This window comes from Lynx rufus, unplaced genomic scaffold, assembly GCF_022079265.1.
Source record: "Lynx rufus isolate CCGP_SWC_20201006 ecotype Redwood Valley unplaced genomic scaffold, mLynRuf1.p SCAF_10, whole genome shotgun sequence".
In the NCBI taxonomy this organism is placed as follows: Eukaryota; Metazoa; Chordata; class Mammalia; order Carnivora; family Felidae; genus Lynx; species Lynx rufus.
The window spans coordinates 3,704,290-3,775,582 of record NW_025814824.1 but is presented as its reverse complement, the minus strand read 5'-3'; the positions used below and the strand labels follow the sequence as shown (position 1 = coordinate 3,775,582).

General features: G+C 48.4%; 1 protein-coding gene and 1 long non-coding RNA gene across 6 annotated transcripts; both read left to right on the top strand.

Moving 5' to 3' along the window:
* Positions 1-26,924: 26,924 nt before the first annotated feature.
* Positions 26,925-52,297, top strand: DIRAS2 (DIRAS family GTPase 2). 5 transcript variants are annotated; one of them, XM_047100931.1, is made up of 3 exons: positions 27,233-27,290; positions 50,626-50,763; positions 51,245-52,297. In XM_047100931.1, the coding sequence occupies exon 3, from the start codon at positions 51,281-51,283 to the stop codon at positions 51,878-51,880; it is 600 nt and encodes a 199-aa protein (XP_046956887.1). In that variant the 5' UTR covers positions 27,233-27,290; positions 50,626-50,763; positions 51,245-51,280; the 3' UTR covers positions 51,881-52,297. The 5 variants fall into 5 exon arrangements, with proteins under 5 accessions (XP_046956912.1, XP_046956896.1, XP_046956887.1 ...); XM_047100922.1 differs by lacking the exon at positions 27,233-27,290 and adding an exon at positions 50,126-50,330; XM_047100956.1 differs by lacking the exons at positions 27,233-27,290; positions 50,626-50,763 and adding an exon at positions 26,925-26,984.
* Positions 52,298-52,308: 11 nt separating this feature from the next.
* LOC124527762 (uncharacterized) lies at positions 52,309-55,086 on the top strand. The gene is made up of 2 exons (XR_006965973.1): positions 52,309-53,768; positions 54,110-55,086. It is a non-coding gene; the product is annotated as an uncharacterized LOC124527762 (long non-coding RNA).
* The last annotated feature ends 16,207 nt before the right edge of the window (positions 55,087-71,293 follow it).

Sequence of the window (71,293 nt, the reverse complement as noted above, 5' to 3'; positions counted from 1 at the left end):
TCCACTAGGTGGCACTGTTAACAGACAGATGGGAGTTTTTGACCCGCCACCCAAGGGTCTGAAAGGCCAAGTTACCCCCTTGGTAGTAATGGTCTGGGAGGTACAGGTGATGACATCGATTTTCCAGGCCAACGTCAGAGCAAAAGAAAGGAAGAGAAGAGGAAAGCGTTTCACGCTCGATCCAGTGTCTTGGGAGAGAGCCATCTACCTCGATGTCAGCTACATCTCTTCCTCGTCAATTTGACTTGAAGACCTCCAGCCTCCTTCAGCTGTCAGGTTCAAGGCTGGCTGCTGTCTGGTGAGTGAGGAGGACTGGTATAGTGCCTTCCAGGGACACTCCAGGAAGTCTTTGCTCTTACCAGCTCAGTTGTGTGGTCTGACAGGTATCAGACATCTGTATTCTAGACTACATGCCAGATTCCTTCCCTGGATTTCTCTCAAGATGAAACACATTTGCAGGAAGCTTCTCTGAAAGCATCGGAGTAAAACAACAGCCATCCAGAAATGACAAAAGACTTTAAAAAATGGACATGGATAGAGATCTGATGAGAGTTCGTTATAATGCCACGGACAAGGAAATTTGGTTTTTTTGGAAGACACGCATTTTAAGACCGTACCTAGAATTACAAGTGTTGACATTCTATCAGGACGTATCAGATTCCCAGAAAGCTTTCATGATTTCTGGAACACTTATACACACACAGTACAAAGAAGGCTTAGAATTACCTCTTATTTGATCATCCTTTCCATGTAATTTAACATATCGAATACGCCTAACTAGTTTAATATCTTCCTTTTTATGAGGAGCCAAAACAAATCTTTGAAATGCTGTAGGAATTCCCTGGAAAAACTCAAAGTTGAGGGTCAAAAAGACTTTATTTAGAATTCAGGTTTTTGAAAGTTTGTCAAAACTACGTTTTTTAAGCACTTGGTTAAATAGGATCATAGGTCACCGTGACACGATACTTCATTACCCATCTAACCAAAGTGACAATTAATGACTTTTCAGGCAAATATAGGAAGTTAAATAGCATAAAAAGAATCTTTGTCTTTCCATGCAGATTAAATTAAAGGTAAAGCAAAATTTTGGTTTACTATTAAGAGTTGACCAATAAATCCAAAAAACTTTGTCCTTTTAGCAGAGACAAAAGCCAAATTCTAATTTTGTATGAATGTTCTTTGGACACTAAAACTCATTTTTAAATAAACTCATTTTAATTTTAGCTAACTTTACCATCCATTAAAATTTCTTTTCAAAGATTTCTTTTGCACAAACCTTCTACAACATTTTTTTTCTTTCTGCATTCGGATTCCCCACCCCCCCCACCCCCATGTTCTCTCTTTAAGTAACCAGCCTCTCTCTAGGACAACATTATTTCCTTTTTCTGTTAATAAAACCTCTCCATACCTCGTAGCTTTTATGACCCAAAACATATCCTATTTTCCTTCAGTCCTTCCAGTCCACTGCTGTTTCGCTTATTATTTCTATTAAGTTTAACCACATATAGAAATTAGAATTTTTAACCCTCAGCAGCTAATCCCAGTGAAAATGAAATGGTAAGCAGTTGTGAACTGTCTTTTACACCAGCATTCCTTAGGCTGGGAAATCTGTAAATACGTTTTCTAATTTCTAGAAACATATGCTTCTTCATAGCACAATCTTTCAATAAAGCACAAAACAATGTTTACTAACAGACCCAAATTTATCTTTAGTTTGTCTGTAGCAAGGAAGCCCAAAGTAGAAAAATCTGTGTTCAGTAATTACCATTTCTTCATTTAATCCTACTTGGAAATCATCTAGACACAGAACAAATTTCCATCATTTAACTTAGCAAAGCTCTAAAGTTTCGGATTACCAAAAAGATCCTGGAGACTATCTTTAAAGACGCATACCACAAAACATAATCGCTGCTAAAAAGTTCACCTAAAAACTCTTACCCCACATGCGTCGATGAAGACCATTTGCTTCATCGATTATATTTGTATAATTATACAAATATATATATTATATATATATATATATATTATATTTGAATGACTCGCGAAAACTATAGAAGACATCAGACAAAATCACCCATCATTCTAAGTTATTTTTTGGCTGACAAATTTTGCAATACAGAGAACATGAACTCATTTGGCTAATAAACCAGGTAGAACAAAAAGGTGTGTGTATGCATAATACTCAAAGTTGATGAGTCTAAGATATACATGCCTATTTCAATCAAACCAGTGACCTTAAATTAGCTTTAATACCAACTATGTCCCAGATCATGTGAACCTGGGATTCATTTGGATTAAATTCCTATTTTATTCTTGAGAATTTTTATTCTCAAGTGCCAAATTTGTAGAAACACTTGATTTTCTTTAAGCCCATGGAACGGAGCTCTTCTACACGTTAATTTTGGCAATAACCATCTGGGGGTAGAAAGTGCCACAGGTTACAATAAACGTACAAAAACGTGTAATCAGACTTACAGTTACTGTTTCAAACATTTCAGCGTTGAGATGGATGTGATAATGCAAAACTCACCAGTTCACAAAAAAACAGTTGAATCCAACCTATTTTTCTCGCAGATGGAGTAAGTTAAGGTTACCTGTGGAGGTGGCTAAATTTTTTCCAGTAATATTTGTGGAGAAGATATCAGATTTTTCGTTTGTCCCCATTTCAAATAAACCTTCCCCCTTCTGTTCAACTTCTGATAAGAATTACCTCCCTGAGATTGGTGCTTTTAATATTTTTATCTCCAAGGCACCAGGAAGGAATGTGAATTCCTCTGAGAAGGACTTTGGTTTCTTAAGGCCAATCATTGACAAGCTTTTTGAGACAAATAGGAGAGGTTTGGGGATGGGTAAAACGGATACGTCAACTTTGAATGGCCTCTCCAGCGGCATTTCTAGTTTGGTAAAGATTTGTAAGATAAACTGCTTCTATTTCCTCTAAGAATTCGACTCTAGTGCAAACGTTACAGGACTGATATACATCCCCATCTCTGTTGGATTTGTTTTTGTGTCTTAATTTTAGTTTTCCCTTGGCTGCTAAAGGGAATAAATAGTAGTTTACTACTTGGGGCGCCTGGGTGGCTCAGTCGGTTGAGCGTCGGACTTCGGCTCAGGTCACGATCTCGCAGTCCGTGAGTTCGAGCCCCGCGTCGGGCTCTGTGCTGATGGCTCAGAGCCTGGAGCCTGCTTCCGATTCTGTCTCCCTCTCTCTCTGCCCCTCCCCCATTTATGCTCTGTCTCTCTCTGTCTCAAAAATAAATAAACGTTAAAAAAAAATAGTTTACTAGAGAATTCCTCAGAATCCTGTCAACTCCCGGAGGGGCTCACAGGGGCTTCCTTTAAAGGTAGATGTGGGCGTGTCTGCAAGGGCATTAACTTGGTGGACGATTGCTGGTGGTCCTGTAAAGGTAATTTAGACACAGGGTAAGTACAGCAGGTGTTCAAAGGGAGACGACAGAGGAAGCAGTAAGAGTGACACCTGTCTTACAGTCTCTTCTATCAGGTATCTGTTGTGTCTTTAAATTGTCTTTATTCTTTTCTTTTCTTTTTTAAGTTTTTAGGTTTATTTACTTATTTTGAGAGAGAGAGAGAGAGAGAGAGAGTGTGTGTGTGGCCAGGGGAGGGGCAGAAAGCACGAGAAAGAATCCCAAGCAGGCTCTGCACTGTCTGTGCAGAGCCCAACACAGGGCTCGAACTCACAAACTGTGAGATCATGACCTGAAATCTAAGCCTGGGGTCTCGGACAACACGACCCCACAGCAGTGAGCAAGGGTTGCGGGTCTGTGCAGGGACGGCCATTTGCAGTGACAGAAGCTGAGGGACGGTGGGTGGGGTGCGTTGAGTTCTCCCTCCAAACTTGGCATTGGACATGGGTCTCTCTCCCCTTTGAACTGAGTATGTCCAAAACCAACCCAACCTTGGGATTTTGAACTCAAGGGGAAACCACAGGAGGGAGCCCGAAAGGGAGCTACTGAATATCTTGCTACCAGCTACCTACGATGTTACACACGCAATTGTATGAATAAACCAAGAAATCTGTTATCCCGCCAAAGGTAGCTTTAGTCCAGCTCCCAGGGATCAGATTCATTCAGCCACTTACTGGTAACACACTTCGGTTGTTGTTGAGCATTTTCTATGAAAAGCAATTCGTGTCTGGTTTCCTTGACTCTTGCCTACCGTGACCTTTCTCCTAACACCGTTATTGCAATGCTAAATGCGGGGGGGGGGGGGGTGATTCAGAATCCAGACCTCAGGCTATGCTCGATCTCCTCAGAGGGCTCATCTCCCCCATCACCCCATGCATGACTTCAACTGGCACATGCACGATTTTGACTTCCAGATGTGGCCTCAGCCCTGACCTGTCTCCTGAGCATCTCTTCTGTATCACCAGATCCACTCTTGAGAGTTCCATCCGGACATCCCATGACCTTTAGAACACAAGAAGTCTGCAAGACCCAACTCCACAAAGACAAGCTGAACCAGTCGTTGGCAGATCGAGGTTGTGGTCAGAGGTCTAAGGCGAAGCTCCCTGGGGACTTCGAGAAAGGGGTTTATACCTGGGGAAAGAGAAGACCTCGGTGGATTCATGGCCCTCGACTGCTGTAGGAGCACAGGTATTCAGTGAGAGCACTGGCCCTGTGGGTGGAGGACACATTGTGCGAAGGACTGAGTTCCAGGCTGCTACACCTACTTCCACCAGAGCAACTGTGGGCTCATCGGCCTTCCTTCCTTCCTTCCTTCCTTCCTTCCTTCCTTCCTTCCTCGAAAATCCCAAGCAGGCTCTGCAAGACCAGTGCAGAACCAACACCGGTGCAGAACCTGACATGGGGCTCGAGCCCGCGAACCACGAGATCTTGACCTGAGCTGAAGTCCAATGCTTAACCAACAGAGCCACGCAGGTGCCCCCATCAGTCTTTCTTATTGGACTGTGCCCTAAGATTTACGTAAGCGATGCTCATGTTGTTGACATATACACACACATATAGAGCTCACAACTTTGAAATGCAGATTTTCTTCAAATGTTCTGCCTTTGAAATACACACATGTCCCTCAAGAGCACATATCTTTGAAATCAAGACGTGTATTTGAAATACACCATTAAGAACCGTGAGGATTGAAATAGGTTTTGGTTTTTTTCTTTAGATTATACAACAGACATTTGTTTTCCCACAATTCTGGAGGCTGGAAGTTCAAGGTTATGGTGTCGACAAGATTCATTTCTCCTAAGGTGTCAGCTCCTCTGGGCTTGCGGGTGGCCGTCTTCTCTCTGCGTCTTCGTGTGGTCTTCCCTCTGTCTGTGTCCTGACATCAGCCATGTTAGATTAGGATTCACACACACAAGCTTCTTTTAACTTAATCACCTCTTTAAAAAAGGCCCCATCTCCAGTCACATTCTGAGATACCAGGGGGTTGGGACTTCTGTACAATTCAGCCCATAATATCTCCCCAACTACTTGGCTTGTGGAGTAGACAGGTATTTGAATCGAATTACATTTAGCAAAGAGTTAGTTAACACATATTCTGTTCCCAAGGAATCCGAGCTGATCTTTTTTTAATTGAAGTACCGTTGGCCTACAATGTTGTGTTATTTTCAGGTGTATAATACAGTGATTTGACATTTGTATACATACTAAATGATTATCACAATAATCCTACTTATCATCTGTCACCATGCAAAGTTATTACAGTGTGAATGACTGTTTTCCCTATGCTGTATTTTTCATCCCCAGAGCTTACAGACTTTATAATTGGGAATTCATCCTTTTTTTTTAAACAACGTTATTGGGAGTTGGTACTTCTTAATCCCCTTTACTTTTTTCACTCATCATTTCACCCCCTCCCTTCTGGCAACTGCCAGTTTGTTCTCTGTTTTTATGAGGCTGCATCTGTTTTGTTTTGTTTGTTCATTTGTTTTATTTTTTAGATTCACATATTGGTGAAATCATATGTTTGTCTTCCTCCATCTGACTTATTTCACTTAGCATCATACCCTCTAGATCCGCCCATGTGATTGCCGATGGCAAGATCTCATTCTTTTTTGTGGTTGAGTAATATTCCATTGCATGTGTTTATATATGTGCCACATTTTCTTTACCCGTTCATCCAATGATGAACCCTTAGGTTGTTCCCATATCTTGGCGATTGCAAATAATGCTGCAGCAAACATGGTGAGCATATCTTTTGAGTTAGTATGTTTGTTTTCTTTGGGCAAATACCCCGAAGGAAAATTCCTGGGTTATACAGTAGCTCTATTTTTATGCTTTTGAGGAAACTCCGTACTACTTTCCACAGTGGCTGCACCAGTTACCTTCCCACCAACAGGACTGGACGGTCCCCTTTTCTCCACGTCCGCCCCGACCCTCGTTATTTCTTGTCTTTCTGACCGTAGCCATTCTAACAGATGTGAGGTAATATCTCATTATAGTTTTGATTTGTGTTTCCCTGGTGGTTTGTGATGTTGAGTATCTTTTCATGTACCTGTTGGCCATCTCTATGTGTTTTCTGGGAAACAAAAAGTCTATTCAGATCTTCTACCCATATTTTAATTGGATTTTTTTTTTTTTTTTTGGCTATTGAGTTGTATGACTTCTTTATGTATTTTGGATACAAACTCCTTATTCGCTATATGATTGGCAATTATTTTCTCTTCTCATTTTGTCGATGATGGCCTTTGCTGTGAAGGAGGTTTTCAGCGTGATGTAGTTCCCTTATTTATTTTTGCTTTGTTGCCTCTGCTCTTCACATCAAATCAAAACTTCATCACCACGACCGATGTCAAAGAATTCATCAGCAGGGCTGATGTCAAAGAGCTTACCCCCTGCTTTCTTCCAGGAGTTTTCTGGTTTCAGGTCTTACATTCAAGTCTTTAATCCATTTTGTGTATGGTGGAAGACAAAGGTATAGTTTCATTCCTTTGCATATAGCTGCCCATTTTCTCAGCACCACTGATTAAAGAGAATTTCTTTTCCCCATTGCATGTTCTTGGCTTCTTTGCCATACATGAACTGATCATATATGTGTGGGTTCATCTGTGGGCAGCTCTCCATTCTGTTCCATTGACCCGTGTGTCTGTTTTTATACCAACACCACATTGGTTTGATTATTATAGCTTTGTAATATAATTTGCAATTAGGGAGCTTCATGCCTTCAGCTTTGTTTTTCTTTTAAGGTATTGTGTTTTAAATCTCTAATTCCAGTCGTTCACTGCTGATATATAAGAAAGCAGTCGACTTTTTATATGAACCTTGTATTCTGTAACCTTGCTGTCATTGCTTATTCGTTCCAGTTTTTAAAAGATCTTCTACAGAGATGATCACGTCACCAGTGAACAAAGACAGTTTTATTTCTACATTTCCAATCAGTATTCCTTTTATTTCCTTTTCTTATCTTATTGCATTAGCTGGAACTATTAGCATAGTTTTGAAAAGGAGTGATGAGAGAGCGTATCCTCGCCTTAGTGGGAAAGCTTCAAGTTTCTCACTGTCACGTATGACATTAGCTGTAAGATTTTGTAGATGTTTTTTATCAAGTTGAGGAAATTCCCTTAACTTTTTAACATTAAGGACTTTTGAAAAACCTCATGAAGCAGACAAGTAAGGATAGAAACAAGTAAGCAGAATCAGAAACGTAGAGGAGGCTGGAAGTGAGGGCTATAATTCTGGCAGCTGGGGAGGGAAGGTGCTAGAGGGCCTTCCCTGATAGCACCTGTCCTCCAAGTAATTCCCAGGACTGCATGGCACTGGTCTAATGGCAAAACTGAACGTAAGGAGGTACTTACTTAAGGCTACTTGAGATCAAGATCAGTTTTCCCTACGAAGTGGTCTGAATATATTCTTTCTGAACAACATTCTAGAGACAGTGAAGAGGAATCTTAGCTGTTGTGACAACGCTCAAGCATACCCTGGATTAAACTTAGCATCAACTTTAAAAAGAGTTCTAGAAACCAGGTGCTGTCTTCATGACTGTGCTTAGAAAAATGCCAGCATCGGCCATCCACCTTGTGTGACTCCAATGCCTGTATCGGTTGCTGAAATCAAGGTTCAGGGGTTTGCTAAGTGTCTGGAGATGCAGGTTGTATCCATCATGTGACCGACGGGCTGCCAATGTTTATTCCTAAGTCGGTGATGCCCCAGTCCAACTTGTCAATTTGTGCCTGAGCGATGGCCCTCGCAGTTTAACGTATTTTACATAACGTGCTAGGGTTACAATCACAATGCTTATCCGGCTATTTCTAAGTGATAATACACCCAGAATTCTAGGATAGATTCCACAGAAAGGGTGCTTTGATAACCATACGTGACTGAATAATTTGAGTTGGTGCTATTGTTAGAATCAGCTTCCCCAGCTTTGGGAAGAAGAAGCCCTGGGAGAAAAACGGAGGATCTCTGTTCCATTCGGTCCTCTGTTACCCTGGGTCTGAGAACCCACTGGGCTGTGCCCGTGCGCACACGGGAGGTGGACGGGGAGGGTCCGTCTCTGCAGGATCAGTCCTTTCTCCGCCAGAGAACTTCTCCTTCCAGATTCAGTTTCTCAGCCCATTGGCAGCTTCTCTGCACTGGACGGGGGTGAGAAAGCAGGACGGGACCTGGGCGGCACTGGGGCTGGGGCGACAGGGGGGAAGGGGAGGGGGAGCCGGGGCACAGTGGTGGATGCGATCTGAAGAGCTCGGGGTCCCCCTGTGGGTTACCGTACTCACTTTCTGTTGGTTTTCTTTCTCTTTCCACTGAAAGCACGTGCAGCAGTATAGACAGAAGAGGGCAAGTCTGGAAGACAGGCAAAGGAACGCCACCACGAGTGTAATCTTGTCCTAGAACAACTGAACAGAAAGCAACAACTATTAAAGATGCCACGAGAACCATCTTCTCCAAAACCAAGAGTCTGAAACAGCACAGTGTGTCCTGGGAAGGGCAGACACAGAATGGCTAGCCCACACCGTGAACTTTAACATTGACAGCCTTTTCAATACACGGAAAGAGTGTGATGACCGATTAGCACCTGGCTCTCCTCCCTTCTGAGGGATGGCATCACCTGGAGTGAAGCTCGGTCGGCTGCGAACTTTCTCCACAGTGACATCCGATAAGGAGATGGAAGCATTCTTGGCACGTTTTAGGAAAAGAAAAATTTGACCGAGAATATTACCTGTATCATTACCCTGGTCGTTAACACACACACACACACACACACATAACCCAAACCAACTTTTTACACAGATGAAAATTCAAATACTAACAAGCAGGGGTGCCTGGGTGACTCAGCCGGTTAAATGTCCCACTCTTGGTTTCAGCTCTGGTCATGATCTCATGATCTCACGGTTTGTGAGTTTGAGCCCAACATCGGGCTTTGCACTGGCAGTGCAGAGCCTGCTTGAGATTCTCTCTCTCCCTCTCTCTCTGCCCCTCCCCTGCTCACTCTCTCTGTCCCTCTCTCAAAAATAAATAAATAAACTTAAAAAAAAATTTCAGGGGTGCCTGGGTGGTTCAGCCGGCTAAGCGTCCAACTTCAGCTCAAGTCACGAACTCACAGTTCATGAGTTCGAGCCCCGCATCGGGCTCTGTGCTGACACCCCAAAGCCTGGAGTCTGCTTCAGATTCTGTGCCCTCCTCTCTCTCTGCCTCATCCCACCTGGCGGTCTGTCTCTGTATCTCTCTCTCTTTCAAAAAAAAATAAAGATTAAATAATTTGTTTTTTTTTAATTTCAAATACTAGCAAGCGTGAAATGTTGAGGTGGGGGTGGGGGGGGAAGATAAGGGGAGCTCCAGGAAACCAAGGGATAAACAGGAAAGAGGAAAGACTGGCAAAAAGCCTGGGACAATAGACTGAGGCTACATTGTGTGGAAACTATGGTTACGGAATGAAAAGTAAATGTTATAAAAGAGCATCGTGCATAAACCGTCACAGAGTTAATGAAAATGCAGAAGTGAGGGGGAGAGAAAATGGCAGTGTTCTTAGAAACTGTCATCTTTTATAGTCAGCAGACATATCTCGAGCGACCCCTCAAGAAACTGAGACATGGGTTTTGTGACCGTAGCCAGGGAACCAAGAGAAAGCCGGCCGGCCGACCGATGACTCCAGTTCTCGGAAAGTCAGACCCAGGTAAACATCTTTGAAAAAAAAAATACAGATCAAACAGCAAAAACATAGAAGTGGAAGCTTGAAGACAAAAATCGTAGCACGAAACGGTGGGACTGACGTTAAGCATACTTGTCGCGTGAATAAATAAAAATAGATGCAATGAAATATAAAGATATAAAATATAAAGGGAACCTATTCCCTTTCAAAAATTGTTCAAACCGAGTAAGAAAGACAAAGCAACCGTGTGCCGTCTACGCCCCAGAGGCCAAGAGCACGAGGGTGAGCAGACACGCACAAGCCGGCCATGCTCAAGGTCGCAGGTGGCCAGCAAGGTGGCCGTCGAGGCAGGACGGCAAAGAAGGCAAAGCGGGAGGGCTCATCGCTCAGCGGATATTTGCGCGCAGAATACGGAGCATGGGATGAAAGCCGGACACGCGAAGGGTAAGCTAATGGCTGCTGCGGGGACTTGAAGTCCCCTCCCTGGGCCGGAGCTGCTGGCTCACGATGGAAGGAATCAAGTTGGTGGCTTGATGGAAGGAGTTGGGTTTGGTGGGAAGGGTTCCGGGGAAACTCCCGTATCTCCTTCTCAGGGGTAGTGGTCTTTTATCAGGTAAAGCAAGACTTTACTGATGGATGTCTCTCCAGGCACTAAGCAGGCATGGTCCCCGGGCCACAACCTGTTCCAGAGCAGAGGCGTCGTCCAGGGACTGGCCGGGTCAGAAGGCCACGCCTACACCCTTTCCAGGGGAGAAAACTGAGGCCAGCTGCAGGGTGCCCGGCTCTGCCTTAAAACCGCCACCTGTGAGTTTGAGTCATCGGGCGCCCTGTTATCCAGGATCTAGCCTCAGTCACTTTTGCTCGTTACTTCCCCTCCTCGTTGAAACCTCAGTGACGGGATCCTTTGCTAAATTACATGAACACCCATGTCAGTTTGGGTGGGAAGTTTTGGCTGAGAGGAAACGCACTGCGAAGCTACGATTTTGATACAGAAACTGTTTCGGGGAGCCTGGGTGGCTTAGTCAGTAAGCATCCGACTTCGGCTCAGGTCATGATCTCATGTCCGTGGGTTCGAGCCCCGCGTCGGGCTCTGTGCTGACAGCTCGGAGCCTGGAGCCTGCTTCGGATTCTGTGTCTCCCCAGCTCTCTGTGCCCCTCCCCTGCTCACGCTCTGTCTCTCACTCTCAAAAATGAATAATAAAACCATTAAAAACCCAGAAACCCTTTGGAGTGCAGACAGGCTTAGGATGGGGTGGCTCTCCCCAGTGGCTATGGGGCGTGGGTCTCAGCTTTCGTGCAATGTGTGGGCCTGAAGGAGGTTTTGCAAAGATGGGCTCCGGGGCTCCAGGGGCCTTAGAATCCACCCAATTCTTACTCTGCAAAGAGAAAACTGAGGCCAGGGAGGGGAAGAGACGCAGCTTGCCTGAAGGTGCCGCCCTGTAGGCTGGAGCAGGCATCGCCAGCCGGGTGTGCAGAGATCTGTGTAAGAGGCACACGCAGAGTGGACACGCACGCACGCACGCACACACAAGCCCCTGTGTTGCAAGCGTGCACATTAGATTGCTTTTCCCTCATTTAGTCCTAATGGCCCACGACACCCATCCCCGTTTCCTTCCCGAGTTTCTGCACGGAGAACACGCGTAGCAGTCACGGAATAAACGGAGGTGAGGCCTCGTTTGTCGCCGGAGAGCCCACCCTGGTGGGTGAGCAGCAGTGACGGTGATCTGTGCTACTGCTTTAAAGACCAAAGGTCTGAAACGAAAGAATGTCCACTGGCGGAAGCGGGGGGGACGCTGTCTTGGCCGGGGGCGGCCGACTCTGGGGTGCGACACGTTTGCCGGCTCTGAGTATTGGCGTTCTGGAGCCAGGTTCCCGTTCGCCTGCACACGTCCCAGCCACAGCCTGCTTGGGCTCACAAAGGTCAACACCGCTGCCCTTGACCCCTCGGCCGTGAGCCCCACCCTTGGCGTTCAGAGTTTCTCGGTTAACATTTTGTCGGCGGTTTTGCACAAGTAAGGAGCGCCTCATGACCGTCCTATTAATAGCCCAGATTTCACACTTTTTTTTCAACTCTGCTTTGAAAAACAAGAATTTTTTTTTTTAACCTCATTAGCATGGAAACTCCGCATTCATGGAAACGCCTTGAATTACAGAAGCCAGCCGCCCTCTGACGAGTGGCAGGCAGTCGCCTTGGCAGAAAGCACGCACCAGCCAGCGGTCCCAGGTCCTGGAAAGGTGGGTTTCGTCCCAACGTTGGGTTTCGTCCACGTTTTCCTGTTCACGGGGGTCACTCGTGCGGCATCTGGCCTTTCCCTGTGGTGACCATTTTGTGTTCTGAGGCTTTTCAGGTCCCAAGTCGTCTCTGAATAGGTGGCCTTGCGAGCCTTCTCGGGCCTAAGGGAGCACGCAGTCAGGCCGTGGTGATGCCCTTCAGCAGTGCTCGGGGACGGAAGAGAGACGGCCGCCCCCCACGGCCTCCCCCTCCTTCCCTGCACCCCAGAGGCATCCGGCCTCACTAGCGACCCTCTTAAGTACGCCGCGCCCCGGTCAGTAGACGAGAAGCCTGGAGAAAGGGCCCCGGGCTAACTGTCGCTGCTTCAGAAAATCCTTCCCGGGCGGCAGCGGGTGGGAGGCTGGTGGGAAGAGAAAAGCCATCTTGCCCACCCCTCCTCTGCAGGCACCTCGAGGTAAGCATTTGTGTCGCCGCATTTCGGGTTCTCCAGGGCCCTGGGAGGACCCTGTCACCCCGCTCCCGGTTGATTGACAAGGAAACCCGGTGCAGAGAAGTTGGGTAATTTGCCCAGAGCCACCAGGCTCTCCAGGGACAGAGCCTACCGCCGTGCGGAGATGTCCCCGAAGCACGTTTGATCTTCCTCCGGCACAAGTGGCCTTCAGAAACATCGGTTTCCCTAAGCTCCTCCGGCACCTGTGAGCTGCAGGGCAGGGGAAGAGACGAGGAAACTGTGGGCAGTTCGAAGGGTCCGGGAGCAGAAGCGAGCCTCTCAGGGAGGCCCGGTTAACAAGGGGGTCAAGACGTGCGCAGAAGACGCCAGAGATACAGGGATTCATCTCGCAGTTGTTATGACTCTCCTATTAAGTCTATTTCCCCCGGGCAGGGGTGCAGAGGGAAGGGACACGTAGCATCACAGAGCAGTCACCTGTGGAAAGTGTGAGCTAGTTTTGTTTATTAAGTGGCCTCACTCTTGCCCATCGGGAGGAGTCTCCCAGATATACCGTAAACAAACCGAAAATGTCCCTCGCATTGAAGAGATCGGGCCACGGTTGTCTATTTCTATATCCCCCGCTCTGTAGAGCAAATCGGTCAGCGAGAAGATAGGTCGATTTTTATTGCTGAGAATGAGAATGTTACTTGAGAGTTAATGCCACCATGCGCCCTAACCTAAGCCCTGATGCGGACAGCATGTTCTTGTCCGGGCCGCAGCCGCATCTCTGGGCCATCGGCCGGCACTCAGGACACTGGGGCAGACACTCTCCCTCTCTGTCTCTGCCCCTCCTCTGCTCGTGCACACGCTCTTTCTCTCAAGACAAATAAAAATAAAAGGTTTATCTTTCACGTCACCCCAAATAAAAACCTAAGTTAAAAAAAAATAAAAGAAGGTTTATCTTTCACATCACCCCAATTCCTACGTTTGGAACTAAAGAGGACGTGGAAATCATCAGGTATCTCCCTTTGCAGAAGGCACATGGCCCACTGGCACCATGGTGGTGGCTGGATGGGCAGAGTGAACGGCCGAGGACGGAACCCCCCGTTCAGCATAGGGAAGCGTCCCGCCCGCGTCCCACCCGAGGATCCCTTGCTTTTGCATATTCTCCTGAGGAAGACATTGCTGGAAGGGAGGAGTCTTGGAATTGAACTTGGCAGTCATTCATCTTTGTCCCTAGGTTTGCTGGGAGCTGAGGGGAGGAAGTCACGTGCATGCGGGGAAGCCCCTCAGGACGGTGAGGACCGTGCCAGACTCCGGGAGAGGACGGGGCCAAGTGGGCCCCCGCGTCCGGGGCTGCGCAGCGGGGTTCTGACTTCAGGAGGTGCTTCGGGGTGCAGCCTGCAGCCTGTTTCTTGTGCAAGCGGCCAAGCGGGAGTGTGGGCTGGGGACGTGAAGAGAGGGAGAAATCCTTGCCCTTGAATAATTAATCGCTTCATCTTCTCTCTCAAAAATTGCTTTATTACCTCAAATGGAACTCCTTTATTTTTCATTACCTGCTGCATAAGTGACATTTAAATAAATGTCTGGTGGCATTCTGCCCCACGGCTTTGTTCCTTAGAGACCTCTCCTGCATGCCAGATTCAGGAGTTTGTGGAAACCATCCTTTTCGCAGCGCACAGCCGGGTGGCAACTCATTAATCACCCCCTCGTCATCTTATTCCTGTGTTCGCGGCAGCCCGAACTTTGTTATCACGGCAGGAGCGACGTGGCCTGAAAAGTTCTTGCCCAATATTTTGCTATATCCAGACAAGTTAGAATATTTTCACGGTAGGTGAGAGAGTGAACAGAGAGAGAGAGCACTGATCCGTGCCTCTCCTGATATGTTCTTGAAACAAGTATTTAAAAAAAAAAATTTATTTATTTGGCCAGGGAAGGGCCAGAGAGAGAGAGAGGGGGAGAGAATCCCAAGCAGGATCTGTGCTGTCGGCACAGAGCCCAACTTGGGGCTCGAACTCATGAACCACGAGATCATGACCTGAGCGAAACCGAGAGTCAGACGCTCCACAGACTGGAGCCCCAAAGCTCAGTATCGTTAATACAGCTATTTTTTGTAAGTCATGTATCACACAGCATTAATTCTCACATGATGTGGCCATCAGTCTATTTTTTCAAGTTACATAGAATGGAACAGTTGGGAGTATTTCTTCCTTAACTGCTAGGTGATGGGGTTAAAAAAACCCTGAGTTATCTTTAAAGAGTAAAAGGAATGCTTCTGAGGAAGGAGACAATGCAGGGAGTATACAAACGGGTCTCTTTTGGGAAAAATAGAGAAGGAACTAACTTTATATTTAATGGAGTCTTTACTTGAGTCAAAGAGGTAGCAGTCGCCAAGGTGTGCAAATATAAACGTACAGCGAAACTCCTATCGCACGTGTTTTCTGGAAGTTCTTTGACAGGCAGTCCCTGTGGACTGGCTTTTAGAGTGTTCTCTTCTGATATGATTTGCATAAGCTTGCAAGAGTGAGATTCAAAACTGTCTGAGTTTAGGGGCGCCTGGGTGTCTCAGTTGAGCATCTGACTCTTGGTTTCAGCTCAGATTGTGATCCCAGGGTCGTGGGTTCTGAGCGAAGTGTGGAGCGTGCTTGAGATCCTCTCCGTCTCTCCCTCCCTCTGTCCCTCCCTAGCTCATGCACGTACTCTCTCTAGAAAGAAAGAAAGAAAGAAAGAAAGAAAGTTAAAAAAAAAGAAAACAACAATTCAAGGGAAATGGGTGAGTGTCTCTAAAATGCAGGGACCAAAACACATCAGCCCAAAACACATCCTTGCAGATGCTGCTGGTTCCTAAGTGTGTGTGTGACTCTCCCTCCTGGGTCCCTGCTGATGTGCAGGGATTTCCAAACGGGGATCCACAGTCCCGCAAGGAACCGAGGCTCCACAAAGACCAGAAAGCAATAAAAGGGGAAATTTTACATCAAAGTGTGTGAAAACTATACTCCAGGGAAAATGCATAATCTTACACACCTCCATTACTAAAAACAAAAGGTTAAACATAAAGGAAATCGGTACTTATCCAAAGAATATAAAAATCTGGACATAAAAAATTAGAGGAAAAATATGACTCAGGGGAGAGATTTCATAACAACAGAAGCTGAAATTAATAAATTTGAAACAAAAAAATGGTACCAGGAGAACTGAAAGTTGGGTGTTTGCCCTTTCCCCTCGTACAACACGCGGGCGATATTCCTTCAAAAAAATTTTTGGTTGTTTTTAATGAAAGATAGTTTCTTTAAAAAAAGAACAACAAATTCATGAAATTCTCATAAGCCTGATAAGTAAAAAGAAGGGGAACAAATATTACACGAGATTGGGAAAGGAGGGAGACGCAAACGCAAGGTGGTCAGTCGAATCAGGAGAGAACGCTGCTCACGATTCCACAGCGATGCACAGACAACTTCCTATCAAAATGCAAATCAGAAGAAGAAAATATAAGAATTTTCATAGAAGGATCAGAATATGATTGACATTCATCACAGTTTTGAAAAGACAATGTTCAGATGGCTACCTGGTCTTTTTACAATTTTAATTTAATTTAATTTAATTTAATTTAATTTAATTTAATTTAATTTATTTTTGAGAAAGAGAGGGTTGGGGAAGGGAGAGTGGGAGAGAGAATGAGAATCCCACACAGCCTCCACACCCAGCATGGAGCCCAACTTGGGGCTCGATCCCATGACCCCGGGATCATGACCTGAGCCAAAATCGAGTTGGATGCTCAACAGACTGAGACCTCAGGTACCCCTCTACCTGATCTTTAAATAATTGGTTATTGGTGTGGTATTTAAAGTATTCTAGGGCACAGGATTAAAAAAAAACTTGTAAAGTCACTCAGTTTATCAGAGAATCTAGCGTTCTCGGTTATTTACATTAATACAATTTCAAAAAGAATCACGTTAATCCCGATCATGAACACAATGCTGCAAAACCGAGTCCAGAAATATCTTTAAAAGCGATTCAAGATAACTTCAGGAACAATCTATTATAGAAGGGTGGTTCAAAAATAGTAAACTTTTGGGGTACCTGAGTGGCTCAGTCAGTTAAGCATCAAACTCTTGACTTCGGCTCAGGTCATGATCTCATGGTTCCTGAGTTCGAGCTCCATGTTGGGCTCTGTGCTGACAGTGTGGAACCTGCTTGGGATTCTCTCTCTCTTTCTCTCTCTCTCTCTGCCTCTCCCCCTCACGCACGTTCTCTCTCTCATTCTCTCTCTCAATAAATAAATAAATAAACTTAAAAAATAGTAAACTTTTGGCATTCAATTAAGACAGAAAAATCATGTGATTATGTCGATGCTAAACGGTAAAATTTAGCAATCGTTCCTCACAAAAGTTACAGGCAACATGGGGATAATGATCCAGGGCTCACGTTAGATTGATCCGGTCTACTCCTGAAAAATAAAAGTAAGACAAAGCCAAACAGAAGAATATTTTACAGAACACCAACAAGTGCTCCTCAGAACCATCAGGTCCTTCAAAAGCAGCACAAGCTGAGAACCGTCATAGTGCGCGGAGGCTAACCAGCCGCGAGGACGGGATGTCATATGAGCCATGGACAGGATGTGTTAATTAAGAGCAAAGTGGGAGTGGGGTTTATGCGGAACCTCTGAACTGTCACGGCACGTTTTTTTATGCATGTGCAACTGTTCAAAAGCAAAGCTCATTAAAAATTTTAAAAATTACGCGTGTGTTATGTGTATGCGTAGATCTGTATATCCTTGCTTGCAAATAACTATATGAGCAGAGGAAATCATGAAAAAATACCTAGGAGGTTATTAATTTAATGTCAGTTCAGGGAAAGGGTGAGAGGGAGGGGTAGATTGTGATGAGCAAGTAAATCTATGTGTTTCCAAACATTAGAAGTGACATGCTATTTGGGAGCCTTTTTTTTTCATTTATTATTATACCAACACAACTGATATTGTGTGAAGATATATATATATATATATATATAGAGAGAGAGAGAGAGAGAGAATATAAAAATAGAGTTTACTATAATACTACATAGTATACTATGTATATATATAGTATAAAAACAGTATAAATATATAGCATAAATATATAGTATATATACTATAAATATACAGTATATATATACTATTTATAAATATATAGAGCAAATATATATAGCATATATAGTGTAAATATATAAAATATATACACCATGTATAAATATATAGTATAGAGTATAAATACAGAGCGTAAATATATAAATATACATAGAATATATGATGTAATGGTATATATATATATATGCACACATATACACATATAAACACACACACAAACATCTCTATACATATATGATATAAATTATGTGTCCAGCAATGGTCCTGGGGCGGAGAAATTACAGAAGAGTATAACTTTCTTCCTTATACTTGCCTTGCTCACAATTGTGAGCTGGTTAGTGGTTTCTGATCATATTGTGAAAGAAAGAAAGAAAGAAAGAAAGAAAGAAAGAAAGAAAGAAAGAAAGAAAAAAGAAAGAAAGAAAGAAAGAAAGAAAGAAAGAAAGAAAGAAAAGAAAGAGAGAGGGAGGGAGGGAGGGAGGAAGGAAAGGAAAGAAGGAAGGAAGGACCTGCTTAGGTCGGAAGCAGGAGCCCGCTCACCTGGAAGATTCCATCACAGCAGCGCCTCTGAAGATGTCTTGTTTATGAACCTCCCTCGCGGTCACTGACACGTGTGCACAATCTATCCATGCCCCCGGGAGTGGGCTGGGCCAACATTCCGTTATTCCTTCCACGTCATTCCTGTCGTACACCCCGTTCTGGGCCCCCCATTCGTATGTTGTCTCAGTGAATAAGCAGTATTCACGCGGTAAGAACATGATCGTGAATATTTTACAGCCCCGTTGCACAGGTGGCTCCTTACGGGTGACCCCTGACTCCTGTGACTGCACGTGGCAGGGCGTGATGGTTAGTTTTCTGTCAGTGGGACTGAGCTAAGGGGTGCCCGGCCAGCTTCTACGACATCACCGGGCGTGTCCTTGAGGGTGTTTCAGGAGAGACGACGTTTGGACCAGCTGACTGAGTAAAGGGGGTCACGGCACCAAGGTGAGCGATCATCCATCGTGACCAGAACAAGAGGGCAGACGAAAGGCGAATTTGCTCCCCGCTTGGATAGGAGCCGCCACCTTCTCCTGCCCTTGGCACCCGCAGGGGTCACGGATTTGGGGACCGGGCAAACCGTCCTGAGGCCAGATTTCCGGGAGGGGGAATCAAGAGCTCCGAGGTCTCTGGCCTGAGCGGCGGGGTGAGCGGTGGTTTCCTGCAAAGGGCAGGCCTGGGGGGGACGGGGTCCAAGGCGGGGGAGCCTGATACTTCTGACTTGTTCTCACAGCCAGGCTACGTGTGAGACGCATGACAGATGGAACTGGAGATCACACGCGGACGGGGAGTATGTGAGCCCGAGGCCCAGGAAGCGGTCAGCTCTGGGGCACTAATGCCATCAGAGGACAGGGGGCCTCGCACGCGGTGAGGGCAGGTGAGCTCACCCAGGGCTGATACGGGGGAGCCTGGGGCCTGGTGGGAGAGAAACACCCAGAGACTGGGAAGCGGCGGCCTGTGAGGCAGGTGTAGACCAGTGCCGGCAAGTGCACGCTCCCCGAGGAGGGGGTGGGTGTCAGCCTTCCACAGACGCTGGAAAGCAGGAAAGATGCAGGCTGGGAATTCAGCCCTGGCCTTGAGCACACCTGCCTGTCCTTCAGGCCACAAGCAGGCCCAGGAAGGTAGGACACTTAAGAAAACGTCGTGGGGGAACGGCAGGGTGGGACGTGAGCACTGACAGACTCCCCGGGTCCTTCCGTGGCCCTGAGTTTGCGCTCCGCGCTCCCCCCACCCTCGCTCCTCGTGGCGAAACCTCTTCCTGTGATGTCTCCCCTGCCTGCGTTCGGGCCCCGAGACTCCTCTGCCAAGGCTCCCGGGACATCACTCAGTTTCTCTAACTTCTCTCTCTATCTGTAAAATAGTGATCGCAGTAACGCGATACCTGACATTCACATCTAACCCAATAAGCAAATGAAATTTTGTAATTATAATGCGCTGTGACCGTGTAAGACTTCATATAACTACTCACAGGCCTTGTATTTTTCCCTTTCTATTTCCTTCTTACCAGAATCTGAGAAACGCTTCTGACAGTAAATCAATATTAATTTGAGAACAGCTAGGGAAGATGTTCTAAGTTAGGAGAAATTTGAATTATTGAAGAATTTTATATAAATAGTGTGGGAATACCAAAAAAAAAATGGATGTTAGAAAGATATAAGTTTTGGCTTTAGTTAAAAAAAAAAAAATCCTTTTAACGTTTAGCTATATCCAAAAATAGAATGAACTGCCCCGTGCCCCCATGTTAGGTCAGGAGATCCCGAATTCAAGACAGACTGTCCTAACATTTGCGCCCCGTGGGCAAGACCACAAGCGGGGGCCCACAAGGCATATTTTTGTACTTAAATATTTAAAAGAAATAAATCGAGCTGACGAACTATTAAATAAAACATGTTCTGCGCCCCCACCTTGAAAAATAAACCATTATAAACTTCTAGATTCATATTTAGAGTATGAAATTCTTTTGGGGTTCCACTGAGCCATTTTTTGGCTGAAGGAAGGCCGCCACCCCTTACCCTCACCCGTGTCCCCTTCCTTGTCTCCCAGGGAAAATGGCTGAAGGAAGGCCACCACCCCTTACCCTCACCTGTGTCCCCTTCCTCGTCCCCCAGGGAAGGAGGAGGAGGAAGGAGGAGGGCTCTCACAGCCACCAGTCAGTCACAAGGAGGCTTCAGCCCGCTCATCCAAACTCTGCTCAGACGCCCTCAAAGAGCCACCCTTTGGCCACCGAAGGATCAGAGCCACTTGTGAAATGTCTCATAGACGAGCTGGGCTCAAAAGAAGGGGCTCAACTAATTGACCTTTTGAGGCTTCTTTAGAACTCTGTTACTTGCAAGCATTGCACAAAAGGTGAGCCAAAGTATATGTGGGAACATGAAGACAAAATGAATTATGTTTTCCATTTATAGTTCAGAGTAATCTACGTTATCCAGTAATGTATCAGAAACACAAGATAGGAATTATAACATCTCCTGTCTGAATAGCCACACCTCCTGAATTCATAGGGTCTGAATCCTATTATATGTTAAGCGCTGTTGCAAAACCTCTAAAATACATAGCAATGTTGATCTTCAAGTAGGAAATAGAAACAAAAAATCATCATAAGTAGATCCAAGTTTACCCAGGACATTTCTGGGTTTTGCCTCCTGTCCAGGAATAGTCACCAACACTGCTCCTTTTCAGCCTCAAAAATGTCCCAGTTTGAGGGTAAATTACGTGACCGCTCGCTCACGGACATCGAGTGATGTCTTCTCGATATCTCTTCACTGCAGTGAAGGCACGTGTAAGCCAGAAATAAAGATTCACATATAATCAAAGGATTTATTTGTTTATTTTTAAGTATTTATTTATTTATTTTGAGAGAGAGAGAGAAAGAGCGTGAGTGTGAGCTGGGGAGGGGCAGAGAGAGAGAGGGAGAGAGAGAGAGAGAGAGAGAGAGAGAGAATCCTAAGCAGACTCCATGCTGTCAGCATAGAGCCCGAAGTGGGGTTCCAACCCACCAACTGTGAGATCATGACCTGAGCTGAAACCGAGAGTCAGACGCTGAACCGACGGAGCCCCCCAGGTGCTCCTCGAAGGACTGTTCTTTTTTTTTTTTTTTTTTTAAAGTTTTTTTTCAACGTTTTTTATTTATTTTTGGGACAGAGAGAGACAGAGCATGAACGGGGGAGGGGCAGAGAGAGAGGGAGACACAGAATCGGAAAGAGGCTCCAGGCTCTGAGCCATCAGCCCAGAGCCCGACGCGGGGCTCGAACTCCCGGACCGCGAGATCGTGACCTGGCTGAAGTCGGACGCTTAACCGACTGAGCCACCCAGGCGCCCCTCGAAGGACTGTTCTAAGTGAGAACGTTTTCAGAGATCATCCCGTTGGAGCCCGTGGTCGACCAGGATGTGAGCACAGATTTCCAGTGAGCCTCCCAGGACCCCATAATTCTGAGGGTTGGATTCTCTTTTTCCCACTGGAGAAACCGTAGGCCAGGGGTCCCTCTCAGTCTGTCACTGTGCCCGCCTGCGTCGGGGGGGAGGGATGCGGTCTGAGTGTGGCCGCTCCTTAGCCTCACGTTCTGGAATTTTCACAATAATTGCCTGGTTGCCAGGTGGTCTTCTTGGGAGGGCACTGTGATTGGGAATGTCCTATGTCACCATCTTGACGATGTCACTCTTTAGTCTCTGAATTTTACTCACTTCGCTCAGGGCAGAACGTGGCCTCCCGAGGGGGTGGTGTAGCCGTGAGTGGCGGACAGAAGCATGCTTGAACCCCACCTCCTGTTGTCCTGTGTGTCACGCTTGTGCCCCACCACTGCATGCGGTAGAGGAAAACGGCCCTGGGGATGAGGACTCCATGGGCTAAGAGAGCAGAGAGTGGGTGATCAAGCGGGCACTCAATCCACACGGACAGGAAGACCCCTAGACCCAAAGAGTGGCAAGGCGAAGGCCAGAGGCTGGAACCGTCCAAGAGGAGGCAAGATCCTGTAACCAGAGGGGAAGAGAGGGCTCAGGAGACACCGCACTGGGATGAAGGGGACAACGGGGCACGGAAGGAAAACCGGTCTCGGCATGAGATGCCACCGGAGAGGCGGGGGCTGCTGAACTGTCAGCTTTCCATTTGACCAAAAGGCTGGCGGACTTGTACAGAGCGGTCTAGAATTTAGAGAAGCTTGACGGACAAGGCGTGCGGGTCCGAAAGGATACGGTGGAGGTTGTGGGGAGGAGAGGAAGAGAGGGTTTGTGTTGGCTGGACCCGGGGACAGGCAGTGCGTCGAGCCTGCACGGGTTTTCCAGCTACAATCATCCGTGTGTGTTCCCCAATATTCCAGTCGGCCGAGAGAACTAGGTCAACCTTAGATAAGGCGGGGATGAGAAACTCTCGAGATTACAGAGCACAGATGTCAGCTTTAGCATCTGTGTGGCCCGGGGAAGCCGGAAAGCTTAAGAACAGCGAGCAAGCGTGAGGTGAGGCGTGGGCCTTGCATCTGCGTCGAGGGTCGGGGGTCGGGGGGGTGGGGGTGGGAAGGGCAGACGTGGAGCCTCCTTAGGCCTGAAAGCACCGGGTACAGCCGGGTGGAGGCTGAAGGGGTGGTTAAAAATAGAGAATCAAGATGAAAACCGACGGACTAACACAGAATCTGCCTCCTCTGCGACAAGGCCTGCCTCCGAGAGGCATCATTCCTGGCCAGTTTACGCCCGTGTCTGGACCTTGTCTCTGGAAGCAGGGTGTGGCTGTGGCGCATCCCCGAACCCACGGCTCAGGACGGAGGCCTCGGGGTCCCCGTGCCTGGAGTCTTGCTGCTGAAGTCTTGAAGGCTCTCGGCTGACTCCCTCCCCGGGAATTGCCTCGGAGAGGGCGTGGGGAGGGGACAGCCCACGGTGACCAATCCCACGGTTGATCTGATGTGGGACGTCTCTGAAGAGCCAACCCAACTGCAGAGCTCTTACTGGGGGGCCACCGAACTCCTGGACAAAAATCAAAGGCCAACTTCATTTTCTTCTTCCCTTTTGTGGGAAGCCTTTATTTTCTTGGGCCTGGGCTTCCCTTTTGCCAAGTAGATGTGCAAGGCTTTGTACGTTTTGGGGCCGAGGGCTCAGCTCGGCGGGTCCTGCCCGTCCGAGGATTAGGCTCCACGGGTGGAGGATGGAAACAAGGGTTTGAACTGAAGGGTCAGCCCGGCAGGTGGACCTCTGGGGCCCGGGCATTGTTGCTGGGAGACAGGGTGCCCTCCGGGCGCTGGGGACCTACACTCCACCCTTATGGGGTAAGCCCCCAGAAAGGACAGCGGGTTGGACAGGCCCTAAGGGCCACAGCGCTGGGGGAATCTGGAGGACCAGAAACATCTAGGGATGGAGGGCACTGTCCCCTTAACACATCCCAACGAGATGGTAGCCTCTCAACCATTTTCAGGAGATACGTTGACATGGCGTTTGGTAAAAATATGATGAAAAAGCACACTTTAGTGCAACGGGTTTCAAATTCTACCCCGTGTCATCAGGATCGCCGGGACTGATCACTAAATGCAAGTTGCTCCGTGGAGCCTTCAGAGTTTCTGAGTCCGGAAGTCTGGGCGGGGCCGAAAAGGGCCTAATAACTTCTCAGGTGCTGCTGGTACAGCTGGTCCCGGGACCGTTGTCTCAGAGGAAACGGGATGGACGTGAGACCATGAGACGCTTAAGGGACACAGGCCAAAGATGCGTCTTTTCACTGTACGTGAGCTCGTTCAGCGGCCAGCCAGGGTGTCCCCGGGCTTATCCCGTTGGCTCCTGCCCCGATGTCACTTTGGCCCCGCCTCTCCCTCGATGGCATCTGGCACTCTGCGGGCCTGTGAACTCAGGTCCTAAATGGAGCTGCTGGAGCTCAGGTGAACGAGGGATGCTGGCCTGGGCGGGGGGGGGGGGGGGGCGCGGTGCGCAGGTCGGAGGAGTTCAGTTGGGCACTTCATGTAATGTACAAAGGTGCCCAGCAGAGGGCGAGGGTGAGGTTGGGGTTTGGCCGGTGCCCCGGAAGGTGGAGTGGGTAGCACCTGCCCCAGGAAGGTTCTTGGCACAAAGGGTCTCGTGCGTCTCAAGTCGTGCATTGCCTTGGGGCAGGGGGAGAGTGTGTCCACCCAGACAGGGGTCCTTTTGCTGGGTTGCATACAGGCTAAATGTCCGTTGGTCAAGTTGTAGGGGGAGAGAGCAAGGCGGGAGCAGAGCTGAAGAAGCTCTTTTTACAGCCCCCCCGAAGGCCCCGGGGCTCCTGTGTGGTTCTGTGGAGAAGACAGGCTTCCTCTAACTGAGGGATGCTGGACTGGCTAAGCTCGCTTCAATTTGCTTCAGAAAACCGAAGCCTGCGCGTTTCTCCTACCTGACCACACTGCCGTTTGTCTCAGTCTCTGCATTACCCGGGGGGGCTGGCTCCGCGGGTCCCTGCTCCAAGCAGCCTCAGCACGACAGGGAACCTGATAGAACTGCACATTCTGGGAGCCCGCCCCAGCCCTGCTGAGCCCGAAAACCTGGGGCGTGACCCGGCTGGCTCCGTTGAACATGCTAAGAGTTTGGGAGGCACTGGCCTGGAGCTTCTCGCCTCCAACAAGCTTAGAAATCTCATGGGGATCTTATTAGAGTCAGATCTGGGGAGCAATCAGCTCCTTCTGGCCAGCGAAAAGTCAGGGCTCGCCGGGTGACGGGGAGACCAGCGACATCACTCAAAGCGCAGCACTGCTGTTTACGCGGGGCCTCTGAGGTCCCCGCATCAGGGTCACATACATAACGATTGTATGTGGCAAAATGCGGATTCCTCTGCACCGTGGAATCTGCAGAATCCACTGGTTCCGTTGGCCAGCCCCCGGTCCTCCCCTCCCCGAGCGCGGTGCCAGGAAGGTCGGCCTCCAGTATTTTCCGCCCGTCCCATCCCTTCACCATGCCTTGGCATCCTCAACTTCCACTTTACCATTTAACCTGATAACCCGCATTTGAGGTTGTCATGGAAAACAACATCCCGATTTGTTAGACTGTGCGGTCCTCTCAGATTCCAGAAACGGAGGCAGGCAGTGCCCAGAACCCACCGTCGGTGCACCTGCTCCCTCCCTGGGATGGCTTTCCTCCTCCTGGCCGTGGCTTCACTTGTAATGCAGAGCGGACCCAGATGGGGAGCAGCCACTGTGCTTTCTTGTCTCGCCCCAGGGTCGTGGCGCTTGGGGGCTCAGTCGGTTGAGCGTCTGACTTCGGATCAGGTCATGAACTCACCGTTGGTGAGTTCGAGCCCCGCGTCGGGCTCTGTGCTGACAGCTCGGAGCCTGGAGCCTGCCTCGGATTCTGTGTCTCCCTCTCTCTCTGCCCCTCCCCTGCTCATGCTCTGTTTCTCTCTCTCAGGAATAAATAATAAACATTAGGGGCACCTGGGTGGCTCAGTCGGTTGAATGTTTGACTTCTGCTCAGGTCATGATCTCACAGTTCATGGGATCAAGCCCCACATCAATGCTTGGGATTCTCTCTCTCCTTCTCTCTGCCCCCTCCCTGTTCACACTTGGTCGCTATCTCTCTCTCTCTCAATATAAATAACAAACACTAAATAAATAAATAAATAAAATACGGGTAGAGTTGCCCAGGGTAGCCTTCATGGAGTTCGACAGAATGGTGTATTTTTCATATTCCAATGGCCCTGGCTTCTAGGTCAGCATTCAGATGCACCAGTGGGAATCCTAAATTTTCTCGATTATAATTATCATTCTAAGGTAAGATTTTTAAAAACAGGTATTTCCTGTGAATAATAGAGCACAAATTTACTTTGGAAATGACATCAAAGGAGAAGGCAATTTGAAACTATACAGAAATTCAAGACAGTTTCGGAACAGGGAAACGGGATTCTAGAAGCTACACCAAACGTGAAAAACAACAAAACACTGCCCAGTTCTCTGGGAAAAATTGTCATTAAAAAAGACTGGGTTTCAGTAGGGCGAGGCAATATTCCTCAAGCCCGTAGTTTCAATGTAATATTCCATCAGGGTTACCGGCAAGCGTTTAAAAACCGTTGGCACAGAGCTGTTAGCCACAAATCTTGCCTCTTGCCGATTCACCTGTTTCTGGGCAAATGCTTCCTGGACAAAATGGTCTATCAATGTCGGAAAACAAAGCTGGTTGCTTGCTCCAGACGCTAATGCGAAACTATTCGGTGGAAAGTCAGTTCCAGCCCCAGACCGCCCGGGGTGGTTTTGTCCCGGGGGTTTCTTAAATCAGAACGCGTTAATCTGCAGCGTGTGGTTGGCTACCGGCATGGCCCTATTTCACCCGACTTCGAAACGAGGTGGTTTTTCATTCAGCGTCTGGACGCGGAAAGAAAAGCCTGGGTGGTTAGCAGTGGTTGCAGCTGACGGTGTGAACGATCCCAAACAAAAGAATCCGGCGCACTTGCCACGGAAGGGTGTTAATTCACTGAATTCTCAGAAAATTCCAGTCCCGGCCATCGATTCCTGGAGCTTGCAGTAGGTGGCACCTAAAAGCTCTTTGGAGGCGAGCGGACGCCATTTGAGCAGAAGCAGCCGCCGCTGTAGCAGCTGGTCCGGCTCGGAAGTGGTGACTGGAGAGCGAGAGCGAGAGGAGGAAGGCCGGGCTGCGCGGCGCAGGTGCGGGGTGCGCGGGGCGCGGGGCGCAGGTGCGCTGGGGGCGCGGGGCGCAGGTGCGGGGGGCGCGGGGCGCAGGTGCGCGGGGGGCGCGGGGCGCAGGTGCGCGGACTCTGGGGCGCGGGGGCGCGGGGCGCAGGTGCCGGGGCGCGGGGGGCGCACGGCGGGCGAGCAGCTGACGGCATCGTCACGGCGGCGGCGCCCCGCCCGCCTGGGGAGGAGCCCGCAGCAGCGGCACAGCCGGCCCTACCCCGTCCGGTGCCAGGCGAGCTCGGGACAAGCCCGGAGCACAGTTGCGCTGCCCCTCAGGTAAGGATCCCCCTCCTCGGCCGTGGCTGCGCCGCGCCCGCCCTGGGGCCCCGCCGGCCCCGGGCCTCCGCGCCTGGAGCCCCCCGAGGAGGGATTGCCGTCACCGGGAGGGCGAGTCGGCAGCACGGCCCCTGGAGCTGGCGAGCGGGAAGCCGCATTTCTGTATCGTTGGCCGGGAGGGTGTGCGTCTCGGTGCCCTGGTCTGAAACGCGTTCTTGAAAAGAGAGAGAGAGAGAGATCCGTACCTTGCACATTCTTTGGGATCCCTTCCCAAACAGGAGTTGGTGCTTCAGAAGGTGCTGTGGTGCAGGTGTTTGCAGCGTGGAAGTTGCTTGAGTGGATTTTCGGAAGTGCCAGAGACGTGGCTCCAAGTGGGAAGGATGGACAGCGCGTTATGAAGGCTGTTGGCTTAGCACGGCTTCCCTCAGCGGCCCTTCACGGGCTGGGCTGGGACGTGGCGAAATATTTCAATTCTCCCCTTACATGTGCCTCCCGAGTCTGCGTGCGCCCCTCGCTGTTGCCCTGGCGCAGGGGCCGGGGAGGGGAGGGGCCGCAGCCCCCCAAATGACAATGACTCCTGTGGCCTCCCGCTCCCTGCAAGGCACCGCCGGCGTCCTCTCGCCCTGCGGGAGCCTCTGCCCCAGTCCGCGCTGCGGCCGAGGATGCTGTTTTTCTCCTTTGAAGCTCCAATACCCATCCTTGGGGGTTTGGGAGACTTGGAAAGTGGCAACCCTGTGCGTCCCCGGTCACATCCACTGGACGCTGAGATACAGCTGGTGGGGGCGTCCAGTCCCAACCGAGCAGTGACACAGCGTGCCTTCCTTAGGGATCTATTTGCATATTTGCCCTTACTGTCTTCTGAACGACCCCCCTTCCACGTGAGCAGCCCGTCTTAGCACGGGAGACCTTGCCTGCTTTGAACTAAAAACCTATAAAATCTTCTTTTTAAAGAAGATTTTCTAGGTAACCAAAAAAGCCCGGAGCATTTTACATCCAGATCAGTCCGAATGCACTTCTTTTCCGGTGGCATTTGGATTTGAAGAGGTGGAGTGGGAGGGAGAGAAAAGGGGAGGGTAAAATTAGAATAAATTTAACAATTTGGGGGAGGGGAATAATACTTTTTGTTGTTGTTGTTGTTGTTGTTGGCCACTGCCTGAAATTGCAAATTGCCAACAGTTCTGTCTCTGGAAATGCAGGAGCCCGGCATGCCTATGGGCCGAGGCACCAGGAGACCCGTAGTTGATCTTACAGAAAGAGAAGAGACCAGGCAGGGACACATTTTCATGCTCTTTAACACATGGCCCTTCGTTTGGTGGTCAGGCAATGGTCCTGGTGAACACAGGCAGGGGAGCGGGGAGAGGGGACTGCCTTCCATCGCCTGGGGTCGCTGCTTCCTCCTCCTGGGTTACCTCTGCAGACGGCAATTCTGTGTGCACGGTTATTGCAGAAACCTCCAGAATCTTTTCTTGTTACGGCTTTAATAGTTGTTCCTGAGGAGAGACTCAGAAGACAGCCAAATCCAATTCCGAGTTGTGGGAGTGCCTTTGCGCTCCTGTCTGTCAATCTGGCATTCTCAGCCATCAGGGAACACGGTCTCCGCTCGGGTGCCTGCACAGCTTTCTGGAACATTAAAACCTTTGAAAAATGCCGAGCGTTCTTTGTCAAACAGAGAATGCGTCCGTGACTGTGAAAACATGTCCGTGCTTACTTTGTTGCCTTAGGTGGTGTGTTGGTGTGTTGCAAGTTACCTACTGATCTGGACGGAAGCATCATTCCTCCCCCTAGATGAACGCAGTGAACTTTTGCACTAAAAAAATGTCTTTGTTATAAAGAGGAGCGTCTGGCTTTCTGCGGGGGGAGGAGGTTGCCTGCAAACTGTTGGAAGTTAAAGAGGGCTCAGTGCTGAGCTGTAACTTTCAATTCAGGTAACCCCTGTGTCCCATTCTCACTTTTAAGGTGGGTTGGATATCTATCTATCTGTCTGTCTATCTATCTATCTGTCTGTCTGTCTATCTATCTATCTATCTATATCTTTATCTATATTTTTTCTGTCCATTTTTCTTTCTATAGATTTGTCTGTCTGTCTGTCTACCTGCCTATCTGGTTGGGGTATTCACAACGGACAGCGGTCTCTTTAAAGACAGCTGATTTCTAGGCCATTGTTTTTGGTTACGATTTTTCTAGGGAAATATCTGCTCTTAATCCGAAAGGCAGGTGGTGGTTGTCATGCCGTCACGATTGTTGATGTTCTTTTACAAGTTGAGTTGGCACACGCATGTGCAGTTAAGGATGAACCTGAAGTTATTTCACGGATTGCAAATGATGCTTCGGTGTTTCCTAGAGGATGTTTCTCGCAAGCCTTTCTCCCTCCACCAGCTGAGTATTCATTACAGTACCCGGAGTGGATGTGCCCTGGTCCTCACATCTTTTGCTCCCGCCACTGGCTTAATCAGGAAAAGAAAGGTCCCCGGTGGGTCTGTCCTTAGTGCAGTGTTGTCCTCAAAATCGGTACTGTCCCGTATAGATAAACTTTGTGAGGCTCATGCATGCATTAAAATGTCCTACTAGTCACATTAGAAAAGTAAAAATAAACAGGTGTAATCCATTGTAATAATGTATTTTCTTTAATCCAATCTATCAAAAATGACTGTTTAAAGATGTAATTGATACAAAATACGTATAAGATATTTTCGAAGTTTTTTTTTTTTTTCCATGCCAAGTCTTACATTTATGGAACATCTCAATTTGGATCAGCCACATTTTAAGAGGTCAATAGCCCATGTAGCTGCTGGCTGTTGTATTGGCTAGCATGGCTACGGAATATTAACTTTTTGACAAAGTAACTTAAAAGCTGAAACATTAGGAGCCGTTAAATTGAGCCACTGAAACACTATTGAAAATAAATAAACAGCTGATCTCAAATTGCTGTAAGAGCTGTGCCCTACCCTTCCCTACCAGTAGCTGGTCGTGCGATCTTAAAACCTATTTTTGCTTCTTTATTAGTAAAATAGGAGGGTTGGATCAAATATCTGGTTGGGTTAAATACTTGCATCAAAAATACCTGGTTCTCTGAAAAATAACCAGTGGCTAGACTTGTGGATTCCACCTGCATTCAGCCTAGAGGACCTGCTGTAGCAGAAACAGAGGAGCAGACCTGCTGGGTGCCGCCATTTTGCACAACCACTGTGTGCTTCTGTCCAATCCTTGATGGCGGACGTCAGCAACTGAGTCCCCGTGTCCCATCGGAGATCATTCAATTTTCATATTTAAATTTCTTTAGTGGGCAGGTAACAGCAAATCCATTGTAAAATCAATAACCAACTAGTGAGCTAGTATCTACTGCGTGACTGAATATTCTTCACAGATCTTTCCATATTAACCTTTAGGGTATGTGTATGTATTTTCAATGTTGCCATCCATTTCAACACCATTCAATAGCGTCGTGAAATGTAACGCGTTATAATTGACCCGTGAATACTGACTTCTTGAAGCCCAGAAATGAGGGACCTTAATGAAAGGATGTTGGTTTCTTCACCCAGCCCCTGGATGGCCTCGGTGGTCAATGAGTGATGGAGAGGCGGGTGTCATTTCCATCACACGGCTGCCTGTCTCAGAAGCCAGGATAGCAGGTTTAAAGAGAGCAGCGTCTTGTATGAGAGGAGTTTGTGCAGTGTTTTTCTAAAGCTAATTGATGTCTGGAAAGTGATTGGGTTTCTGAGGAAGTAAGAGAACACGGGAGCTGTCTATGAGGACTTTCTCCTCTCTCCTGCCTCCACTGCTGAAGCTGGAGTCCAGAAGGGTCCATGTGCTTACGACAGTGGAGCTCAGACAGAGGGGCCCTTGGAAGGGGACACTTTCCTTCCTGTGTCATCTTCCCACTCCGATGGTCGTATTGGTGCATACCTGTGACTTTGGAATGTTGAGTGTACCTTTGGGGGAAAATGGTCAGTATCTGGGTCTCTGAGTCCAGCACAAAGCCAGGAGCTCACTCAGTTCTCCACATCAAAAATCCAGCTCACTGGTATTTTCCTTATTTTATGGACTCGGACACACCTCCTATCCTTACGACCCCCACCTCCCATTACCCATGGGTGCATAAGATCAGCGGGCTGTCTCATTGCTCCCCTGCTTGGGAAAGACCCCCTAGGATTTAAAGAAAACTGTGGAATAGTCCCGTGACTATTGGGGGTACGATACTCCCATTTATCTTTCTTTCTCAGCCATGAGCTATCAATGGGTACCTATTCCTCTTTGACTACATACCTACTGTTGTAGTCACACCCAGTTATAATGCTGGTTCTGTACCATTGATCGATCAACATGCGCGCTAAACGTTTCAGGACCTACCCTCCTTTATGCAGCAGATCTATGCTCTTGGCAGGGGACTGTTCCTGGCGACTGGGTCAGAAAACATACACGCTTGTCTGTTCCTAGCTGCCTAATGTGGCTATTGTCTTTTTAAAGCAAAGGCAAGACCATTCTGAAAGTCGCTTGGCAATATTAGATGTTACTGTAAAAACAAAACAAAACACTTCCTTCCTGAACATTTTAGCATCCTGAGCTCGTGGTTCGGTTGTTGCTGATTTGGATCGGCTCCGTTGCCTTCCTGGGTTTGCCGATTCTCGGCTGAAGAGGTTCCCCTGCTCCCTAGCTGGGCATCGACCGCTGCTGCTTCAACCGTGGGGTCTCGGGTCCCTCATCTGTTCATCAGGGCTGCTGACACCCACATCAGGGGTGTTTTGAAGACACAGCTTGTCGGGGACCTCTCCACCCTTGTGGGAGGTTCCTGGGATGTTCCAGCGGGTGGATGTGATCGGACCGGCATCTTCCTGGTCCCCTCTCTCTCTCTCTCGCTGTATCAGATTGTTCTTCCCGCACACAGCCTGGCATGGAGCCCGCTGTCTCACATTGCACCTTGCTTCTGGATGGCCTTCTGGCCTTCAGCATGGGCCCTTTCTAGCTCCCCTGGTGTAGACGCTCTCCAGTTAATCTTAAACTACTGATTTCTTTCTTTATGTCTTGCTCTTTGAGCTGGGTCTGCAGGGACGCGCCGGTTTCTGTCTGGTTAAATCCATGTTCCTGCTTTGGCCAACTCTTTCCATCTGTTCCTTGCCTGAGCTCCTCTCCGCACGGGCAGTCCCGCCTCTGTAACTGCATTCATGCTGTTTTCCCTCCGTCGGCATATCCCCTCCTTGGTATTTTTGTGGCGCTAGTCCGTTCATCCCTGGAAGGATTCTGGGGATCCTAGCTTTGACCACAAGCCTGCTGAGGACAGCTGGTGCTAAGGACCGTCCGACGTCACCTGCCGTTGGATTCTAGACGCGTCGGTAGCCACAGCCTTTTACGGCACGTTTTGCTGACCTGCCTGGTAACTGCAGAGCGGACGCAAATAAATATTGATTAGTGGCTCACGGCTACTGACTCCGCGCCCTTGCTTTGCTCATCCCATCGGTTCCTGTCCTCTGATGCTCTTTGCTCACCGAGAGCATCGGCTCACCAGGTCCAGGGGCCGTCCTCACGGTCTGGCCGCATGCCATCCAGGTGACCTCAGTCTTTCTGTCCTCTCTTCTGAAGCTCCGCGTGACAGTGACAGTCACAGGGGATCTAGTCAGTCCTGGGAGCTCTCCCCCATCCGGAGGGATGTGGGGCACCCCTCCTGCAGCCACGGCGTCCTGTGCTTATGACACGCCTTCTCAGTGCGCTTGCTCAGCTGCTCTCCCGGGACGTGCATTTCATCCCGCTGGCCTCTTCCGTTGTTACCTTCCCATTGATGTTTGCACACGTTCATGTCTGTGTAGCCTTCGATTAATTAAAAAAAGAAAAAAGAAAAAAGCCCCAACTGGGTTCCATTGAGCCACTGATTTGCAACCATCCCCCCGTTCCACAGCCAGAGCCCCAGGAAACACTCGTAAGCTGCACCTCACGCTCGCTCCGTCAGAACCACTCTCGCCGGGTGCCCCAGGGACCCTCCGTGCTTCCCGGCCAGGGGCCTCTCTCCAGTTCCTACCCCCGTTCTCTCCATCGTTCTTTGAGGACCGTGCTTCCCTGGGGTGCTTCCCCGACACGGCCCTCAGCACGGCAGATCCACCCTCCGGGGGCTCCCTGTGATGTTTGCAGACCCGCTGCCCCCACAGCACTCATTCCGGGGTCTGTCCGAGCCCTGTGTTGCTGCCTTGTGGTTCTCCCACACCGCCTCGTCCACACCGGGCTTCAATCCCTCCCTGAACAGCGCGCCCTGATCGATCCCAGTGCTATGGCCGGCCCAGCACGCGTTACCCGCCTGCCCCCTCGACGTGAGCCTCGATGGGCCCAAACGCTCTTGCCGCGTGCCACGCGGGAACCCAAGCTCACCATCTCCCCTTAACGCCCGACCTGGGCCCAGCGCGCTCTCAGGAGAGGCTCTCATCCTGTCTCTCCAGTTCTGCCACTTAGAAACCTTAGGAGTTTTTCTCTTGACGCTTTATCTCCCGTCGCTTGTGTCTTAACTCCTTCCCCAGCCGGCCGCCACCCATCCCTGCTGATGTCACTCTGCCTGTGTTCCGTCCTCCTGCTGCCTTTCTAGGCTCAGCTGCCTGGGTTTTGGCCGGTTGGTTACAGCGGACTTCTGGTCCGCTTTCTCCGTGGGAGCCGGCCCCCTTCGGTGGCCGTGCACCGCCCTCGGAAGCCCGTGCGGTCATGGCCACGGCGCCCCGACCGGCCTCCGCTCACATCGCGACCCTCCTGCAGCCTCTGGCAGTCACGTCCCCCTTCTTCTGGTATTTGGGGGCCTCAGCTGTGGCGCTCGGGGCGCGGAGGGCTCTCCCCACACGGGGCCCGCACGGGGCCGTGGTCCGCCCTGCGGATGCGCTCCCCCAGCACAGGGCCGTGGATGACACATCACGAGCACAGCGCCGCGCTGTCATTGAAGCGGGGTGGCCTCGTTCACGCCGTGTTGCCGCGGCCTGGAAGCCACGTCCGAGATGCCGCTCAACGCGCGTGGCAGCCGCAGGTGCCTGGCCGCCTCGAGCCGACCCCCAAGATCGCCGCCCGCGTGGCTCTTGCCCGAGGCACCTTGCGTGGTCTGCCCTCGTCCATCTGTTCGTCAGAAGCGAAACGCAGATTCGCTGACGCTCTGCGCAGATCTTTACTGAACGCCTCCTACGGGCCGGGCGGTGCGCAAGCCCTGGGGAGACAGCAGTGGACGAAACCGATAAAAAGCCTGCACGGAGCCTATGGTTTAAGAAAGTCAATTACGAGTATGTCAGAAAGGAAAACGTGCTGTGGAGAAAAATAAGGCAGGAAGAGGTTATAGACTTCCAGGGCTGAGGCTGGGATCGTGCAGTGAGATAGGGTCGTCGGCAAAGTCTGGGCCGGAAGGTGATATTCGAACATAGGTCTGCAGAAGGTGGGGGAGGGGAAGAGCGGTCCATGCAGCGGTAACTGCCTGTGCAAAGGCCCCGGGGCAGGAGCATGCCAGCTGCTGTCCAAGAAGCAGCGAGGAGACAGATGTGGCTGGGGTGAGCTGGGGGGAAAATAGCAGGAGGTGACTGTGGGGGTTGAGCCCTTTAGCACTCGTTCTGGGGGAGACAGCGTGGCCAATGGAGGGTCTGGAGTGCAGGGGTGATCTGGGGCTGTTGGGAGTGGATTGGAGTGGCTGGAGGCCGCTGGTGCACTGGATGTGAGGCGCGGGACACGAAGAGGGGCTCGGGGGGGGGGGGGCTCTGGAGGTTTCGGCCCGGACAGCCGGAAGGGAACATCGCCATCGGCCAAGACGAGGAAAGTTGCAAGGGGAGGCGTGGAGGGGGGTGTAGGCGGTTTGGTTGTGCCCACGTTATTTTGGGGTGTGTCCAAGGCATCCCAGCGGAGAGGTCCGGCGGGGAGAGGGCACATGGCCTGCACCTCCGGGCAGAGGCCGGCCGCAGACATGCCGTTGGACATTGCTCGCATATGGCTGGCATCTGCGGTCTTGGAACCAGAGGGTGATCTTGGCGGGGATGACACTGACCCCCTGCCCTGCGGCCACCGTGGTCCAAGGCAGGACGTCCTGTCTCCCGCTTCCACGCTGCCCTCCTGGGTCCTCAAGGACGTCCCACACAGCACGGGTCACATCACCGTCCCTTCTCTGCTGAAAACCCTCCGTGGCTGCCGTCCTTCTCGTGACAAGAGCTGCCTCCTCCTGCCCCCACCCATTACGTGTTGACTTCACCTGCTTTTCCGATCCCTCCCTCCCTCCCTGCATTCTGGAATGTTCCGTGGCCCAAAGCACACCACACTGGCATCAGGTGCTTCCACGGGATGCTATCTCTGCCAGGGAGCTCTTCCCCAGGGGCCCAGACCTCACTCCACTGCCTCTCTCAAATCTTAGCTCGAGTGGCACCTTTCCAGGGAGCTGTCCTCTGGCCCCTCTGATGTCCCCTGTGCACCTCGGTGTGGAACTGAGGGGCGCTGCATCTGTGCGTTTTATCGATGCTCCCACACTCATGGAGACCCTTCATTTGGAAACACCTTTAAAATGATAGAGAAAAAAAAAAAGAGTTTGAGTTTCAGGTTTTAAACTGTGCAGTTAGGAGAGCTGTACAGAAACACGTCTGCATTGCTTCCGACACGGTCACGTAACAGAAGCCACTTTTCCCCGTCACGCTTGACGAATGATTGCCATACATCCCTGTGTAAGTTTAAGGCATCTGGCATGGTTTGATTTATCTCTCTTGGGTATTGATTACCCTAATAGGTTCATTTAGCATCCGTTTTCTCATATAGATAAAATAACAAGAAAGGAAAAAATATTTAAGGAAGGAATTTTCTCCTTGGGATGAAAACAATTAGGATTCACACCCTTTCAGCTTTCCCGCATGTCCTGCCCACCATTGGCTGTCGTCGTCATGATGTACATCACAGCCCGAGTACTCTTGTCTTATAACTTAGAAGTTTGTAAGGCTTGGGGCGCCTGGGTGGCTCAGTCGGTTGAGCGTCCGACTTTGGCTCAGGTCACGATCTCACGGTCTGTGAGTTCGAGCCCCACGTTGGGCTCTGTGCTGACAGCTCGGAGCCTGGAGCCTGCCTCGGATTCTGTCTCCCTCTCTCTCTGACCCTCCCCCATTCATGCTCTGTCTCTCTCTGTCTCTCAAACATAAATAAACATTAAAACAAATTGAAAAAAAAAAGGAGTTTGTAAGGCTTTTCTTTGTTGTTTTCATTTTTTTGTTTTTGTTTTTTTTTTGTTTTTTTTTTTGAGAGAGAGAGCACACAGGGGAGGCCAGAGAGAGGGAGAGAGAGAGAATCCCAAGCAGGCTCCATGCCGACAGTGTGGAGCCGACACTGGGATCAATCCCGCAAACCATGAGACCACGACCTGAGCTCAGATCAAGAGTCAGATGCTCGACGGGCGGAGCCCCCTTGACTCCCCGGACTGTTCAGGTTTCCCGTTCACAGTCAGATTCCCGGTGGCTAAGCACCCCCCACATCTCCCTGCAGTCCCCATGGTGTGAATTCGACTTGGGGCTCCTGCAAAGTGACCACAGTGCTGGGGCAGGCAGCTGGTCCCTCCTGGGTTCCCTTTTTCCCCGGAGGAGGCAGGGGCTCAGGGGAGACCCCTCCCCGTGGTGCTGTGCTGTCTTGGGGAAGGGGCCACGCGCCCAGTGTGGCTCCATCTCTTGTCCCCTGCAACGCAGTCTGTCTTGGCCTCTGCGGGGAGGGGGTGTTTCCGCCCCCCCCCCCCCGCCTCCCCGCCCCCTGGTGTTCTGGGATCCTCTGAAGCGACGTCCGGTTCTCAGAGAGGTGTTAGTTGGTCCTCTCGTCGGGGGGAGCAGAGCCAGGAACAACCCTGTCACCTTCTTAGTGACGTCACTCTCCCAGAAGCATTTTCATGCATCTCTTTCCAAACTGCTGTCTCCATAGGATGGCTTTTCCAAAGGAGGTACGGTGCCCCTCTCTCCCGTCTAAAATGTCTAACATTTCATCTTTATGTTAGAGAGACAGAGGAGATTGCCTATTTTCGCAAAATATCTGCTATGTGGCATACTAGTGAAAGCCATCTCCCATGCAGAAAACGGCGGTGGATTTAGAATAATTGTCTTTTGCGTAAAAGATAAACGCATGACTTGCCTTTTAGTTTGGCAACACTTCCGTATTCTTTGCTACAAGATAACTGGTAAGCCATCCTGCGGGAGAAAGGACTTTTGTGGGTGCTTCTAATTTCCTTAAAGAGTATGTGGAAGAATTTTCTGTGTCTTGAAGGTTTTATTTTTATATATTACATATTATTATGTATTATTTACACATATTAAAATACTTGCCATATATATATAACATATACAATTGTATAGGTAACATACAATATACGATATATACAATATACAATATATACAATATACAGTATGTAACATATTGTATATGTTTTATATATGTATGTATAATATTATATATATAATAAGGTTTTATTTATTTTTGTTTTTAATTTATTTTGAATTTATTATATATAACAAAGTTTTATTTTTATATGTTACATGTTAATATGTATTATTTATATATATATATTAAAAATACTTGTATATGTAACATACGTTATATATATGTATGTATAATATTATGTATATATATATAATAAGGTTTTATTTATTTATTTTTGTTTTTAATTTATTTTGAATTTATTATATATAACAAAGTTTTATTTTTATGTTACACGTTAATATATATTATTTATATATATATATATTAAAAATACTTGTCGTATATGTAACATACATTATATATATGTATGTATAATATTATGTATATATATAATAAGGTTTTATTTATTTATTTTTGTTTTTAATTTATTTTGAATTTATTTTATTGATTGTATATAATAAAGTTTTATTTTTATATGTTACACGTTATTATATATTATTTATATATATTAAAAATACTTGCCGTATATGTAACATACGTTATATGTATGTATGTATAATATTATGTATATATATAATAAGGTTTTATTTATTTTTGTTTTTAATTTATTTTGAATTTATTTTATTGATTGTATATAATAAAGTTTTATTTTTATATGTTACATGTTATTATATATTATTTATATATATATATTAAAAATACTTGTCGCATATGTAACATACGTTATATATATGTATGTATAATATTATGTATATATATAATAAGGTTTTATTTATTTTTGTTTTTCATTTATTTTGAATTTATTTTATTGATTGTATATAATAAAGTTTTATTTTTATATGTTACATGTTATTATACATTATTTATATATATATATTAAAAATACTTGTCGCATATGTAACATACATTATATATATGTATGTATAATATTATGTATATATATAATAAGGTTTTATTTATTTTTGTTTTTCATTTATTTTGAATTTATTTTATTGATTATATATAATAAAGTTTTATTTTTATATGTTACACGTTATTATATATTATTTATATATATTAAAAATACTTGCCGTATATGTAACATACGTTATATGTATGTATGTATAATATTATGTATATATTTTTGCCTATTATAAATTACAAATACCTGTTTTACATTAAAAAACACCAGTTGGGGGCACCTGAGTGGCTCAGTGGGTTAAGCATCTAACTCTTGGTTTCAGTTCGGGTCATGATCCCATGATCTCACAGTTTGTGGGTTCGAGCCCCGTGTCAGGCTCTGAACTGACAGCACACAGCCTGCTTGGGATCCTCTCTGCCCTCCGTTGCTCCTGCTGGTGCTTTCTCTCTTTCTCTCCCCAAATAAATAAACTTAAAAAAAATTAAAACGCCAGCTGGAGACAGCTACATGGAAAAGAATGAAACTGGACCACTTTCTTACATCACATGCAAAAATAAACTCCAAGAGGTAAAAGACCTAAATGTGAGACCTGAAACCATAAACTCCTAAAAGATGATACAGGCAGTAATGTCTTGGACATTGGCCTTAGCAACCTATTTATGGGTAGGTCTTCTCAGGCAAGGGAAACAAAAGCAAACATAAACTATTGGGACTACACGAAAATAAAAAGCTTTTTTTTACAGCAAAGGAAACCATCAACAAAATTAGAAGGCGATCTAGTGAATGGGAGAAGATCTTTGCAAATAATATATCTAATAAGGGGTTAATATTTAAAATTGGTAAAGAGCTTATGTAAATCAAGACCAAACTCCCCCCACCCCCAATAATCTGATTGAATATGGGCAGAGGACCAGAATAGATATTTTCCCAAAGAAGACATCCAGATGGCCAACAGACACATGAAAAGATGCCCATCATCACTCTTCATCAGGGAAATACAAATCAAAACCACAGTGAAATGTCACCTCACATCTGTCAGGGTGGCGAAATCAAAAAGACAAAGAACAAATGTTGGCGAGGATGTGGAGAAAAAGGAACTCTCGTGCACTGTTGGTAGGAATGCAAACTGGTGCAGCCACTGTGGAAAACAGTACGGAGGTTCCTGAAATATTAAAAATAGAGCTACCACATGATCCAGTAATTCCACTACAGGGTATTTACCCAAAGAAAATGAAAACACTTATTCGAAAAGATATATGCACCACTGTGTTTATTGCAGCCTTATCTACAAGAGTTACAGATGTGGAAGGAGCCCAAGTGTCCATTGACAGATGAATGGATAGAGAAGATGTGGCATATGGACAATGGAGTATTACTCAGCCATAAAAAAGAGCGAGCTTTTTGACCCAACAGGGATGGACCTAGAGGGTATTACGCTAAGTGAAATAAGTCAGGCAGAGAAAGACAGACACCACACGATTTCACTTATCTGTGGAATCTGAAAAACAAAATAATTAAACAAATAGCCACAGAGTCATAAATACAGAGAACAAACTGCACAGAGCTGGGAGGGTCGGGGAGTAGATGAAATTGGAGAAGGGAGAACATAAAATAAAATAAAATAAAATAAAATAAAATAAAATAAAATAAAATAAAATAAAATAAAATAAAATAAAATAAATAAAATAAAATAAAATATAAAATAAAATAAAATAAAATAAAATATCCAAATGCATGGTATCCGTAGCCCCTGGGGACTTCTGGCTTAAACTTCTTGCTGTAAGCACTTCCCGAGTGATGGAGCAACTTCTGCCCCTCTGGTTCTGTCTCTACAATGTTACCACACATCCTTTTGTAAGGTTGATGTTGCCAACCTATGAGGGGTCGCTCTTATGTAGGCTTTTTTCAAACCTTTATTTTGTTTCCTTGAGGAATTCACTTGTCTTCTCTGGTAGGATTTGCCTTGGTCCGCTCACAAAAATGTATTTCAACAGCAGATAATCATTCGATACGTGCTGAGTGTTTCTCCCACGATGGGTTGGATGCCCTGATGTGCTGGTGAGTGAATCCAACAGGGACCCCACCCCGCCCTTGTGGGTGCGGATTTTGGAGAAGGAGTGGGGGGAGTAACCACAAACAAACAAACAAATAAATAAACTAACACTGAGTGAAGGATGTTTGTGCCAAAGTACCTTATTATTGAAGGAGAATCATTCCAGCAAATTATGGACGCACTAAAGTGTGTTTGGAACATTTGTACTTTTTCTCAACTGTAGCCAATCTCTCTGCTGAGAAACTTGGAATATTGGTTTCTTCCTAACTTAAGTACTACTTTCTATTTATCTTTCTAGGGGATTCGGAGAAGGAATGCATTTTAGTTTGTCACCGTGCACTTTGGTGTGTTATTTCATATACTTTGCCACGGCAGGAAAATAAGTATTTGTTTTCTGGCTTCTGGCTTTTTGGCTTTCACTGTTAATTAGAAGACGATTCTAAGGGTTTTCTAAAAAAATCACGTTTAAGTACATTTGGTAACGCATTGGATTCATTACAACGTGTTGGTAAATTTTGCTAAAAAAAGTATAGGGGTTTGTTCTAGAACACTGCATACCAGTAAATATACAATGTGAGCCATGTACGTAATTTTGCATTTTCCAAAGTAACCACATCTTAAAAACTAAAGACACAGGGGAAGTTATTTTAAGTAATTTACTTTACCTGATGTATCTGAAATAACATCATTTTAACTTACAATCAATATCACAGTCACTATCAATTTAAAATTCTTTCTTACACTAAGCGCTCAAAATCCAGTGTGGGACGCCTCCCTTCAGGGCAGCGGGAACTCCCGTGGGGAGTGGCCACCATATTGGACCAGGCAGTCCACCGGGCTGGGCTGGGTTCCCAGTGCCCTGGTTAATGGTGACGCTTCATGTCACCTGTAATGCGGTATATACTTAGGGCCAGGAAGTAGGTGCAAATCGTAATTGGTCTCGTCGGGATTTTGTCAGGTCAGACTAGACCCTTATTGCTTCTGCTGTGTGATGTGGACGAGAAAGGGGTGAGGGTGTGTGCCCTGCTGCTTGCTGTCCGTTGCGCTCACGTCAGGAGCGTGGTCTTTTAGCAGTGACTTGCTTGTTGCCAACAATGTTTTCACTCAAACTCGTATATTTCTATTGTGACGAAATACACCTTACAGGAGATCTACCATTTTTAGGTGTGCAAGTCAGTGACCGTAAGCACGTTCACGCCATCGTACCTCCTTCCGTCCACGGACTCTTCACCTCCCCAAACTGAAGCTCTGTCCCCGTCAAACACCGTCCACTCCTTCCACCCCCCAGCCTGGCGCACGCCATCACCATCTCTGGGAGTGTGACTACTCCGGGGACCTCATTTACGTGGAATCCTATGGTATTTGTCTTTTCCTGCCTGGCTGATTTCATGCAGCACAATGTCCTCAAGGTTCATCCATGCTGTAGCAGGTGACAGAACTCCCTTCCCCTTCCCGGCTGAATGATGTTCCATTGTATGGATGGACCACATGTTTATACGCTCATCTCAGCGGACACTGGTTTGCTTCCCCCTTTTGGCTGTAGTGATGAGTGCTTCTCTGAATGTGTCTTTTGAATTATTTTAATTATAGCTCCAGGTATCAATTGTGTATCAGTGATTTGGGAGATACACCCAAGAGTGGATTGCTGAGTCATAGGGTAATTCTCTGTCGAATTTTCCCACAGTGGCCACCCTGTTTTAGATTCCTACCTGTAATGCACAAGGGTTTTAATTTTTCCATATCTCCAACGCTTGTTATTTTCTGATTCTTTTTTGTTGCTGTTGTTGTTGTTGTTGTTCTTTTGCTTTGATTTTGGTTAGGAGCCATCCCACTGGGTGTGCAGTGGGGCTCAGTGTGTTTTCCATCTGCCTTTTCCCCGGTGACTAGTGGTGTTGAGCATCATTTCCTGTGCCTCTTGGCCATTGGTGGAACTTCTTTGGAGGAATGTTTACAGAAGCCCTTTGTCCATTTTTTAGTTGGTTTGTTTTCTTTTTTGTTATTCAGTTGTAAGGGTCCTCTATATATTCTTTCTATTCGATCCTCATCAGAATATATATTTTCTCCCATTGTGTGTGTTCTCTTTTAACTTTTGTGATAATGCTCTTTGTTGCACAGAAGTTTCTAATTTTGACAAAGTCTGATTTATTTATTTATTTATTTTTTTGTACGCCATTGCCAGAGGCCCCAAAGAGCCAAAACGGTCTTGAAAGAGAACAGCGAACCTGGAGATCTCATACTTAACAGATTTCAAAACTTAACGCAAAGCTACGGTAGACAAAACAGTGCGGCACTGGCATAGGAAGAGACATATAGACCAATGGCATAGAATGGAGTCCAGAAGGAAATCTTCACATTCATAGCTAGTTGAGTTAAAAATAAAAATTTTTTAATGTTTATTTATTTTTTTTTAATTTTTTTTCAACGTTTTTTATTTATTTTTGGGACAGAGAGAGACAGAGCATGAACGGGGGAGGGGCAGAGAGAGAGGGAGACACAGAATCGGAAACAGGCTCCAGGCTCCGAGCCGTCAGCCCAGAGCCCGACGCGGGGCTCGAACTCACGGACCGCGAGATCGTGACCTGGCTGAAGTCGGACGCTTAACCGACTGCGCCACCCAGGCGCCCCTAATGTTTATTTATTTTTGACTGAGAGAGAGAGAGAGAGTGAGTGAGCAGGGGAGGGGCAGAGAGAGAGGGAGACACAGAATCCAAAGCAGGCTCCAGGCTCTGAGCTGCCAGCACAGAGCCCGACGGGGGGCTCGAACCCACAGACTGCAAGATCATGACCTAACCTGAAGTCGGACACTTAAGCGACTGAGCCACCCAGGCGCCCCGAGAGCTAGTTGATTGTTGACAAGGGGGTCAAGATCATTTGGTGGAGGAAGAACTGTCTCTCTAACGAATGGTGCTGGGACAAGGGGACATCCACAGGGAAGTGACCTGACACCCCTCCTCACACCGTATTCAAGAATCAACTCAAGATGGATCAATGGCCTAAATATAAGAACTAAAATCATCAAACTCCAGAAGAAAGCAGGGGTAGATCTTCATGACCTTGGGTTGGGCACTGATCTTAGCTTTGACCCCGAAAGCATGATGGTTTGAGGGACTCTTTCGTAGCCACTTGCCAACCTTGCAGACTTTTATTTGGCCAAACCTAGAAACCAACCTGAGCAAGTACACATCACGTAGAGCCTCGTTTCAACAGGCTCGCGGCGAAGGCAGGCCCCGGGCTGCACACAGCACACTGAGCCTCACGCCCCGCATGGAACACGTTCTTTCTCCGTGTCCACAGGGTCTCCGTGTCCCTGCCGCCTTCGTGCTTTGGTGTTCATTTCCCTGCAGGGCCAGCTGCAGGGTCAACCTCGGTGACCCATCCTTTGACCAAGGAGATGGTGTTGCTGCTTATTCACATGACTTGCCTCTTCATTTCCCGTGGAAAGAAGAGGAGGAAGGCAGAAAATGCCCCAAATACGGCCAGGCTCTTGGGAGTCTGAAAAGTGTGACGAAACGCATGTTACTTGGGCCTTGGGCGTTCCTGACCACGATGCTTTCTCCAAATGGAATAGTAGCAGACACACACTAGTGAATTTTTTTCCTGTGCCTAAGCTGCGGGGTTATTTGCCTCCCGACAACAAAGGTCTTAAAGAATAATGTATTCTAATGCTTCCAATCCAAGACATGCCTCAATATATTCCCACTTGTTTCGCTTTTGCAGATGTTAGGAGTCTTGCCATGAATATCTGGGTGCCCCCGGGCCCCCCGCCGTGGGACGGTGGCTCCATTATCTGGGTGCAGATGTGTCACCTGCTTCAACACCTGTCCCCACACTGCAGGGCGGGGTGTTTCCAGAACAGCAGGAAACAAGGTTCCTGAAAAACTGAGTCTTCTTCCTTAGGGAAAGACAGACCATAGCTGTTTAACTCTTTACGATCTGGCAAATGTTTCCCACTAACGAACAGATCTTTCAGTTTTTAGGGTCAGCTGAGAAGGTACATGAAATGAATCTTCCATTAAATCGAAATTCTAGAAGTGTGTAAAAGTACACGCTCCTACCTCGAGAATTTACATTCCGTTGAAAATTAATTTCTTTTAAAAGTGTCCTTATTTGTGTTGTCAAGTCGATAATAGTTCTTATGTTTACTTAAGTGACCCGTTTATCTTTCATTAGTAGTAGATTTAAAGAACTTTTTTTTAAGTTTATTTATTTTGAGAGAGAGAGGGTAAAAATGCGGAGGGACAGAGAAAGGAGAGAGAAGCCAAGCAGACTCGTGCTGTCCGCGCAGAGCCCCACACGGGGCTTGAACCCACCAACTGTGAGATCATGACCTGAGCCAAAATCAGACACTTAAGTGACTGAGCCACCCAGGTGCCCTGAAAAATATATTTTCGTCATCTGAATGATCAAATGTATATTTCTTATAAATCATAATACTGTACCTCTAACCTGATATTCAGGATTTAAAACGTCTCATTTTGAATTCTCTAGTATAAGACACACATTTTTATATTTTTGTGATCCTTTGGGATGGATTATTTACTCTCTTTCTTTGATCCGTTCCCTCATTTGTCTGTGTATAAGCTTTTCAGAGGGGTGAGGGGCTGAGTGATCATTTCGTCCAGATAAGTCCCAGAAAAGGAAAGTAGAAAGGGGTCATTGCAGACAGTTGTCCAATTCAGGGCAGAAGAGACTTTGGTGGACAGATCTGTGCATCCAGAGAAACTGCCCTAGCTGCCTCTCCCAGCCAGGTGGCGATTTCTTTCATAAATCAGGGGACAACCAGGGACCAGCAGACATTTGGTGGAAACCCCATGACAGAGGAAGATTGCAGTGAACAGACATAACCAGAGATATCTCAGATACGTGATAAGAACAGAGGCAACAAATCGCAAGTAGCATTCTTGTTGAAAGTCCGCAAGGTATCCCCTTGTCCGAGATAAGAAAGCGCTTCTATGAGAGGGGCAAAATCAGAGTACGAAAAAAGTGATTGAAAATATAAGGAAAGCCCTTCTAGAGCAATTAAGAATAGGTACACTCAGGCCATCACCTAATAAGAGTTCCACAAAGAGAGAGGAGTAGAGGGGTTGGGATGACGCACTTCCTAAAAATAGAAAAAATAAAAATTTCCCCAGGCTGTGGAAATGATCAAGTTTTTAATCCTCCCCCAACCCCCCAAAAAATGGAGTCAAAAAGCAGTTCTAGATATATCCTGGTGGGATGGCATAGCTCTCAGAATAAAGAGAAACCCCCACCTGCCAAAGAGAAGGGAGAATCCCGAGTTCCCTACAGAGGAGAGAGTATCTTACCGCCTTTGGATTTCACACCAATATCCCTGGTGATGACCAAGTTAAAAGACAAATGATCCTTAAAATCTGTGGAGAAAATACTTGCAACTTTGTTTGGCTGCAGGATTGCATCAATCAGGGGAACGTGGCATGGACTCAGAAGTTTTAATGCCATCTAAAAGAACTTACCAGTAATGTTCATGCCAAAACATAAAATGGATCCAAGCAAGGTAATAATAAATTGAAACAGAGAAATTGGCAACTCGGAGCGCCTGGGTGTCTCAGTCGGTTGAGTATCCGACTTCAGCTCAGGTCATGATCTCACGGTTTGTGGGTTCGAGCCCCACATCGGGCTCTGTGCTGACAGCTCAGAGCCTGGAGCCTGCTTCTGATTCTGTGTCTCCCACTCTCTCTGCCCCTGCCCCACTTGCTCTCTGTCTTTCTAAAATGAATAAAAATTTAAAAAAAGACAAATTGGCAACTAAGAGTGACCTAGGTACAAAAGCAAAAAAACCCCAAAAAACTAGGGTTGAAAAAACCCAACCCAACCTAAGACCCCAACAACGCAAACACAGAAGATTATGTATCAGTCACCAAAGTCTGATTGATGATTGACCTTTCCCCTCAGTGGGTTCAGTCCTACTATCGACTTCTGCACTGAAAAACCTTTACAAAACCCTTTCAATAAGCTGTTTCTTGATAGAGTTTAGAAACAACCTGCAGGCAAGTACAGAAGACTTAATATAAATTTTGGAACAAATTGTAAATGTTATATCTGGGAAACTGAAATACTGGCAGGTGCTTGAAAATGGAGTGTAACTCACAAAAATCCGGCAATGGAGGAAGGTAGGGTGCTAATTTCACAGAAAGATATGGTCCAAAGTCAGTAAGTCAGACATTAAGTTCAATGCTTTAAGCAATGAGTGCATTATTTAAAATTCTCATGGTGCACACCAGGAAGTGATAACTGAATTTCTGTTCTTTTTACCAGTGGTTGTTTCTGGAAAGAAGCTGTCAAAGGAGGGAAGGGGCCTCTGTGTGGATGAAAGAGTGTTTTACGATCTCCATTATCTCTTTAACCAAGTATATGCATTATGTCGCTTCTCATTTGTTCCTTTTAACACGTTAAGCTGAGACATGACAGGCGGTTGGGGTCGAGGGGCCGGTCTGGACGGGGTCCCATGCTTCCACCTGATCTCTCTCTTCTCTCCGTGAAGACCCATCGCCCTATGTACATTCTGGATCTCAGTGGCTCCTGCCTTCTTCCGGGTTTGCTGTGTTGAATATGCACAGCCGATCCCTACAGTCTCCCCCCATAGTACCTCGGCTGATTGTCCCCTCCTCTTTCCTCAGCCCTCAATTTCCTTAAAGAGAAAGCCCCACTTCTGGTCTTTCTGGCCATCTCCTTGGTTGTCCTTGCTCCCACACGCGCTGCAAGATGTTTTGACTCCCTTCGTAGCTCAGGACATCCCAGTCAACCTAAAGTTTGCCAGACTTCCTTCACCTCTTACCGCCCCCGGATCAAAGCTACACACTCCATCTCCAAGGGTACTTTCCTTTAACTCGAGTCCGAGAATCAACGCTATTGGGTTTCTTGGCTTGTGAGTGATATTTCATTTCCATGATAAGTTTGAAAGAATATGGTCATTCTGAACAATCCGCAAGACCACTGCGTAACTCCTCTGTAACCCCCAGCCGCATGAAGATGGGCGGCATTTCCAGCATCCAGTGGGCTGTGGAACGCATCTCAACTGGCACGTTCAACCAGCGTGTTGCATGTTCCACTCTTGGTATCGCTTTTTCTTATCATAGGGATGTATTAATCTGATGCGTTGCCTTTTATGGTATGAATATTCCATTTCTACCGCGAACAAATGGGTTGTTTCCATCGCCTGGCTATCAGGGATAAAGCTGAGCCTGTTACTTTAACACGTTATTTCTCACACTGGGGGCTTGGATCTGTTCCTGTGTATCTGTGAATCCGTTTCAGAATCCGTAGACAATGTCGTCATGTATAGTGTCTTTCTGCTCCTCTCAGTGAGTTTGAAATCAGGAAGTATGTGTTCTCCAACTTCCTTCCTTCTGTCCTTCCTCCCTTCCCTCCCCCATTCTCTCCTTCCCTCCCGTCCTTTCCTTTCTTTCTTTCTTTCTAAATTCGCCATTGCTTCACTATTCTGGGCCTTTTGAATTTTCAGGTGAATTTTGGAATCAGCTTGGAAATTTCCATAGAGTAGCCAATTGGAATTTATGTAGGGACTGCGCTGAATCTGTAGGTGATTTGGGGAATATTGCTATTTTAACAAAATTAAGTCCTCTGATACATAAACATGGGTGGCTTTCCACTCCTTTGGGTCTTCAGTTTCTTTTTTTTTTTATAATTTTTTTTTTCAACGTTTATTTATTTTTGGGACAGAGAGAGACAGAGCATGAACAGGGGAGGGGCAGAGAGAGAGGGAGACACAGAATCGGAAACAGGCTCCAGGCTCTGAGCCATCAGCCCAGAGCCCGACGCGGGGCTCGAACTCCCGGACCGCGAGATCGTGACCTGGCTGAAGTCGGAAGCTTAACCGACTGTGCCACCCAGGCGCCCCTTCAGTTTCTTTCAACAATATATATTTTTTTTAATTTTCAGAGTACAATGTTTATGCTTCCTTATTGATTTTATTCCTAAGTATCTTATGCTTTTTCATGATGTTGTAAATGGAATTGGTTTCTTAATTTTGTTTTCAGATTATTCATCGCGGGTGTGGAGATATACAGTTGATTTTTATATGGATATTTGAAAACCTTTTAGAAGTAGTTTATTAGTTTTCTTTTTGGAAGATTCCTTAAAAGTTTCTATTTACAAGGTTATGCCTTCTGCAATAAATAGTTTCATTTCTTCCCTTCCAATCTGGATGCCTTTTATTTCACATTCTTGACTTATTCTCCTAGTTAAAACCTTCAGTAAAATGGTAAATAGAAGTTGCAAGAGTGGGGACACTGGTCTTTTTCTTGACTGTAGTGAGAAAACAATCTTTCATCATTAAGTACTGTCTTAGCTGTGGTGTTTCGTAATACGTTCTTTTCTGGAAGAAGAAGTTCCCTTTTATTCCTGATTTGCTCCTTTTTCTTTTTTTTTTTTTTAATCATGATTGAGTACTGAAGTTTGTCAATTTTTTCTTTTTTGTATCTACTGAGATTATCATGCTTTTGGTCTTTTATTGATATGGTATGTTTATGTTAATTTTTGGATGTTAAGCCGACTTTGCATGCCCGGCATAAATCCTACGTGGTTATGATGTATAATCCTTTTTATGCATTGGTGGATTCGTTTTGCTAGTCTCGGTTGAGGATTTTGTATTTGTTCAGAAGAGATACTGCTCTGTAGTTTTCTTGTCATGTCTCTGTATCTCAAGCTGGTATCAGGGTAATTTTGGCCACAGAGAGAGTGACAGGTGTAGCCTCCCATTCAACTTTTTGGAAGAGTTTGCAAAGGATTGGTATTAATCCAATATAATTAATCCCGTGAAGCTGTCTGGACCCGGCTTTCCTTGTGGATGGTTTTTTGATTACTGTCTTGCTATGTAGGTCTTTGTGCATTTTCGATTTCTGCTTGATTCAGCTTTGGTAGTTTGGGTCTGCCTCCTCTGAGTTATGGAGCATGTTTCTATGCAGTTGGTCACAGGAACCTCTGATAACTATGTTTCTGCAGGGTCAGTAGTGATGTCTCCTCTGCCACTTCTCATGTTAACATTTTGAGTTTTCTTGCTTCTTTGGCCAGTCCAGCAAAAAGCTTGTTAATTTTATTGTTATTAAAAAAACAAACCCACTTCTGAGTTTATTGATTTTTCTCTCTTGTTTTTCTATTCTTCATTCTACTGACTTCCACTGTAATCTAGTATTTCCTGCATTTTTCCTCCTTTGGGGTTACTTGACTCTTGTAAGGTGGGAGATCAAGTTACTGATTTGAGATCTTTGTTCTCTTTTAACGTAGGTGTGTATAGCTATACGAGCCCCGTGACTTCTTGACAGTTTTGGGCTTTCTTGGCATTTTGCTACCTTCTCTCCTGTTCTTCCTCCTGTCCCTGCTGCTCCTTTGTGACCGACCCCCTTTTCTGCCTAGTCCTTACTAAACAGCCAGAGAGCTTGGGCCCCCAACTGTGCTGAGTGGCAGTCCTTGTCTCACAAACACCCCAGAGCAGCTCTGAGCAGAAGGTGGTGTTACTATCTCCATTTTCTGGTGCAGGCAACTCAGGTGCAGAAAGCTGAAGTAGATGACTTGCCAAGTTCTCTGGATTTGGAATTTGATCTTCTCTCTCACTATACGTCTTCACCCTGGCTGACTTTTACTTATTAGCGTGCTCTTTATATATGGATGAAACCCACACCCTTATCACTAGCCTGGACTTCTTCCCTACCGAGTTTTCAGACCACAGCCCGGCCGCCTACAGGTACCTGTCTCCACCTGCGTGTCCTACAAACCTGACCCGGGCCCAGCTGCTTCCTGCTCAACTTTTCCAAACCTACTTGTCTCTTTGGCCTTTTATCTCGACTGATGAGGCCACCGCTCCCTGCTTGCCAGCTCTGCCCCAGACGTCCGTGCACGCCAGCTGTCTGCCCTGGCGCCGTGTTGGCTCCCTTCGCACCCTTGGGCACCCGCAAGGGACCCCGTCTTCTGGGTGACCCGCCCCTCATCCCTTCACCCCTTCACCCCTTCACCCGGGCCTCTGTGACATCTCCCCTCAGGGCCCCACACAGAACTGGATGCCCCAGCAGGCTCTCTCTCGGCCTTTGTTTATGACTTTACCATGGCAGCTACCACGCAGGGTGTAACAGACGCCTTTCTGTGCCTGTCCGTCCTCTAATGCTGGGAGCTTCTGCTGGGTAAGCACCGACTGCGTATTATCTAGAGGGTTTCCTGTAATGCTTATAAAACAGTGACCTTGATGCCATCTTTTAAAAATTTATTTATTTGGGGAGAGAGAGAGAGCAGGGGAGGGGCAGAGAGAAAGAGAGAGAAAGAAAGAGAGAGAACCCCAAGCAGGCTCTGCAACGTCAGCACAGAGCCTGACTCGGAGCTCGAACTCACCAACTGTGAGATCACGACCTGAGCCGGCGTCCAGAGTCAGATACTTAACCGACTGAGCCACCGGGCGCCCCTAAAATCTCTAAATGAAATTCAAGTTCTCTTACGTTGGGAGCTCGAAAACAAAATGTATCCCTTCGGTTCTTTTTTAGCTATGGAAAGAGGGTAAGGCAATCCTCGTCAAGATTTTCCTTCCTTTTTATTTATTTATTTATTTGTTTATTTATTTATTTATTTATTTTTAAACCGATCCTCTCGCACGTCCGGTTCCTTTGCCAGGTGCCTCCTGGGTGCGAGCCGCGGCTGTGAAGCAACATGCCGGAACAGAGCAACGACTACCGGGTGGCCGTGTTCGGGGCAGGTGGCGTAGGCAAGAGCTCGCTGGTCTTGAGGTTTGTGAAAGGCACGTTCCGCGAGAGCTACATCCCCACGGTGGAGGACACCTACCGGCAGGTGATCAGCTGCGACAAGAGCATCTGCACGCTGCAGATCACGGACACCACGGGCAGCCACCAGTTCCCGGCCATGCAGCGCCTGTCCATCTCCAAGGGCCACGCCTTCATCCTGGTCTACTCCATCACCAGCCGGCAGTCGCTGGAAGAGCTCAAGCCCATCTACGAGCAAATCTGCGAGATCAAAGGGGACGTGGACAGCATCCCCATCATGCTGGTGGGCAACAAGTGTGACGAGAGCCCCAGCCGCGAGGTGGAGAGCGGCGAGGCCGAGGCCCTGGCCCGCAGGTGGAAGTGCGCCTTCATGGAGACCTCGGCCAAGCTCAACCACAACGTGAAGGAGCTCTTCCAGGAGCTGCTCAACCTGGAGAAGCGCAGGACCGTGAGCCTCCAGATCGACGGCAAGAAGAGCAAGCAGCAGAAGAGGAAGGAAAAGCTCAAGGGCAAATGCGTGCTCATGTGAGGCTCTGCGGAGCGGGGGGCGGGGCCTGGCCCCGCCCCGCCCCCGTCCCCTCCCACGTGACCCCCCCGTCGTCAGGGCAGCATGTACGATGCCCACGTGTTCACTAGCGCATCTTGACCGAGACGTGCCCCGTTGTCCCCGAGAGGGCGCTTCACGCCACCGCCCGTAAGCACCCCCTCTCCGGAATCAGGGACCCCGCCCAGCGGTTAAAATGGGAACCCATGCACCCTGCACCCCGGGGCACCTGGCGGGGGGCCGGGCGTTTCTGGAGGTGGGTTGGCCCTTAGCGGGGGCTCTGGGCTCGCGCCCACGAGCGATCTGAGTACAGGACTAGGTCCCATCTGCATGCATGTGACGGCATGTGACCCTGGAGCTATGCCCACCCAGCTCGAGAGCTGGGCACCCTTAGGGGCGGGAGGGGCGGGGGGGGCGGGGGGGGGAAGAGAACGCCTGGCCCACGTTGTTCCATTTCACAGTTCTGTAGCTGAATTGGACATAAACTGACACAGCGTCCCCTAGAGCGCGCTCACTGTCGATTCCCAGCTGACTGGCGGGCCCCGGGCTCTGAGGGGTGCTCTCACCTCACTAGACCTGGTCAGCAGGCGCCCCTTTAATTATTTCACGGCCGGTGACAGATGAGTTCACTTAAGGGCATCCTGCTTGGTCCTTCAGTGTGCGAGTGAGGATACCGTGACACTTCCTAGAGCATCTCAGCAATGTCACACGTCGAGGGTTTTAGAAGTGTGCTTTCCTCCCCTTGACCCACGAGGAGCACACTCCTTCCAGCCCTCAGATTTTAAATAAATGCAATGAAAGAAGCTCTTTTCAGGCCATTATTTCCCCCTCCACGATGGTTTTCCCCCTTTTCCATCACTCGGTCTATATCCAGCTGGGCAACAGCCAACAAAGGCCGTCCCAAGACAGAAGCACATCCATTTTTCCAAGCGACACAGAGATCTGTATACGCCATTCTTTAGCACCTCAATGAAATACTTTGAAACAGAAGTCGTTCACTGTGTTTTTGATGATCTGTCTATAGCTGAAGCATACTCCTGGAGAATGTGTTCAAGTAATAGTAGATTATCCTGCATGCTCCATTATAAATGTCTCCTAAGAGCTGTTCGATGCGGAGTCTGCTCTGGAATCAATTCTCTCTTCCTCTTAATGACCTTGTGTGCTTCCTTATCCTTCAAACTAAATCACAGCCCCTGCCGGTCTCTGCACGCTGGCCTGGAGACTGGACGGTGGCTGGAGGCAGGCAGGCTGCTCTGTCCTGGGCACGGCCGGTCTGGCTCTGCTTCCAGAAGGCTCCGACTGACAGAGCCCGGAACAGAAGCCTCCTCTTGTTTGTTCTGGCCAGCGCAGCTCACGCTGGCCCCCACTCCGGAAAGGTCCTTCAAGAGCTGCTTGCTACGCGGCAGGCAGAGGAAGCCAGAAGCCGGGCCGGGCTGGGGCGGGGGAGCCCCCCGCCGCCGGGCAGAGTTGGCCAGTTGGGGACGTCCGCATGCACCCCGTTGGGTTCTGCGTCTCTCTTCTGCACCTGCTGTGTCCTCACGGCCCCGCTGGGCAGGGCGGCCGTAGCCGGCACCTCTGTGCACTCAACATCTCCATCGGCCCTTTCTGGTTAAAGGTCCTGGTCTTGACAATCCTCTGGGCTCTGCGCGTGACTCCCCTGGTGGCACGTGCCGTGTGTGGAGGCGCCCTTGGGAACCAGCCACCCCACCCCTCTTCTTGGCCTCCTGGAGCAACCTTGAGCAAGGAAGGTGTGGAAGCAGCCCGGGGGCCCGCAGGGTCGGGGAGCCGGGCCCGAGGCCCCCTCGAGTCCCGACGGACGCTCCCCCCCCACCCCCGGCGGCTGCTCTGGGAGCTTCCCATTCACACCTAGTTGGTGAGTTTTCTAGAACATTTATTTTTCAACCTATCCCTTTTTTTTTTTTTTTTCTATTTGTATTCTCAGAGAGTTTGTAATTTGGAGACTGGGTAAGTGGAAGAAGAAACAGGCCTTCGTGGCCAAAATGGGGGGGCTGGGGTCTGCCCCGGGCCGCCAGGTCCCTGAGACTCCTAGGGTGAGGCTCCCACCGACCGTCCCGTTCCTACTGATATGGGTCAGAATCCCGCCCGCCCTCTCTCGTCACTGTCTGCCTTTAAAGTGTGTAAAGCTTCATCCGTGGGAGAAACTCTTCATGATCGAAAACTAGTGCATTCAGGATGTGTTTCGTTCCTTCATAGTTTGCCCGTGGGTTTATAGGAAGGCTGTGGACGCCACAGGCACAGGTCTTCGTCCTGATGTCATTTTGGGTGAACTGCACTGAGGGTTTGAGGAGCATCTCAAAATAGTCTTTGAGGAGATCCCCGATCGTCTCCGGGCTCGGGGGTCGGTCCCACCGAATCAGGTGCGTGTGGCGTGTACGTGGCCCCATCCTGAGTACGCAGTGCTGTTCCGGAGGGCCCGTCCTACAACCGCACGTGGGCACAGAAGTTTCCGACCTCGCCACGGCACGTTACGGAACTCCAAATATTGCTTTGACGATGGCGTTCGGGGGACAAGCATGGGGGTTCCCGTGAGTCCCCTTCTGTCCCTACCAGTACGTCCTCTATCTGGTGATAAGCCATGGGCATGCCCCGGGCATGCGTGCAATACGGCAAGACCAACACAAGAGCAATATTGAATTGTTCATCCGATCTACGATTATATACATATATTTTATGTGTATATATATAATTGATCTTCCTGCATTTTTGAAGTATAAAGTAATACATTGTACATACCTGTAAGCTGGTACATTTGTTTCACCATTTCTAACGTTTGAGAAATGCTCATTCTTTGTAGAACAAACAACTCTTCAATATTTTCAGAACTGCTCTGTGATACTTAATTTCCTTGTCGAGATTGGTAATAGGTCGCTCCTGCGGAAGCTCTCTGGCAACATCCATAAGTGACGGGACACGTGTCAACCCTCAAAGCTCCATCCTGGAACTCGGTCCCCCACAAAGACAGTACGTGGACAGAGTATTTACAGAGCATGACTTTTATACGTGTGGGGTATCAATGTGTATATTTATATTTCAGGTGTATTTATGGTTACAATCCCATTATCTATTTTATGGACTCTTCAGTTATAAAAACCACACTTGCATACCTGTTTCTAGTTGCCGGTGGTGTTCTGAAAATAAAGAAACCGATTGAAATAAAGCTTCAGTTCTGACCCCCTGGCTGGAAGGTGGTGATGTTTCTGGTTCTTTGGGGGGGGGGTGGGTGGAGGGGGTCCGGTGAGGGTCTTAACCTAGTTCTCTTGAAGCTGCTTTGATGTGCTTATCTCTGGACAGGAGGCTGTCAGGCAGGCCTGGGGTTGGGGACAGTGTCTCCAGGAGGTTTTTTTTAGTTTTTTGTTTTTTTTCCCCAGATGGTCCCTGTCAGTCCTGGAGGGTGAGGTGGGAGTGGGTAGGGGCTCCATAGGAGTGAAGAAAAGCTCCCTTTTAATCCCTCGTCTCCTGCTCGGCCCCTCGCTCCCTGGCCTCCTCACCAGTCCAGGCTGTTGAGTGGGTTTGGTATTGAGAAACCCCAGTGCTGCTTCTGGACCCAGTTCCTGCTTCTGTACCCTTGATCCCTACTCCTCCTCCTCATTATAATATAATCCTCACTAATCATAGTATAAGCCTTACCTTGGTAACACGGGAAAAACAGATCAACAACTATGAGCAGGACGAAACCCTTCCTCTGCCCGTGACCCGCTTGGCGACCCCTGGGCGGGTTTTTAGCCTCTCTGAGCTTCTGTAGGGTGGGAATTCGCATCCGCAGCGTGGGTGGCCCTCACGATTAAATTGAGAAGCGCCAGGCACTTAGAGCCCTGTCGTCACGTACTGAGCTTTCCGGGGAAACAAACACCCTCAACCGTGTCGGGCTCTGCCCGGAAGGTTTGTGACAGTGTGAAAAACTCACCCGTGCAAGCGCCACAGTCAAGGGCAACGTTCAGTTTCTTTAAGCCTCTTTAATGGCTTTCCGGGTGGTGCTCTTGGCATGCCCCCTCCCCCACCCCCAAGGTCATTATCGCTACATTATTCCGGGTTTCTCTGCTTATGCAGATAATTGCAATCAGCAGGCCCCATTAGGACCCATTAGAGGGCATCCCATCCGGTACTTATCAAGCTTTAATGTGCAGCTAAAGCTCTTGGAAGGCCTTGTGACTCCCCAGAGCTGGAGTCAGCAGGGCTGGGCGGGGGCCTGGGAACCTGCATTCCTGTTAGGCTCTCGGGTGCTGCCGATGCTGCTGGTCACGGACCGCACTTTGAGGGCAAGGTGGCCCTCCGGGTTTTTTTCCTGCGCCTTGGAGTCGCCTGGAGAAGCTCGGAAGCCCACGGGTCCTCCCTTTGCCTCAAGCAACACGGAGGACGTGAGCCCAGTGAGGAGGGCAAAGGAGACCGCCAGCTGCCGGCTGAACCTCCGTAAGGAGGGAGGGCCAGGGGTCGGAGAAAAAGGGAGTGGAGACAGGGCCGCTCGTAGTGAATACGCAGTGACATCTACGCAGGTTCTTTCCCGGGGCAACAAAGGGCATCGTGTGGATGTGACATGTTCACTGCGCTCTTGTCAGAAGTCAGGCCAGCAATCTACGGATGAGGGCGTGCTAGCCCCAAGACGTACCACTCGAAAGGCCCGAGTGCTCATCAGCACCGAGTGCACACACACACACACACACACACACACACACTCGCTGAACCGTAGTAATAAATCAGCCCTCAGAGTTAGGTACTCCAAAGTGCCCCCAATACCCCTGTGACAGCCACAGGGTAAGTATCGGCAACTCAGAGGGCGACGAGGAGACAGGCTTTGTCTAGGACGTCACTATTGCTGTAAAACCATCAACAATTACAAAGCGGTGTGCCAAAACGCGTCACCGTGGCCCGATGTGACTGCTTCCTCTGCTCAGAAGTCCGTCTTTTCCGTCTCCCTGTCCCGTCCGTGCACGGAGAGCTGATTCCCACATCCAGCCTGCCATCCCGTGAACTCTCCAGAGCCCTCCCCAATTCCCTAAAATCAAACCAATTCTCTCCTCCTTGAGAATCCCCCTTGGCTCCCGTTTTCTGTCCTTTATGGCTCTTACACCAGGCTTCCTTGTGCTGAGAAGGTTTCTGCCCACGTCCTGATTTGTTCCATACTGTTTAACCTGAAGTCATCGTCGAACCGTCTTGGCAACAGGAACTGTGCTTTGCCCCAGGAAGTGCCCCGGGAGCCCTTCTTGGGGTGGGCAGCAAACCCCACCTAACCCTTCTCCAAAGGTTGCCACTTTGCTCCTCGGGGCACAGAGTAGGAGCGCGCTCCCCGACCCCGTGGTGTCAGGGGGGATCTGACCCCTTCTGGCGGAGGAGTTTGGAGTGGGAGAGACACCTGCCGTCTCCGGGCTGGAGGCGCTCATCTCCTAGGAGCTGCCGTCCTGTGTCCCCCAGGAGCCAGCGTGGAGCCCACTGCCCTGCACAACAAGGCCAGGACAAGTGACATGGGACGAGGTTCCCTGCTGACCTGTGGTGGATGGAGACCCCGCGGGAGGAAGAAGCCCTTGACCTTCTGGGAAGCATCGCCCACCCCACCTTGACTACCACACCATCCCTGGTTTGTAACCTCAAACGTTAGCATTTCCTCCTGCTAGCTCTTTTCTGTTCAGATAACAAATGAATAGGTAATACAATACACATAAATATATGAATAAATGAATTACAATGAGTAAATATATACGATATAAAAAGTATAGTGCTAAGAAGGAAGAAATTCTGGGGAATGTGCCTGAGTCAGAATGGTAAGCTGGTATTTTACCTTCTTTGACAGATTATTTAAAAAGAAAAAAAAAAGCATTCTCGAAGTTAGGCTGAGTAGTGTTCACTAAAAATGAGTCAGATTACAGAGGGGCGTCCGGGTGGCTCAGTCGGTTAAGCACCCGACTTGGGCTCAGGTCATGATCACAGTTCACGAGCTCGAGTCCCATGTCGGGCTCTGTGCCGACAGCTCGGAGCCTGGAGCCTGCTTCGGATTCTGTGTCTCCTTCTCTCTGTCTGCACCTCCCCTGATCACACTCCGTCTCTGTCTCTCAAAAATAAAATTAAAAAAATAATAAAAAATGACTCAGGCTACTACAGACTACTACAGAAATTATGCAGCAGCATTGGTCAACTGGGTATTTTGAAATATCCTGCCTTTGCCCACGTCAGTGGTTCAAGACGTGGCCACCTGAGCAACCTGTAAGTGGTTCTGTAGTTTTGTTTTTTTTTTTTTTAACGTTCACTTATTTATTAATTTTTTTTTCAATTTTTATTTATTTTTGAGACAGAGAGAGACAGAGCATGAACGGGGGGAGGGTCAGAGAGAGAGGGAGACACAGAATCAGAACCAGGCTCCAGGCTCCGAGCGGTCAGCACAGAGCCCGACGCGGGGCTCGAACTCACAGACCACAAGATCGTGACCTGAGCCGAAGTCGGCCGCTCAACCGACCGAGCCACCCAGGCGCCCCATGTAGTTTTCAAGTAAGAGACAGTGAAACAGTCTTTGACTCCTATAAATTTTACAGATGGGGACTATGAAGCCAATGGGCTTCTGGGAAATCCCACTGAGTTCCTACCAACTGTGTCTCAGCAACAGTCCCAGAAGCACGGGGACGCGTCAGCGAGGCTGGCGCCCCCTTGACCCTGGGCATCTCACTGAAGCTCCACATCCCCGTGTGCATGGTGGACACTATCTCACCTTTGTTCAATTGCATCTATTTTTATTATTTTTTTTTATTTTTATGCCTAAGTCATGATTCAAGGAAGCACAAAAGTGGAGATAAGATAGCAGCGAAGTACTAGACCCGTGATGTCAGGAAGCACGAGTCTGTCTATCTCGGAGTATGATAATTTTTCTAAGACAGGGATGTCCTCTCCCCTCAAAAAACAAAAACGCAAACAAAACAAAACAAAACAAAAACAAACCAGAAAACCCAAAGGCGTTTAGGAAATAAGACACAACCGTCTGACAATGTGATGTTACGGGTCTGGAGTCCCCATGCCCATAAGTTATTTGTTTTTTGGAAAGTGTTATCAATCTATCAAAACTTCTTCATCCGTTCCGGTCTCATTTTTAAAAAAAGAAACAAATGCAAAATAATACTTTTGAGTGTGAAGTTAATGAGTTGTGTTTAAAAAAAAAAAATGAATAAACCCCAAATCGTATTTTTTAATGTTTTTTTTTAAATTATTTTTGAGAGAGAGAGAGACAGAGTATGAATGGGGGGGGGCAGAGAGAGAGAGGGAAACAGAGTCTGAAACGGGCTCCAAGCTCTGAGCTGTCAGCACGGAGCCTGACACGGGGCTCGAACCCACACACCGTGAGATCATGACCTGAGCTGAAGTCGGACGCTTAACCGACTGAGCCACCCGGGTGCCCCCCCAAATTGTGCTTTTAATAGCAGAAAGAGACACAAGTCTTAGCACCACAGAAAGACCGAGAAGACCAGATTTCAAAGTTTATTGAAGGCGTTCTCAGGGAGGAAGCACAACTGGTTTTTGGTTAAAATTCCTTTCTTTTTTGTTGGATATCACATAATATTAGTGGCCTGGCGTGTACAAGAGCAGACACCAATGCCCCCGTGTGTTTGCCGATTCTGTTCCATGTTCAGTCAGTTCCCAACGTACAGGTGGGACCTATGAGGGGGCAGCAGGGGACCCACACTGTAGGAGATGACGCTTTGTCGTCATTTGTGTAATTTGTAATTCTTTTGTAGGACGCGATATGCTCTGCAGAGAGTACACTGGGCTCAGCGGGGGACCCACAATGACCGGCAAGGACAGGGTGGTTTTACTCTAATGCCGAGTCGTAACCTGCTTTATTTTCCAGACAAGTTGCTGGTTAACGATGGGCCTCCTGCTCTCGATTTATGGTTCCAGGAAACGGGGAAACTTGTAAATACAGTCAAATGATGGTGACCAGCATCTTGTTGGTCTGTGTTTAGACAAAGTGGAAAAGCAGAGCACGTACTGTGGATGTTGACGGCTGAAAGGGAACACATCTACCAAGCGTTTGGCACGTAAGATGAGTTAAACTTCTTCCTGATACTGATAATGTCAGTGGCATGATCAGTAGACATCTTTTGGGGACGCACTGAGTACCTTCACAGGCCTCGACCCATCACTTCAGGCCAAGATATTATGGTTTTTTTTTAAGTTTATTTATTTATTTTGAGAGAGAGAGAGAGAGAGAGAGAGAGATGGAGAGAGGTGGGGGAGGGGCGGGGGGGGAGAGAATCCTAAGCAGGCTCTGCATTAACAGCACAGAGCCCCATATGGGGCTCGAACTCATGAACCGTGAGATCATGACCTGAGCCCAAACCAAGCTTAACCAACTGAGCCACCCAGGTGCCCCATGGTTTTTGGTTTTGCTTTGCATCAAGGAGAGTGCATTATATGAGGTTATTTCACTGAAGAGAACAGCAAAACCTCAAAGAATAGGTACTTAAAAATGTAGATTTGTATTCTTTGTCACGTGGAAGGAGTCCAGTGGCTTCCTAAAATTAGGAGAGATCCAGACTCCTTAGATGATTCAGCTCCCTCTTTTCTAGGATGCAGGATGCTTCCTCATGGCCCATGAAGGCTGCTTGAGCTCCAGCCATCAAATCCTCTACATTCTCTATAGCGTTTCTGGGACCCCTCCCTCAGCAGAACTTACTCACCTATCTGCTGCTTCCAGGGACACTCAGAATAGACCATCTTCTTATTTGGGAGGCAATGTGGCCTCCGTGTTGGTTGGTTTACGTATAAAAGACATGCTCACAGGCAAGTCACTTACTATCTCTGGAAATTGGCTGACCCGGGAGGGACAGTGATTCCAGGGCACCAGACGCCCCAGAGGTCAAAGCATCAGAAATCTAGAAAGTACAAGAAACGGTTAATTCCCTGGCAATCTCTGTTACGGACAGGATATCACAATTCCTCAGAAGATGACATTCTTTAACCATCAACCCTTTCCCAACATTTTATGTTTTTCTGAATTTGTGAGAGGAATCAGGCAATGTCATCGTATGAATAATTTAAAACCAGATCCAAATGCTGAAAAGAAGCATGAAGAAACACTCTCTAAAGCCAAATGAAGTAAGTGATTAAGAGATCCCGCTGTGATCTCTCCGTCGAGACGTTTAACCTCCGGCTTTTGAGGATCATGCCCTCCTTAGCCCAGATCAGATAAATCCCTGATGGTAGGGCCCACTGAGAAACACCTCCTCATCGCTGGGTCCGTTCCCAACCTTCAGCCTTTGTACTTAGAACTTTCCGCCGGAATAATCAGCCACTTCTTGTCACTGGTAATGAGCCTTTATTATTTGGCGTTGGGGTTTTCCGCTTTGGTAGAAACGGAAGGCCAGTAAGAGGTAGGGCACTTGCAATAAAATCCGAGGCAGGGCTCAAGGCATCCTTCGACCAGATCGAACAAGACCCCGTAAAAAGATCGGGGGTCATGGGGGCACTGCCTCCCCAGTGCCTAGGGAATTTCCATACGGGGTGTGCCATGGTCAAGGGGCATGTGTTCTCTTGGTTACACAGGGGATCCAGGTCTCCCGTCCTCCAGTGGAGGCTGGTGGCGGCACATCCACACCGAGGACCTTCATCCTCACCGTCCCTCGCAATTGTCCCCTGGTCTCTTGCAGCCAGGGTGCTGGGGCGAGCTCCCACCGGGTCACGAGAGCCCTGGGGTCTCATTTTTCCTGGTGCTGAGTTAAGGGAGTTGGAATCAGCCACCGCCAGGGCACGGGCACTTTGGCAAGCGCCCCAAGCAAGGGCGTTTCTTCTCTTTCCTGGTGAGCTGCTGGCCAAGCAGTTACCAGCGCCCACGGCGGGCAGCGGATGAAGGGCTTTCTCTCTTTTCCCCTGAGACTGTTCTCCGAGCGCTTCCTTCCTCTCCCCGTGTATCGTTCTCCTTTTCCAGCCTCCTTTTCACCCAGAACCTTCCTCACCGTCGAGTTCTGGCAACGGGATGATGCAGCATTTTGGAAACACTTTTTGGAAACATTGAAAAAAAAAAAAAAAAACAACTATAGGGGCTCCCGGGTGGCTCACTCCGTTAAGTATCCAACGCTTGGTTTCAGCTCAGGTCATGATCTCACGGTTCGTGAGTTCGAGCCCTGAGTCGGGCCCCACGCTCGCTCAGGGTGGGATTCTCTCTCCCCCCCCCCTCTCTCTCTCTCTCTGCCTCTCACCCACCTCTCAAAATAAATAAATAACCATTAAGAAAAAGAAAAAAAATCTATAAATATTTTATAACCCAATTGACCCCAAAATTCCACTTCAAGTATATCTGAAACTCATTTGAGTATAAAAGGAATATCTTATGCCCAAGGATGTCCTTTGCAGCCTCAATTAATAGCAGGCTAGGAAAAAAAAAAAAACACAAAAAAAACAAAAGCAGACAAATCTGATCCAACCCTGAGCACCGCGTGTGTTGCTGGTTGGTGAGAAGCAGCTTCCGAACTGTGGGCCCGAGGCACTGTTAGTGACTTCATTACCAAAGAAAATTTAAATCGGGTTCACTAAGTTAGGAAATTGTGTCTCATACACTTTGGGGGGGAGAAAAAAACCCTGCTCTGATGGAAAAGTTTTCCTGGTTAGTGCTCAATTAAGCCAGGAAATTAAATTACCCGGAACAGTCGATTAATTGAAGATCGTCTTAATTGAGATTTTTACAATCACATTTGGAATCAGGCGCTCCGCTGAGTGTCTGGAGAGGGGCTCTTTCCGCCGTGGTTCCTGTAGCTGGAGAGATGACAGGTCTACGGGGGCTGGGCCCCAGCTCTGCGCTGTGACCCGGGCAGGGGCCACGCTGTCCTCAGCAGTGACTGGAGGTACATCTGTTAGGACCGAATACAGGCACACACGTGGAAGGCTCGGGGCCCCGTGGGCACGGGGAAAACACTGGAATTGTCGCAGCTGTCTCTCTCCGTCAGAGAGGGCGGTCCCCAGGCAGGGGACAGCGTGGGACAGCCGGTCACTCCTCACCGGATTCAGGTCCCGCGCGTTTCTTCTCCTTCCGCGACACTGTTTCCTTTCTGTGGCCGTGAGGCCGTGCTCCCCGCTAGTCACCTAGCACGGCACCCCGTCGTGGAGCCAGCCACGGAGCCACAGCGCTGGCCTCCAGGTCCCACTTCCTCTGCTTTCTTACACACTCTCTCCTCTTCCAAGTTCAGCTGTTGCCTTCCTTTACACCCAGCTCAGAATAGCTACTTTCGGGAAGTGCTAAATATAGGTCATCTGAAAAAGCCAGTTGTTTTCCGTCCCTTCAAGAGTTCCTTCCCCCCCACCTCGAGCAGTGAAAGGGGCTGGCGGGGGGGCTCCCGCTCCCCTGTCCTGACGCGGGCCCCACTGGCCCCTGCTGGCGTCTCAGGGGCTCCCGCGGCTGCCGGGCGGGGGGGTCTCCGGGACGGCCTCCCACCCCGTGCACACAGCATGAGCAGGGGACAGGGCCCGGCCGGTGTCCTTCTCCCAAAGGCCTGTGCTCGACCGCATGAGGCGTGAACCCGCAGTGACAATGGCTCAAGCAGGGTCTTCTCCCGGGTAATCGGGGAGTCTGGAGGGGAGCGTCTCAGGGGTCCTTGGATGTCTCTGGGCGTCTCCGTCTTCGTTTCTCACGGGGAGGCCACTGCAGTGCTGGTCGCCAGGCCATGTTCCCGGCCGTGGGCGGGAGACACGCGGGGGAGAGAGCTGCCCACCCAGCCCGCACAAGCTGTGCTTACAGCGAGCCCTCCTCCGGGGCCGAGGGGGCGATCCTGGCGGAGCAGGGCGCACGGCCACCCGCACGACTAGTGGGATTCGGGGAGGCAGGAGGGGGGACGCGCCTGCTCGTCCCCGTGCCGTCTACGTTGTCACCCAGCACAGCTAGCTGCCCGTCACGCATCCCGGCAGTTGGGTCGATGGAAGGGGATTGCATCGCGGACCAAGTCCCCGCTTCCTGGCCTGGCCCCGATACCTCCTCAGTCCCGACCTCCACCGACGGCTCCCGGAACTTCACCCCATCACACTCTTACCCCGACTCCCGATCATCTCCTCCAAAACCGCACTTCCTCCAGCTTGGGCCATGAAAGGACAACTCCGAGAGAAAGCCGTGTGAGCCTCTGGGTGGTGACCCACACCACTGGTGCATGAATGTTACTAACTGACGCGAGACTACAGAACTTGGTTGAGCCTCTCACGCTTACGGTGTTTACGCATCTTTAAAACCACAGCAGAATTTCGCGGCGATTTCAGGCAACACGGTGCAATCAATTAAGTTGAGTTCGCATAATTCATTGGATGGGAGACAGGGTTTTTCCTCGGCGGAGGCCTGCTCTCAGGAGGACGCAGCACCGTAGCTGACGTAGCTGACGGTGCAGCCGCCCTCGAGTCACTGCCAAGCTCACGCTTTCCCAGTGCACCACACAGACGGAGGCCCCCCTGCTCCCTTGTCACTGACGGTAAAGGAAGTTAATTCCCCTTGGTATGGAGGGTATCACAGGTGCCGGTGGGATATCAAGGCAGGATGTCCTGGCAGGTGACCTTCCAGCGGCTTCTGGCCGTGGCAACAATCCCTCCTGATTCCCTCTCCGCTTTCCCATTAAATTTCGCCCTCCGGGAGAACCTGAGACAAGAAATTTTCTGAAAGCGTGGACACTTGGAAAAGCAAACCTTTTGCGTGTAAGGGTTTGATTGGAATCTCCGGCCAGTTCTATCATCTACCAGGGACGGGGATGTGGTGGGGGAGGGGGCCACGGGCTGTGTCAGGAGCATAGAGATGTCTTTTGGATTTTCCACAGACGGACATCTCTGTTGGGTGTCCCAGGGCTTGTGACCTGGGTGATGGCCTGTCACCGTTACTGAGTGCAGCAGAGGCAAGGCGTCGCAGGGATGAGACGGGGAGGAGGGAAGAGGCTCGCTCTCTCGTCCAGAGCAGAGTCTAAGGTGAGTTTGGCCCATTAGAAAATCTAGCCTGTGGGAGGCAGAACAGAGTTGGCCAGTCTCTTGGTGGCTAGTGATTTTCCTCTCTAATTTATAATTGTTATGATCCTGACATCAGAGTTTCCTGACTCAGTTTGGCCCACATGCCATCCGGGCACTCTCTCTGGGTCGAGGTCTCCACGAAAGAGCAGTGGGGCAGGGACACGGGAGATGTTGGAGGTAACACTTCAGCATCACTGGTATTTTTTTGGGGGGGTTGTCTAATTGCATAGCTCCCTCTCTCATCCCAATAAGACATTCCCTTTCATCGCGCTGGAAAAAAATGGGCCCTTAGCTGTGGTCACCAGACCCAGGAGCGTCCCCCAGGCCACAAGGCGCTATGGTTCTGGGCCTTGACTAGCCCACCCCATTACCTACGATTTAAAGTTGTTCTCCCTCCTGGATGTGACTTGAATTTCTTCTCTGATTCCTCCCGCCCTTGGAACTAAACCAAGTCTTTGGCATCCGCAAATAGTTCTAGAAGAAAGTGTGTGAGAAGGGCCATGAAGAGCTCTGGGACAAAAGGACACACGATGTCTTCCCACAGCCCGTCATCCGGAATTAGTCACCTGCTTCCACCGGGCGTTCAGGGGACCAGTGACACAGTTCTTCTGTGTTCCTACGGTGGGGGGGGGGGGCTGGTGCGGAGGGAGCGGCCCGCAGAGAGCACTGCCGACCGCCGGGGTGGGAAACGAGAGCGTGAACCACCTGGAAAAGGGGGTGTCTGCCTCGCCAATCCCACTCACCATTTTGGTAGACGCTGACCACGGCTCAGGCATCGCTCATCGCCTCTGTCACGTTCGGTTCCGTGCAACATCCGCCTGTGTGTGAATTCAGACAAAGGCACAGAGTCACGGCCTTAGTCACGGTCCCGTCGAGCAAGGTGTTGGAGGCGGGACCGTCCCTGTGAGGTAGGCTGAGGAGAGGTGTGTTAGTTCCCTGGTGATGGTTGGTTCCTTCCTCAGCACCATCTGAGGTGGGAAAGGTGAGGTGGGTGGTTTTCATGAGGGCCCGGCCGGGGTTGGGGGGTGGGGGCAGCCAATGCTGCAGGAGGCATCCAAGGGTCTTAGCCCTAGCTGAGAGAGAATTCTGGGTACCGGAAGTGGTTGCCATAGCAATTAGTAGGAGGACGGTGGAGCCATTTTTAAGAAGAGGGATTCCAGATCATCTGAAGGGAAAAAGACATACTTAGCCTCTCCGTTGTCTCCGTCTGCAGGGAAACATAATTGTAGGTGGCATTTGAAATTATTTACATGATATCTGTTTTATTTTACACTATGAGGGAAAAAAAACCCATGCGTGTCACTGGAACACTAGAAAAATCTGACACGGTAACACTAAAAAAAGCCATGGTAACACTAGAAAAATCTGACAATTACTTGCATTTCTGCCTCTTTCTCCCCCCACGACAAAAGGGGGGAGGGAGAGAGAAAGGAAACTGATCAGATACAAACCACCGAGAAGGACAAATACTTGATTAAAAGAAATTGTGCTGGTGACATATTACGTTTGGAAGATCTTTCTCTGCAAGCCCCCAAAGCACCATGAACCATGGAAATAGGGCCCCTGACCTTCGTACAAGTAAGTTCCACCTCCACTGAAGGGACAGGTGAATAGACGCACCAAAATACCCAAATGATCTTGCCCACGTTGGAAGGTCAGAGAATAGATGGCTGATCTCACCGTGAGCTTCTGCCTGCAAATTCTGGACTCGTCACAGCTCATACGGAATGTGGTTGACACTGTACGTGACAGGGATTGGCCAATTCCTTGAGAGATAAGTGTATTCAGTAAAGATGGGCAGTCATAGATCCGGACTGAAATCCATAGTACATGCCCGCGAGGGTGGAGAGCAAACTTAAGTAATAGCCTTTCAACGGCAAGTGAAAAATAACCTTTCAGTTTTAGAAGACATGGACGTTTCTTTTATGTCACTCACAGTGAATATCGATGCTTTCTACTTTTAAAAAGCTAGTAGTAAATTTAAAAAAAAAGCAGCAGCATGGAGGAAAAAGAGGAATCTTAAGAAAATGGAGAAGGTTGTTTGTAAGCTTTGAATCTTCACCAGATTCTGTGGATGTAGCAAAGAAACAGGAGGCCAGTGGCTTCTGTCCCGTTCTGTACTGGGTTTGGACGGAGGAACTCAAGGGTTAGAGCAGATGATGTAAGTGCCCCAAAGCAAGGGAAGAGGTGTGAGTCCAGGCTCCTGGGATCAGAGAGGACAGGAGGGGCGTGCGTGGTCAGGGGCGGGACCGTGGCCTTGAGGCCCAACCAGAGACGGGAGACTGAGGGTGTCCAGCCGGTTCCGGACAACAGCACCTATGAACACAGACGCCACCTTAAAAGGATAGGTACGCTTGACCTTTTCTTTCTTTTTTTTTTTTTTTTAACAGGTGCAAATGGTGATTCTCTTGCATCTTCCAAGAACAACCCTTTCTTGGAAAGAAAGACTTGGTCCTGTTCTTGGAGCCACGATCCACAGGGTAGGGGCCCTTCCACGGGAGGCCACCTGTGGGAGGGACGGCCGGTCGGAGATTTTATTTATGCCACGTTGTCCGGGTGTGATGAGCTTCTCAGCCTCGTTCCTGCAGGGCCGTCCTCCACGGTCCCGATTGCAGGGGGACCAGTGCTTTTTCTCTCTTTGCTTTCTCCCTCATCCTGCATCTCTGCTCCCCACGGAAGGGAGGTGAGGACCCTTTGGGGGAGTCTGTGCTTCGTGCACCGTGTCAGCGCACATGCTGAGCAAAGGCATCTCTCCGGGTTGACAGGGCTCTGCAGACATTGCTCGCTGAAAACTTGGTGCTGGCAGTTTATTAGGAGCAGGTTTTCAACATGCGCAGAGTACGAAATGGACTCGCCCAGGGAGCCAGCAAGTGCGCCCTTGGACAGAAAGTTATTTTTAGGCAGAAACATGTACGCTCCCGGCCGCTTTACCTGTAATAGCTCAAAACAGGAAATCGCCCAAATGTCTTTGGTGTGTGAGTGGTTCCACAAACTTGCACGTGTGTGCCAGAACCTACCACGCAGCGACACAAGTAAACAGACTGTCGATCCATGCCACAGTTTGGATGCACGTCAAGTGTGGACGTGGAGTGACGAAAGCCAATCTCAAAAAGTATATACTGGGTAGTCCCTTTTTTACAGCATTCGTTGTCGTAATTACAGAGATGGAGAATAGATTGGTAGCTGCAGGTGTGGGAATAGGGGAGGAGGGGGGAAAGGGTAGCGTGAGGTAGTCCCTGTGCTGACGTTCAGGTGCGTATCTTAACCGGGGGCAGCCACACGGGTCTGTCCAGGCGGTAGCTTTGCACCTGCACCACAGGAGTGTACCTGGCACAAATCCTATGAACAAGCTCGATGGACCGTACCAATCTCAACATCCTGGTTTTGATTTGATAGCTGTGGAAGACGGGAGAGGGTGGCTAAGGGGTGTGCCGGACGTTCCGAGGATTTCTTCGCAGCTTCCCGTGAATCTACAGTTATTTCAAAACCCCAAAATTTAAAGCAAAAGTAATAGGTAGCCAAATAACTACTGTCACTTATTTGGTGCTGTTTTTCAACACTTGACCATTACACTGTCTGAGGAGCATCGAACTGGTGTCATTTTAAAGTATACAAGGAATAATATTTCAGAACACACTCTTTGGAGGCACAGGTCATCTGTGTATCACAATAAAAATTATAATAGAAAACCTAACAGGTACGTAGCGTCAACCAATCTCTGTTAGCAAAACTACTGGGGATCTACTCACGCTCGTCCAGTAGACTCAGGCTCAAAGCGGAATAAGAACAGCCCCTGCCCGTCCCAAGTGTGCATTACAGTAAGAACGAAGGTGATCCAAACCATTACACATAGTTCGGGATGTGATGCGATGGGTGATAGACCTGTTTCTTTTCTCATCTGAGCATTGAATTCTATGCATTTCCCCCTAAGAGCTGTTCTTGTTGTGTCCCACAAATTTCGATCTGTTGCACTGTGATATTGATTCTATGAGGGGCGCCTGGGTGGCTCAGTTGATCTGACTTCAGCTCAGGTCGTGATCTCACGGTTCATGGTTTCGAGCCCCGCGTCAGGCTCTGTGCTGACAGCTCAGAGCCTGGAACCTGCCTCGGATTCTGTGTCTCCCTCTCTCTCTGCCCCTCCCCTACTCGCTCGCTCGCTCGCTCCCTCTCTCAAAAATAAATAAACATTAAAAAAAATTGGAGGAGTTTACAGCCTTGTTGTTTTCCCTCTCATGAGGCTGATTATTTTGCAGAATCTGGACAAGTTTTGTCGACTGTCTCTCAGTTTGGCACGGTGGATCTTTTCCTCATGGCCAGGTTCAGGGTAAACATTTTGGAAGGAGTATTATGTGGTGATGCTATGAATTCTTCAGAGCCTCTCACCATCGTTGATGCATCCTTTGTGGGGGGTGTGTGTGTGTGTGTGAGTGTGTGTGGCTTTGAACATTATTTTTAAAAAGCATCATACAGTAACCGTGACTCACATTTTGGTGCACGGTGCCATGAATTTGAAGACACGTACGGATTTATGTAATCCCCGTGACGATCTAGATGCAGACTAGTTCCATCCCCTCAAAAACTCCTGGACTCCATCCCAGTCTTACTGAATCTGAATCTGCATCTTAACAAGTACCTCGGGGACGTTCAAATTGAGAAGCCCTGGTGTAGAGAACTTGACACAATATTGACAAATTTCTGAGCCCACGGGAGACCGCCGTGGATACCCTAAATCTGGCTTTCCTTGATAGAGGGTTTTCCAAGCGCATACAGCTCTGTTGCATCGTATGAGAAAGATCACCAAGTCTGCAACTGGTAAAGCAGATTCTACCCCTGGTCAAAGGAAGACGGGGTCTTGCTTTAATTACCGCTACTGTGTCATTTCAGGGGTCACAGATACACAAACCCACACGCACGTACAAGCGCTCACACCTTAACTAAGGTTACTGGAAATACCTTTTTTTCCTTATGGAGGATGTTGCTATAAAAGCGAATTCCCTGAGCTTTCTACTGAGGAAAGCATTCTGCTAAAACGGAGGAGGCTGAGTGGAGTTTTCTGGGTCTCACACCCATCACCACTCGTCTGGGGGCTGATACAAGAAGGCAGTGCAAAACGGCCAGCACAGGGCAAAACAGGGCTGGGATAGAGAGTGGTTCACGTCGCTAGTCTTTGATACTCACCCAGAGCCCAATAAAATGGACTCGACCTTTTCTAAATCTTTGTCAGTTAAGACCTCCATGTCTTGGGAGGGCCTTGAAAAACCTAGGGCGTAAAAGACATGCAGTCACGCTAATGTGATGTAATTGGGCAACTTCAAGGCTATTTTAATATGTGAACCCATTAAATCAAAGTGAGTACTCACATGTTTGTGCGATGTTGGATTATGTAGGGATTGCGTATAGGTTCGGTCCTGAAATGTCGGCTGCCGGTTCCTCAGAAAAGATGACTCCCAAAAGTCCTGTTGATCAAGCAAAGCTAACTTTATTAGATTTATTGCAGTATGGGAGAATACCACCTTAATCATCACGGTATCACGGTGGGGGAGTCAGGGGATGGGGCTCATGAGATTTTAGAGATGTGGATGGGTGTTTTGCCAGTAGCCTTGCCAAGGGGAAGCTAGTCGGTGTTGGGCACGGTTTGGGACTTGGGTTGGTGTCACAGAGCGGGAAGGCCGACCAGAAAGTATTGATGATATAAGATGCCAGTTCTGATAATAAGCTGTTTGGTTAAGTTATACCCAATAAGTTATAACCAACAAGTTAAGTTGGCCAATAAGCTGGTTCAGCCTTTTCTCTCTCCAGCACGTATTTCCTGGAGTAAGTAATTGTGATGTTTCCCCCTGATTCCAGCATTACACATCGCAGAAATGGGAAAGTATCTGTCTGAGAAATCTCTGCACGAGGACAAGAAGGTAGCCAGCGATGGCCCTCGGACCACCGGTCAGTGTGGGGCCGTCCTGGGCCTCCGCAGGCACCTCTGACCTGAGAGTGCGGGGACACAACCGATGATCTGTCATCCTGCCAGGGGCATCCATTCTGACGTCTTCTTCTACCCCTTCTCATCTGTGCTTTGGCTTTGTTGTTGTGGGGCTGTTTCTACGCCTTTGTAGAAACCCGAAGGGAGCTGCACATCACAATGGGGACCCGGGCTGGGAAATATGAGTATGAAAAATAGAAATTGAGACAAGTCTTCGCCCAAGTCATTGTGAGTGTTGACTACATTCGCATTCCCCATGTTGGGTTTCATGGCAAACTACATCAACGCTCAAGAGAGAGGACATCTGCAGACCAGAGTTTTGGACGCGTGGTTCCCATGTTCCTGGAAAGGTTCTCAGGGCTTCTTGGTACCTACTCGCAAAGGGCCTCTTGTAAGAGCCCCGAGTGAATTCCACTTAAGTCACTGACACTCAGATGTATTTGACAATGGAACCATTTTTA

Bases quoted from the DNA above. Each gene is read 5' to 3' on its own strand.
- DIRAS2 (XM_047100956.1), top strand. From the start codon at position 51,281: ATGCCGGAACAGAGCAACGACTACCGGGTGGCCGTGTTCGGGGCAGGT.